Genomic DNA, 72,089 nt, shown 5'->3' with positions numbered 1-72,089 from the left:
GGCGCCGGTCACTGAATTGTGACGCGTACACAGGCACTGCCCCCTACAGCCGGCCCAAGAAAACAAAACGCATCTGTCAAAATGAGGCAGACAACTATAGAAATCCCGGTGGCACAGCTCACCAGGCAACAGATAGAGAACCTGACAGATGAACAGATAAGAAACCTGTCAGAGGCTCAGTTCTGGGCCATTGTTATCAGGTGGCTTACAGAATTCACAAAAGATTTGGAAAAAGATGAGAAAGAAGCGAAAAACACTCATAACGAAAGGAACAAAACCACATACGAGACAGATGGTGAGGAAATAAAATCCAGAGTTCATTTCAACAAACCGGAATATGGAGAAGGAACAAGCAGTCAACCAATGCAGCGAGAGGAAATGGGAAGCAACGATGAGAGGATCAGAAACCTCTGGGACAGCTATAAAAGGCCCAACATAAGAATCATTGGTTTGCCAGAGAGCGAGGAAGATGAACTAGAACTTGAAAAATTGAGTGAAAATATAATAAAGGAGAACTTCCCAGACTTGGGGAAGGGAATAGACTTGCAGGTCCAGGAAGCAAGGAGAGTTCCCAAGAGACTGGACCCAGGGAGAACCACACCAAGACACATTATAATCAAAATGTCAAAAATTAAAGATAAAGAGAGAATCTTAAAAGCAGCAAGAGAGAAGAAAAGAATTATGTACAAAGGGGTCCCAATTAGACTATCAGCTGACTTCTCAAGGGAGACCCTACAGACAAGAAGGGACTGGCAAGAAATATTCAAAGTAATGAAAATCCAAAACCTACAACCACGAATACTCTATCCAGCGAAATTGTCATTCAGAATAGAAGGACAGAGAAAGTGTTTCCAGGACAAAATAAAACTGAAAGAGTTCATTAGATCCAAACCACTGTTATATGAGATGTTAAAGGGACTGGTTTAAAAAACAGAAGCTAGGGAGATGAAACAAAGGCAAACTAAACAGGCAACGAGAGTGGAAAAGGAACTGTGGGTACGGGAAGCATATTGGGGGGAGGTCAACAGGGAGGGGGAGTGGGGAGAGGGAGGGAGATGGTATAGGAATTGGGGATCATGGTAGGAGGGAATGGAATAGACGGAGAGAGGTTGGGAGGAACTGTATGCACAACTAATGGACATAATCTAAAAGGGGGGGACAACTGGAGGGAGGGGGGCCACCGGGTGGAGGGGAGCAGAGGGAAGGGAAATTGGCATAAATGTAATATTTTAATCAATAAAACACATTAAATCTGAAAAAAAAAATAACAGTGTGGTATAAAAAAATTTATTTCTTTCTCAGGTAAAAGATATCCAGAATTAAGGAGTGTCTGGCTTACATGTTTCTCCTCAGTAACTGGGACCCAAACTCTACCTTTTCCCCAGTCCACTTCTACTTTATGACTCAATATAGCTGCGCCAGCTTTAGCCATCAATCTGTATTTCAGCCAGACATGAGAGGAAGAAGGACACAATGTCTTCCCTTAAAAACATTTTCCTGCAATTGAACACAACACTCTGTTTATATACCACTGACCAAATCATTTAAAAAAAATTTTTTTAATTTTTAAATTACAGTTGACATATAATATTATATTAGTTCAGGTGTGAAATGTGTGATTAGACATGTATATAACTTATGAAGCAATCACCCCAATAAACTTAGTACCCACCTGGCATCATACAGTTATTACAATATTACTGACTATTCCCTGTGCTGTATTTTACATTCCCAAGACTATTTTTAAATTTTATTTAATATTTTAAATTATATTTTCTTGTTTATGTTATTACAGTTGTCCCAATTTTCCCCCTTTGTCCTCTTCCTCTCAGCCCCTTCCCCCACTCCCTCAGGCAATCCCCATACCCTTGTTCATGCATGTCTATTTCCTATGCTGCACTTTACATCCCCATGACTATTTAGTAACTACCAATTTGTACTTCTAAATCCCTTCACCTTATTCACCCAGTCCTCCAACCCCTCTCCCATCTGGCAATCGTCAAAATGTTCTCTGTATCTTATGAGTCTGTTCCTATTTTGCTTGTTTGTTTATTTCGTTTTTTAGATTCCACATATAAGTGTAATCATCTGGCATTTGTCTTTCATTGTCTGAATTGTTTCATTTAGCATAATACCCTCTAGGTCCTTCCATGTTGTTGGAGATGGCAAGATATTCTTTTTTATGGCTGAAACATATTTTGTTGTATATATGCACCACTTCTTCTTTATCCATTCATCTACTGATGAACACTTACGTTGCATCCATATCTTGGCTGTTGTAAATAATGCTACAATAAATATATGGATATATGTCTTTTTGATTTAGTGTTTTGGGTTTCTTTTGATAAATACCTGGAAGTGAAATTGCTGGGTCTTTCTTTGTCTCATGTTATAGTCTTTGTTTTAAAGTCTATTTTGTCTGATATAAGTATTGTTATCCCAGCTTTTTTATTTTCTCTTTGTTTCCATTTTCATGAAATATCTTTTTCCATCCCTATACTTTGCCCTTGTGTGTCTTTCAATCTAAATCTAGTGTCTTGTGGACAGAATATAAAAGGGTCTTGTTTTGTTATCCATTCACTGTATGTCTTTTGATTGGAGCATTTAATCCATTTGCATTTAAAATAATTCTTTATGGATATATATTTGTTGCCATCATATTATTCATATTTTTAATCTTCCTTTTTCCTTCTTTTTCTTAAAGAATGCCCTATAACATTTCTTGTAATACTGGTTTGGTGATGATGACCTTCTTTAGCTTTTTCTTGTCTGGAAAATTTTTTATCTGTCCTTTGATTCTAAATGACAACCTTGCTGGGTAGAGTAATTTGGGTTCTATGTCCTTGCTTTTCTTCACTCTGAATATTTATTGCCAGTCCCTACCTTCTGGCTTGCAAAGTTTCTGTTGAAAAATCAGCTGACAATCTTATGGGAGCCCCCTTGTGGGTAACTAACCACTCTTTTCTTACTGCTTTTAATGTTCTTCCTTTCTCTTTAAACTTCAGCATTTTAATTATGATGTGCTTTGGTGAGGGCCTCTTTGGGTTCATCTTATTTGGGTCTCTGCACTTCCTGGACTTGTATGTCTATTTCCTTCACCAAGTTAGGGAAGTTTTCTGTCATTATTTTTTCAAATACATTTTTCAATTTCTTGCTCTCTCTCTTCTCCTTCTGGCACCTCCATGAGGCTAATGTTGGTGTGCTTGAAGTTGCCCCAGAGGCTCCTTACACTAACTTCATTTTTTGGATTTTTTTTTCTGTTCTGATTCGGTGTTCTTTCTCCTTCCTCATATTCCAAATCACTGATTTGATCCTCTGCTTCATCTACTGTATTGTTGCTTCCCTGTAATTTATTTATTTCAGTTAATGTATACTTCATTTCTGACTGGTTCCTTTTTATGGTTTCCATGTCCTTTATTTTTTCTTTAAAGATTGTATTTATTTATTTTCAGAGAGAGGGAGAAGAAAAGGGAGAGAAACATCAACTGGCTGCCTCTTGCACACCCCCAACTGGGGACCTGGCCCACAATCCAGGCATGTGCCCTATCTGGGAATAAAACCAGTGACCTTTTGGTTCACAGGCCAGCACTCAATCCACTGAGCCACACCAGCCATGGCCCCATGTCCTTTTTTATGTTGTTGAAGTTCTTGTTGAGTTCCTTGAGCATCCTTATAACCATTGTTTGGAACTCTGTATTTGGTAGTTTGCTTGCCTACATTTTATTTAGTCCTTTTTCTGGAGATTTCTCCTGTTCTTTCATTTGGGACCTGTTTCTTTGTCTCCTCATCTTAGTTGCTTCCCTGTGTTTGTTTCTTGTATTAGGTAGAGCTGTTATGTATCCCAGACTTGGTAGAATGGCCTTAGGTCATGCAGGTGTCCTGTTACAGGGCCCATTACTGCTGCTTCCCCAGTCACTCGAGCTGGGCTCTCCAGGTGTGCCCCTCTCTGGGCTGTGTGCACTGTCCTGTTGTAGTTAGCCTTGATCTCTGTTGGCACACAATAAGAAGGGACTGACCCCCTGACCAATCAGCTGCGAGGACCAACTATGACTACAGGGAAGGAGCTGCTGTGCAGGGGCCTACCACTCAGAGCAAGACTTGCTTCAGTGGGGCTTTGGTGTCTACCGAGTCTGTCCATTGCGCCTATTGCTTATGGAGATAATTGGGTTGTAACCTGACATGGTCTAAAGGTGTCCACCTGGTGCACTGGCTCTGGGGCCTCCTAAGAAGTGCAAGGTTAGCCACAGCCTGTGCCCTGCCAGGGGCCACCTGGCATGAGCTACAAAGCAATCTGAAGACAGCTGCTACTTGTGGTGGACTTGGAGGTGCTCAGGAGATACCAAGCTGCTTACTGAGATTGGCTGTTGCTAATGCCAGGCCTGGGGCCACTTAGCAAGAGGTACAAGGTATGCAGAGGCCAGATGCTATGTGTTTGAGAGATTTTAGGAAAGTCAGAAACATGAGCCAAGAGAGGTCATTTGTATGGAAAAGCCACTGAACAGGGCTTGGGTGGGCCTGAAAGTTGTGTGGGACAGGGTCTGAGGGAGTCACCAGGGTGGGGCAAACCATATTGGCTAGGTTCATAGAGACTGAGAAATGGCATCTGCCTGCCAGGTCTGTAGGGGCTAGGCTCAGAAAAGGAACAATGACATCTGCCAGCACTTCTGTCTGTAAGAAAGCTATCCCTCTAGGTCTCCTCCTGAAACCATTGGCCAAATCTTAATCACACGGATACACATAACTGCAAGAGAAGCTGTGTCCATCTAATACTGGGAGTTGTTTTACTAAAGCAGAAAGTAAATGGATATGGGACAAAAACTAAGTTCTCTGCCATTTAGTACTCTTCTCTAAGTTGGTAGAAAACTAGTGAACTGGCAAGAGAGGTGTCTTCCAAAAGAAAATGAGTGCTCTTATCCAAATGAAGGAAAATGGCTGCTGTATCTTGAGATTTAAGTTCCATGCATCAGCTAGATTTTAAATTTTCATGTAATGGAAAATTCAGTTCAAATTTTTGTAAATGTAAAGGAGATTTATTGAATTATGTAACTGAAAATTCTAGAAGTAGAGTGAATTTCAGGAGTATTTGATTAGGCTCTGTGACCTATTGACTGGGTTTATGTTTCTGTGTAAGATCCATTCTCTTCTGGCTTTATTTATCATGACAAAATGGTGACAGCATTTTCAGACTTTGTATCTGCACACCACATCACACAAGAAGGACTGTGTCTTGCAACCACTCTTATTGTCATAGACCAGTTGGACCATCACAATTTCCCCCACTTCCAGAAGGGGAAATTGCAAGGCTAATACTAATTGAGAGCTGGAAAATTCTCAATAGTGAGGTCTGGGTGGTTATGGAGTGGAGAGAGGGAAGAACAATTATTGAGTAGGTAACGAATGAATGTTCATTACCCTCCATGTGAGCAGAAACTAAATCTCTAATGCCTAGCACTGTGCTATTACAGGCAAATATCAATAAATATTTGGTGAATAGGTAACAAATCACAAAATAGGTTAAGTGCATACCTCTACCATAACTTTTGCCATCTGGCCCCGGGGGCTAATACTACCCTCAGGCCCTTTTTACCTTGTGGGTGAAGTGAACTGGGCACAAAAATGTTCCAGATTTATCCTGACCACAGACCAAGGCCTGACATCTAGATCCCACACTAGCATAGACACCCTCATGGAGGCCTATCATAGGGGGTGAGGTTCAGAGTAGAATTTCCTGGAATGAGGTGTTGACTCAGAGAAGCCAGAAGCAGCAATATAAAAGGGGTAAGTATAAACCATAATCAATATGAGCCATCCATGGATGTTCCAGTGGAACATGGTCACATGGCAGATCTAAAGTCTATAAGTGGGCAGTGAATTCAGGGATCAGGGATCAGGGGCCAGGAATAGTGAGAATGTAGGTTGGAAACAATTAAAAGAAATAGCTGAGGATATATGAGCAGGACTGAGGTGGAGGGCCTGTTCTCACTGGTATTTCTCCAGTGGTAGAGGGGCAGGCCTTCCAGCTGAAGGCTGTGGGGCAGGTCTCAGAAGGGTGGGAACCCTTCAAGGAGAAAACCGTAAGCAGAAGCTCAACTCCAGTGCCTGGGGGCTTAGGGGTGTGGCAGCTTAGAAAGTGAACACCCATTACTGAGGAAATGTATTGGGGAGGCAGTGCAGCATAATGGTTAAGAAATTAAGTTCTAGAGTCAGATTGTCTAGATACCGATTCCACCTGTCACTGAATGACCATGTGATGTTACTCAAGTTAGTCAACCTTGTGATCCCTTAGTTTCCCCAGCTGTATAATTGCACTTAACAGTGTTTTTAGGAAAAGCCAATAAAGTAACAATCCTCAAGCTTTTATGCACAGCCCCTAATATACAGAAACACTAAATAAATGTTCACTGTTATTGTCAGCAGCAGCAAGTACTAATTAGGAAACCCATGATCAGCACTAGAACTCTCAGATGCTACTTCTGAATTGCCATGCCCCTCTTTTCCTTCAGAACTTTACATAAGATATTCCACATGCCTGGGACCTCATCTCTCTCTTCTATGTCTGGCTACAACTTCTCTCCCTTCTTCAGGTCTCAGCTCACACATCCCTTCCTCAAGGTTGGGGGCTCCTGCCATTCTGATGAGTACAGACATTTGGATTTGTCTAGTTTGGTCTGGGAAGTAGGGCAGAGGCTAAGTCTTCCTGCCCAAGGCCTGTCTAGGTACTTGATGTAAAAATAGACTCAGACTCAGAGATGAGTTTTATTATTATAGCTAAGGGATTCAATTTGATGGTTTTAGTTTTAAAAAACCCACCCTGGATATTATTGTTTATTCTGAGGGAAGATGATGCAGAACTTCAACAGATAGGGCTCGTCTGGGCAGGGAAAATATGGGATTCTAGTGCCAGAACCCACTGAATAGGTGCACTGCATTAGAGTTTGGGTATGTGCCGTTGTTGGTTTGTGTTGTTGTTGTTCTTGGTTGAGAGGGAAATGGAACATGGAAATATTGCTTTTTTGCTCATTGATCCAGAAGGCAGACCTGGAGATCTAGGTAAAGAATTGTCCTCAGGAAAGCCCCTTGGCTATGGAGCCTGTGACTTAGCCAGTTTCCAGCATCATGTCCAGCTTGTTCAGTAAAAGCAGAAGTTGATTTTTACTTGTACCCTTTAAGCTAGCAGAAGCTATGCCTGGCCCTGCCCTATTTGCTCAGGTTTGAATGCTGCCTGAGCAAACTTGGGTGATATCAAATTCAAATTATTTTGCCTGACTTCCTAAGTTGCTCCATGACCTGACTCCTTCGAAACTTTGCCTTTATTTCTCACCAGTTCCCATTGCAGGTTGTTGTTCAGCCATATGGAACTTCTTTCAATTCTTTAGCTGCCAGGCACTCCCTTGCCTGAGTCTTTCCCTCTGCCTAGAACTTCCTTTGTATCACATCTTTATCCATGCAGACTTCTGCATAATCATTACAACCTCTGGAAATCCCCCCACCCCACCCACTGCCCAGCCCTGATGAGGTGCTTCAGCTGCTCCAGGAGGATACATTCAACATGACCTTGCTCATGCATACTGTATTCCAGGCCTCACCACTGGGCATAGCACAGAGTCAGCAAAAACCATGCGTTGAAAGAATGAGTGGCTGAATGAATAACATACGGGTCCTCCACAAATGCTCAATCAGAAGGTTATTTTGAATAGGGACTTAGAAGGTGAGGGATTTTTTTTAGTGTTCTTGAATTGGGTGTCCTAAACTACTCAACTGAAGCCTATCCAAAAGGCATGAAAAACACTTAGGTAAAATAATAAATAAATCAAATATTAAACGATATAGCCAAAATAAAATGAATCATGGTAAACAGATTGTACAGAGACTAAATAAGATTGTACTGAGCACAGTAGTGCTCAGCTCCAAGGATATACCCGCCAGTCTGCTTCAGAGGATTTAATCCATACTTCTCAAGGGGAGAAGCTTATGCCTTTAACACAAATTAGCTACCAATGTTAAGTCTTCAGACAGTTCCTTGGGGGGCATGCCACAAGAATACTATCCTCACAAAACTGACACTATAGGCCTTATCCCCTTCCAACAGGGAACCCTAGGTCAGATTGGATTGTAAGTATGGTGGGCTACTCTGGCCTTATGGAGCAGGAAGAGAGCCTGAGACTTAGCATGAAACTTACCTACTAGCCATGGGACAGGTTTTAAAGGACTAACTTAGTTGCAGAGAATAATTCCAGTAGACGAGCAAGACAAGAGCCATTATTATCAAGAAATCCAGCAGCCTCAGTCACAACTGAGGCAACAACTGGCATGGGTGACTCCAGCGAGAAAGAGTCAACATGACAGGGTCAAGGGAAAGTTACTCTGCTGCAGCACTGGCCTTTTCAAAGAGGGTTCAGCAGTGAAACACACAGGGGCCATGTCGAAAAGACCTAAAGAAGGAGTGGGAGGCACAAAATCAGTGGACAGTCATTAGGTGCTCAGGAAGTCAGAAGGATAGGAAATAAGGTGGAGCTGAATCACCTTACGGAATTCCACACTAGAACATAGTGAATTTCACTGGGAGGATGAATGGCAAGAGGTTTGTTCCTAGAACTTGAGCACATGGGAGGTATTGAAGTAGCTCTGGAATGTGGGGCAGTCACCTTGGCAGAGATAGACTTTTCAATGGTGATTCATCCCTATGCATGAAAAAGAGGGCCTTAAAACTGAGGGTCCCAGGAGGTGGCTGGGAGCTCCTGTGTGGGGATGTATAGGTGGCTGTAAGAGCAGGTAGCTTTGAAGTAGAGTCTGGAACTGAGGCAGGATGCGACAACACAAAAGGGGTGAGGGTTAGGAAAGCACCAGATCATTTGAATGTTTAGAGCCTGGCCGATAGGAGCTTTGGAGTGATGTCTGAGGCATTGTCTCCAGGACTGGGAAAGGAGGTAGGAGTACCCTCCATCTAGCCTGGGATGCCAATAGAGGACCTAGATGGACTACTGGGTTAGAAGTGATCGGACTCCTCCTAATAAGTGTGGCTCCTAAGACTTTGGGTGGTGTCTCATATGTTTGTAACTGACAAGAGCCTGCCCTGTCTCACATCAGTCTGGGCCATGTCGGAGAACCCAACATCACAGTTTCTCACTTGGGGTGTGACTCATCAGGCTGTCAACCAGCTTGTTAAATCCCCAATAAGCAAATCTCACAAGCTTGGTAGGATGGTCCATCAGCCATAAAGCCATATTCTCAGGCTAAAGCACTCTATAGCAGCCTTGGGTTTTCCGCCCAACGTGTTCTACTGAGCAGACACAGACGGAATTGGGGGAAACGTGGCTGGAATCCACACCTGTGATATCATCTTCTCTTTATGAAGTTGAGCACAAGAACCTTTAGGACCATGGTTCTCATCGGCATAAAAATCACATCTCTAGGATTTATTAAAAATATAGACTCATGTGTCACATCAGAACTAGTGAATCTTAATTTCTGAGAGTGTATCCCAGAAATCTTCATTTTAAACAAGTTTCCTAGGTTGTTCTTATGCTTGAGATCTAGGGACCATATTGGAAGAAACATTTATAAGGAGGCCCATGCTGCTGTAGCAAGTAGAGATGGATTTTTTATTTTATGGCGATTGGATGAAAGCTGCCCTGGTTTGGGCATGTAGCCAATGTCTTCAACACATAGGGATTATTCCAGCTGTTCTTGATATTCTGACAGGAGGGTACTACTTACAGTGGCCTGGTATCTGAGGTGACTTTTGTCTCCCTCCTCCGGCCCAGACCAAAGAGAGTGTCTTATGCTATAAAAAATTCCTTAGAACAGATTCCCTGCTCTAAGTTACCAAGTATGTCATCTTTCTAAGAAACTTGGGCTTCTATGTCAGGAATGCTGGACAATATTAGGTGGGCTAGAAGCTGATTTTTAAGACCCTTCAAAGAGAACTAGAGTCAGGGCCCTGAAAACTTGAGGAAGTGAGATAACAAAGAAAACAGATACTTTTATGACATAAGATTTCTAGCTTGTGATAATGTGGTGAGTAAAATGTTAGCACCAAACCAAAGTGGGAGACTTAGGAGGAAATGATTAGAATTTGGTATTATTCATGGAGTAGAGAGAGGCTAGACCAAAATACACAAGGGTAATCTGGAAATCTCCCTGCTAAAAGAATTCTGCCCTGCATACTTCTACAATTTTAACATTCATTTGAGCTCACAAATTTCCTTTTTAAAATGCTAGTACCCCAAGGATATATTCTTGCTTTAAGTAGATTACTTTCACTGGGCTACACTCCTTCTAAAACCTCTAAGAGAACAGCTGCACTGAGAGGATGTGAATTCTGGTTAAGCTGCAGAAATGGGAAATGGTGAATTATGCACTTTGAGGGAGGGGAGTGGGGGATTTTTGTATCTTGAGAAGGCCACCTGGGATACCACCCTGTGCTGGGGCCTAAGTGGGGAAGAGGAAAGGGGTCATCTTCTGTATTCTCTCAGCTCCTGCTTTCTCCATAGCTCTCCCTCCCTTCTCCCACTGCCCTTTGGCTGGGCCTACTCTCTCTAATCCTTTAAGATCCTGTTTAACCAGCATAGAGTTAGAAGCTCCATCCTTTGGCTCTCTGGGTTGTTTACATATACATATGACTCTGATCTGTTTATAGTTACATTTCTTCTACAGATCATGAATTCCTTGAAAGCAGGGGTCATATTTATTTAGTATCTAATATAGTAACAGCCCCTGGCTGGTTTGGCTCAGTGGATTGAGCGTCGGCCTGCGAGCTAAGTGTCGCTGGTTCGATCTTCCAGTCAGGGCACATCAGAGAAGGAAAACTCTGACTCCAAAAAACCTCCGCTGCCTTGCGGCATACCTCTTCAGGGGAAAGGCTAAGGGAGTAAACCCCGACAGAAAATCCGGAGCCGGAGTCCCTAAGGCGGTTCGACGTTGTAGTCAACACCGGCAACTCCTGCGGCGCACCTGAAGCCAAGCTGTATTGACTCCGTCTTTCCCTTGGACCCTTCAGCTGCGAAGAGAGGGGGGGTCTGCTGCATGGGCAACAGCAGACCCTCCATATCACCCTGCCCAGGCTCTGTAGCTTCAGCTTCACTGGAGAGGACACTCCAGCGTCATCGCAAGATGTCGATTTAACACGGGAGGAGACAGATACCGTGTCACTCCCGAGTCGGACTGCACAGCCATTCTCGGCGGTGCAGATAGACTCTTAAGAAGCTACACCATCGTCTCTCGAGACGGACGGCTGCCGACGACGACGAAATATAGTAACAATAGGATTTAAGAATTATTGATACGTTGATTAAACTTATGACAATTAAAATACTTCACCTTGGTTAAACAAATTAGCAGTTTTAATAGATTCCTTATATAAGAAAGGCATTTCTAAATAGTGTGAGAAGCGTATACATTGTTATGCTATTTTTGTGTAACTTTTATATTCATTAAGGTAGGTTCCTTTTTCACCCTGGCTGGTTTAGCTCAGTGGATTGAGCGTCGGCCTGCGAGCTAAGTGTCGCTGGTTCGATCTTCCAGTCAGGGTACATCAGAGAAGGAAAACTCTGACTCCAAAAAACCTCCGCTGCCTTGCGGCATACCTCTTCTGGGGAAAGGCTAAGGGAGTAAACCCCGACAGAAAATCCGGAGCCGGAGTCCCTAAGGCGGTTTGACGTTGTAGTCAACACCGGCAACTCCTGCGGCGCACCTGAAGCCAAGCTGTATTGACTCCGTCTTTCCCTTGGACCCTTCAGCTGCGAAGAGAGGGGAGGTCTGCTGCATGGGCAACAGCAGACCCTCCATATCACCCTGCCCAGGCTCTGTAGCTTCAACTCCACTGGAGAGGACACTCCAGCGTCATCGCAAGATATCGATTCAACACGGGAGGAGACAGATGCCGTGTCACTCCCGAGTCGGACTGCACAGCCATTCTCGGCGGTGCAGATAGACACTTAAGAAGCTACACCATCGTCTCTCGAGACGGACGGCTGCCGACGACGACGACGGAGGTTCCTTTTATACTTTTTAAAGTTAAGCTGGTGCCTAGTTAGTACTAAAAATGGAAGGTAATTTTTTCATTCACCCTGGCCTTTTCCGAAATTAGACTAAGTTACAAAGTTGACCAAAACCATGCCAGCTGTTTCATTGAGGCTTCTGGTTTAAACAGACACTAGCAAGAACTAAACATTTGAAAATCCCCAGAAGGAAAACTGTAGAAGGAATACTCTACTACTTAAAGGAGATTATATGGACCAAAAAAAATCACAAGAGCAGACAGGCAAATTTTAGAAAATTTGATGTATCATTTTACACATAACATAACTTAGCAAGAACTTTAAAAATATCCACTAGGGACAAGGTTCAGTGAATTCAGCATACTCCCTTGCTGCTAGTATAGCAAACTGGCCTTTGTGGGAAAGCAATGTGACAATAGTATGAGAAGGCAGAAAGATGTTCCACAACCCAACTCCTGGAAATTTTTCCGAAAGCAATCCATAAAAAGAAGAAAACAACTTATAGACTTGAAAATGTTCATTGTTCTAATAATAAGGGTGCATCCTCTCTGCCAGTCTATTTCCTCCCCACCACCTTTTTAAGTATAGGTCCTCTCTGGGCTTACAAATCCCCTCTAGGGGCCTTGCTGGGGTGTACCCTTACAGGCAGTTGTGAAGCCTTAGGTGTCAGGCAAGGCAGATGAGTCAGAGCTGTGGATGCAGTGACACAGGGCTTCCCCTTAAGGGTAGACTGGCTATTTGCCTTGGCTCCTTGCCATGGCAAGACTTAGTCTGCCCTCCCTGGGCACTGACTAGAATGGGTCATTCAGAGGCTCCCTCTGCTTCCTTTCCTCTTTTCCAGTCCTCTAGTTCCCACCTGGACCATCTGTAGATTCCTTAAACTTGGGTCTATGGTTCTTCTTGTTATACCCCCAAAAGTATTCTGAGTTTTTCAGAAGACAGTAATTGCTGATTAAACCAGAGTCCAAAGTCTTAGCAGCAAAATCAATGTGAACCAAACCCACAATGCCAAACAAAACCTTTTTTTTTTACTATTCATAGAGGTTAGGGAGGAGGTAGGTGTTTAGAAAACAACATAAGGTCTTACAGCAAAAAAGAATTTTCATTGAGTTTCTATTTAAGAAAGCAAAAAAACTGAAAAAAAGATTGGAAGAACAAATACTGCTGAAATCTTTAGAAATGGAGACACCCTCCAATAAGGGGTTGATGAGTAAATCAGTGGTCTTCAGATGTTTTTGCTCACATACATCAAGTAATGTTTAGCCACTTACATATTTCCAGATTAGCAACTAAATTTTTTTTAAGTTTAAGTAGTTTTAAAGGATGTAATGTCCTGTATACTGTAAATATTGACGTTTTAAAATAGAATAGTCACTCTTTTGAATGAATTCAATGACATCTAAACACCATAGTAATTATGCCTTCTACCACCCATTTAAAAACTATATGAACAAACTTTCTTACCTACAGTATACTTTATATAATTTATTTTTCTCTTTACACTTATAACTCCATTCCACATCTCTACCCCTCAATACTTATACTAATTTATTGTATTTTTATGTTTGAATGTGTTTTATTAATTACCTGATTATATTTCTCTGCAATGAAAATATATACACATTTCCTATGATGAAAGACTGTAAGTGCTGAAACATTTTCTTCTACATTGAGATACCATTATATTTATTAGTAATATAAACAATACAAAAGATATTACAAATATTTAGTTATTAAACATGTAATTTTTACAATTAGTGCATGAATTTATTGTTAAATACTACTTCTTAGAAGAACGAGACAGAATTTAGCATTAATGTTTTCTCAATTTTTTATTTTTATAAATTCTAAGAAAATGTCTTTACATTAATAAGTTGATGGGGCTGTAAGAAGTTTTGTCACATTGTTACAGAACCCTACCAATGCTGTTCTGGAACAGCTGTGGGTTTAACTGCTTGCTGCCAAGAAGCGTGACTCCCAATGAAAGAGTTTGGTGAGCTCGAGACCTTCGCCCATTGTCCTTTATAAGATTATAAAGGGTCTTAAGTCTGAGAGGGGGGGAATGTTATTTTTTATTGTTATAAAAAATTAATTAACTAATTAATTACTTTTTTTTTTAAAGAATAATATAGGAAAGGGTGAAGCCAGAGAACTTGTATGTGTGACTCACGGGCATGGACTGGGATGGGTGGGGATTGCTGGGGAAGGGGGATACTGGGAATAGGGGAGCAAAGGGGAAAAACTTGGAACTATTGTAACAATATAATCAATAAAATATACTTAAAAAAAAAGAAAGAAAGAGTTTGGTGAAAAGGAAATGGATTGTTTATTTAAAGGTTATACAGATTTAGAATAATGGCAGATTTCTGTTGTTAAGTCCCACTCCCTTTAAAACCACCCCCAAACACAGTCTTGCCTCCTTTTGCCAAATTAGGCCAGTTCTAGAATATACCAGTCAGAGGTACTGTCTTTCAGAAAAGCAGAAGTCACAGTTCAGCTGTGACTTTCAGAAAAGCATCTCTCCCAAGTCTGGGTGGCCAGGCAGGTTCCCACAGCTCCATCACGTCTGCCACCATTTTCTCCAGGACGATTTAAATCTAGGTGGCTGGGCAGGTCCTCTGCCTCACCACCAGCTCCAGTGACTCACTAGACTTCAGGCCTTCAGACCTCCTCTCTCTTACTCCAGACTGTGCGGCTTCTCCCTTCTTCTCTTTCAGCCTCCCCTCTTTTAAATGCTTGGCCTGAAACTTCCTGCATAACCTCATACCAGCCCCTCTATGTATGTTAGTGTCTGCCACTTTTTCCAGTTCCCCCATATCCTTCACCTTCTTTTGGCTGCCATCTTTAATGATGGCAAAAGTTCCCAGCAACACACAGTCATCTAGGGTGGGCATCTGTCCCCTGCCTCTTGTGCAGGTGCTATATGAGCCTCCCCCCCAACTACTGCAGGAATCCCGGAGTGTTTTCACAGTTTCTACACATTTCACCCTGGGCATCAGCTCTCTTCCCTTATGGAAGGCATGGCTATTAACTTGCCATTATGCAATGTATCTTAAATGCCATACCATCCACTCTTCCCTTCCCTTAATCAAGGATTGTGGGGGATGTTCTCCTATTTTCAGGGGACCCTCACTCTGCACCCCATTACAATATTACTGTCACTCAATTTTTGCACTCCTTCCAATTTATAAACTCATTTAGTGATTTTAAGATCACACTTTGTTGAAAGCAATTACTTGTAAATCATATGACTTGTAAAAGTATTTGTTACCCGGTCATTAGAAACATGCACTTTCTCAATAGAGCCCGTATTTTAAATGGATAAAGAACTGACATGAATTGCCTGAGGTTTTTACATCCTGGACCAATGCACCATTTAAAGAATCTCAATGAATGAGAGTTATTTCTTTTACTTTTGCAATTTGGCAAATATGTGACTGGTGTGAAAGAATTGGAAAATGAAACAGGGAGATCCTTAACTGCATTCCTTCACCAACAAATTAATTTTAGGAAATATTACATACCAGTGCAAATTGAAGATTCAGAAACTGGTGGCCTTAAAACTAAGTGTGCACCTATGCCTCCAAAATCCCCACAGGGATGCACATCTCAGTTTGAAGATTACTTATGTAAATTTTTACATCACCTCATTGAATTTGATGAGAGAAGTCAGCTTAGGTTAGGCCACTGTACATTGGTGTCTATACCTTGGGAGTATAGAACTGTGACCTGTACATTAGGAACAAAACAGCCAGTCCTCTTGATTGTTTCATTTTTATAGATGGCCACTCTCACTCTTTACATTTTAGGTTCTATTTTCCTGTCAGTAGTAGTAGCCTTAACTTAGATTTTGTGGGTACTTATGTTGAGCCTATGTACTGACTACCTAAGGGAAATATTATGCCCCACTTAAAAATGATTATGTCACCCTGGCTGGTGTGGATCAGTGGATTGAGCACTGGCCTGAGGACCAAAAGTTTGCCGGTTCGATTCCTAGTCAGGGCACATGCCTGGCTTGCAAGCCAGGTCCCCAGTTAGGAGTGTGAGAAACGCAACCCGTCGCTGTGTCTCTCCCTCTCTTTCTCCTCTCTCTAAAAAGAAATAAATAAAAAATATATTTTTAAATGATTAGGTCAACTGTAAGTCATTGATGCCAATGCAGCATCAACAAGAATCCCCGGTCTGTTGGTGTTTAAGCTCAGCAAGTCCCCAGTTTTAGTGAAAAGGAAAAGTATGCTCTCTAAGCCAGATGGGAGCTGATGTATATAAACAGACTTCCCCATCCCTGGTCCCTGATTGGTCCATCCTCATGCAAATGAGGACTCATAGTCCTCACAGTTTGATAGGCCCAAAGGCACTGTCCTGATTGGTCAGAATAGTTCTGATTGGTTGGAGCTTCAAAGCTCTGATTGGATGGGGATATCTGAATCCTATTGGTTGAAATAGCATTCTAGGAATTCCTTTATATGCCTGGCTCTGATGGCAAAAATACAGGGTGAGCAGGCAGGCAGTTCAGGGCAGGCTTCTCCATTAAGTGCAGTTTGCATGAGAGGCCCTTGTTCAGAAATGGCTGCTAGGCTCTGGTTTTTAAAATTTGACCTGAGTTACCACCAGAATTCCTTCTTAGTAGGTATCTTTTTTGCCTCAGGATTCACAATTATTACCACTAAAAAAGATGAGAAATATTTAGAGTATGGTAAGGGATATAAGCAAAATACGAGATCTGGAAGTTATCCAGTACGTAATATGAAAAATAGAGACATTTATTGAGGAAAATACAAAATACAAGAAACATTGTATGTAGGACAATGATGCCTCAGTCCCCTTCACAGTAGGCACCTTGCTACCTCACACAGTTCTCCCAGTCGCCATCAGCTACCCCATCGTATTTTCCTGAATCTTATTGACAGTCTGAAATCCCTTCCCTTTCAAAGATGATTTTAATTTTGGGGAAAGCCAGATGTCACAGGGCACCAAATCTGGACAGTAGCAGGGCTGAATCACCTGGGTGATTTGATGTTTCACCAAAAAATTCTGCATGAGATGTGATGCATGAGCAGGCGCATTGTTGTGATGAAGCTGCTAATCAGCAATTGTCCATGGCTGAGGCCTTCTAAATCATCCAAATAGTTTCTGCGGAGAAATGTTCAAGCTTAATGCAAAATTTGATGCAGATTTGTTGCTCTACTCACTCATTTTGAATGCGATGGCCACACAGTACACATGCTCACTCAAGGGCATCTACTGCCCTCACTGACTAATACAGTAAAGTCTCATTGTTCACGTATTCATATTCCAGACCACTCTCTATGGTGGCCAGGTTACATCATGCAAATTGTTCTCTTTATATTAACAATGGTTGGACTTTTTACCCCAACAGACCTTGGATATATTGTATGAAAATTATGATTTCAATTATGCAACACTACATAAACTACTGGACATCATCATCGGCAGCCGTCCGTCTTGAGAGACGATGGTGTAGCTTCTTAAGAGTCTATCTGTACCGCCGAGAATGGCTGTGCAGTCCGACTCGGGAGTGACACGGTATCTGTCTCCTCCCGTGTTGAATCGACATCTTGCGATGACGCTGGAGTGTCCTCTCCAGTGAAGCTGAAGCTACAGAGCCTGGGCAGGGTGATATGGAGGGTCTGCTGTTGCCCATGCAGCAGACCCCCCCTCTCTTCGCAGCTGAAGGGTCCAAGGGAAAGACGGAGTCAATACAGCTTGGTTTCAGGTGCGCCGCAGGAGTTGCCGTTGTTGACTACAACGTCAAACCGCCTTAGGGACTCCGGCTCCGGATTTTCTGTCGGGGTTTACTCCCTTAGCCTTTCCCCTGAAGAGGTATGCCGCAAGGCAGCGGAGGTTTTTTGGAGTCAGAGTTTTCCTTCTCTGATGTGCCCTGACTGGAAGGTCGAACCAGCGACACTTAGCTCGCAGGCCGACGCTCAATCCACTGAGCCAAACCAGCCAGGGGAACTACTAGACAACACTGTAAATAAATATGCAAAATGAAGTAATTTTTTAAAGTATGTTTTATTGATTTTGTGTGGATTTTCCTTCATTTCACTTAGCATAGCCTTCACTTCTTCCCTTATGTGTCTGATGTACTTAAGCGTATTTGTCAAGCCTGTGAGTAACTTTATCACCAGTGTTTTGCATTCTGCGTCTGTTAGGTTGGCTATCTCCTCATTGCTTAGTTCTCCCACTGGAACCTTGATCCGTTCCCTCTTTTGGGCCATACTTCTCTTTCTCCTCATCTTGACAGGATTTTGTGTTTGTTTGCCTCTGTGTCTTAGGTAGAGCTGTAGCTCCTGTTATATTGTAAGGGGTGAAGCCTTAGGTATTTTTCAGTACAGGGTGACCCGTTTCACCACGCTGTGGCACTGTATGTGGCAGAGGGGTCAGAGAGGAAACAATGTCTCTTGCTCAGCACTTGCCCCTTTTCCAGGCACTTCTCCCACTTTCATATGGAATGGACTGGCGCCTCTCTAGCTGTTACCCTGGCCCTTGTTCCCAGAATGGGTGGGTCTGCAGATGTTCTAGGACCATGGGGGCCCTTTATACAAGTGGACTCTGCTGAGAGACCCATAGTTTCTTCCTCTGCCCCAACCCCCACTGGTTTACACAGTCAAAAGCAGTGAAGCTTTATTTACCCTGGTGCTGGGTCCGTGAGCTGCATGGTCTGGTCAGGAGCTGGGAACGCTCCCCAGGTATCCCTCTCCACTTTTTTAAACACGTGACTGTGCTTTGTGCTGGCCTGCCACTGCTGCCGCCGCTGCTGCCACCATCACACTGCGTCCTCTCTGCCCGAGCTCTGCCCTTCCTACCTGTCTGGATGAGTATTTCTTATTTATTTTTGTTTGTTGGACTTCCATGCAGCTTGATTTTCTGGAACTTACAGTTGTTTCTAGTTTTGAGGTAGTTGTATTCCTTCTTAGTTGTGGAGGGAGACCCAGCGTGTCTGTCTAGGCCTCCATCTTGGCCGGAAGTCCTTAAGTATTTTTATTGTAAGATGTCTTTAATGTTGCATGACTGAAAATAATGAGAATGATTAAATTTATGATGCTGGAAGTCAGATAATGTCAAATCTAGTATTTTCTTTCTCCCAGTGGTAGTAAGAAACTGTGTGTGAGACTTAAGTTCCCCAAAACGAAGTGTTCAAGAGATTGACAATCCTTTTTTCAAAAACTAACTTCTCATCATGATTCACTATGGGTGCTATTCCCCAAATATATTTACACTCTCCTACAATGTAGTTTAATACATCTCATGTCTTAATATGACGAATTCTAGAAATTTATTTTCTACTGTAACAAGGAGTAATCATCTCATTTATCTTAACTTCTTAGCTTTCTTTCATTTTCTGGTCTTTCTGAGTTCAAGAAATCAACCTTGCAGACTTGTAGTGCTCTTAAGTTTTACCATTCCGTGTGGCCTTTATATTTTTTAAAGTCCGCATTAAAAAAAAAGCCCAAAAACTAGTCATGTTTGGCAGCCTCCAAAATTAATCTTTTTCTCAAATTTGTTTTCTGTGCTTTTTTTCTTTTCTCTCTCTCTTTTTCTTTTGATATCTATGAGCTTGGTATATTCCAGGGCCCACCAAAGGAAGAACAGGCTAGTGCGAGAAAATTTATGTGTATGAGAGAGTAGTAATGCTTACCACCCTTCTGGGGTTTATGGCAGTGGGACCCAGTGCTTTCCCGAAAAAAGCCTCACAAAGCAAGCGCCCGAAAAGCTGAAAGCTGGAGGAACCCTCGAAACGTCCTCAGCCTCTCCAAATTGCCTCCAACTACAGGGCACTGCTTAGCCCTGTCCGTCATAGTCCTCAGTTCCCCGCCCCCGAACCCCTCCCACAGCGCGCCGCAGGCAGGCCCATCCTCCGCCAGGCTCGTGGCCCCGCCCCCTATGCCCGGCCCACCTTGGCCGGCAGGCCCGCCCCTAGGCTGTAGCTCCGGGCGGCCACCGCCCTCCCCCGGCCCAATGGCGTGGCTGCCGCGTCGGTGATGTGAAGCAGTGCTCTGGCTCGTCAGGCCCCAGGCTCGCCGCCCATTACACCACCCACCGCGGCAGTGGCTGCAGCAGCAGCAGCCCGCGTAGACTGGGAGGGCGGGAGGCAGATCAGCGGGGCGGGGCGAGCGGCGCGCTGGACTTATTCCTGTGGGGCGCAGGGCCTGAAGGAACTGTGCGGCCCTGGCGGAGGCGAGGACAACGGTTTGAATTTTGAACGGGGCGGCCGGACCCCGAGCGGCCAGTGGCGGCTGGAAGGACTAGCGTACGGGCAGGTAGTGGTGGCGGCGGCCTGTCGGAGCGCGGGGCCCCTGCCTGAGGCGCCGCGGGGAGGCCTGGGCGGGAAGGGGAAGGAGGGCGCCCCAGGCAGCTGAAGGTGGCAGCGGTCTGGAGGCCATAGGCTTGTCGGCCCGCCGGCAGGCGCCGTAGTCGATGGAGGACCTTGGGGAGGGACTGCTCGTACCTGGAAGAGGTAGAGGTGAAGGTTCTGTAGGGGCGACTGTGGGTTGGGGAGCTGCGAATCCCTTGGGGACGGAGGGATCAAGACGGGGTGGGCGAAGTTAGCTACAAGGCAGCCGGATTTCCTGAGAGCCTCGAGTAGTCTTAAAGAAAAGAGCCTTTCGGAGGAGCATTAGCTGACCGTGGTTTGTTCTGTCTGACTTTTTTGTTCCTCCACGAAACCTCTTCTGGCCACAATGAGGCCTTCCAGCCTCGCGCCCTTGGTCCGCTCTCTGCAGATGTGAGGAAGGGAAACAGTTCTGAACCCGCGTCTCCTGTCTCTTTCGGTTGTGATCTCCTTGGGCGCGTGTAGAACAAAACTAGAACGAAAGCGTGGCTCGTTAGAAGGCGAGAAAGCCGGTTGCCTGTAGTGTTTAAATTTACCGTGTGTAGAGGAGAGACCGCCTCCCACCAAAACATTTGGGTCTGTGTGTACCTTTTTGTAGTCTCCTTTTTCACCCTTATTTTTTTTTTTTTCGGGCGGGGGGAGGGCGAGTTGGAGGCGGGTAGTCCCTAAAGTATGGCTTTTCCTCCCTTCCCACAGGAGTAGAAATTAAAAAAAACCAAGATGTTCTTGCTTTTGCCCATGAAAAATTCAAAATTACTACTTTTTCCCCCCCTCTAGTTTGGTGCTCTGGTTGTCAGATGTTGGAAGGCAATAGGACAGAACACCCTGTCTCCGTGGTTTTATATCCGTCCTGCAGTGCAGTGATTAACCGTGGACTTCGGCTCCTGTAACTCTTGCCCGTGTACCTAGAGTTAAGCTGGAGCTTGGCTTTGAAGGATACCTATAAAGCACAGCCTCTGACCTGGCCATAAATGGATCTAAAGACAGCAGTATTTAATGCAGCACGCGATGGCAAACTCCGGCTTCTCACCAAGTTGTTGGCAAGCAAATCCAAAGAGGAGATTTCCTCCTTGATCTCTGAAAAAACAAACGGGGCCACGCCGCTCTTGATGGCGGCCAGGTATGGGCACCTTGACATGGTGGAGTTCCTCCTAGAGCAGTGCAGTGCCTCCATAGAAATCGGGGGCTCGGTCAATTTCGATGGTGAAACCATTGAGGGGGCGCCCCCTTTATGGGCCGCTTCTGCAGCAGGACATCTGAAGGTGGTGCAGTCTTTGTTAAACCATGGAGCATCTGTCAACAACACGACTTTAACCAATTCAACTCCTCTTAGAGCCGCCTGTTTCGATGGCCACTTGGAAATCGTGAAGTACCTTGTGGAACACAAGGCTGATTTGGAAGTGTCTAACCGGCATGGGCACACCTGCTTGATGATTTCGTGTTACAAAGGACACAAAGAGATTGCTCAGTATTTACTTGAAAAGGGGGCAGATGTTAATAGAAAAAGTGTTAAAGGTGAGTGCCGCTTCGTTTTAGTTTTAATTGTCTACCACTTATTTTCTGGAAGCGTGATACAGAAGTATAAGCAGTGGTGTTGATTAAGTAAGCCAACCCTGACAGATTTGTTTTGAATTGTGTTTACCTTCCAGTATAGCCTTGTTGATTGTTTCTGTGACATTTGATAACATTGAACAAGTGTGATAAAAAGACCTCTATCGCTCTGTTAAGCAGCATTTTCTGTCTCTTATTTGGAGTTACTTCTAATTGCTGGGGAATGGGTTCTTGAAAGTTAGAGAGCATGTTAGTGGCTGTTGGATCTGAGGCCTTAGCTTGTATTTAATCTTTTATGAGAATATTTTTCAGTGTAATATATTTTTCTTGGCTTTAATTTTTTTAGAACATCCTTGAAGTAGAATGGCTATATTTAGTGAGTCATTTTCTTGTTTATTGTAGGTAGGCATTTCTTTTGTTGTTCTGTCAGAGAAGGCTAGGCCAAACTGACCTGGAGGGATTAATATCAATGAAAAAAGAGAAAAATCTGTTTACTTATTCACTATTTATTGTGTAGCCACTAGAAAATCTTTTTATATAGAACATATATTAAATATAGCAAAAAAGAAAACTGATTTTTAAAAACTGCTAACAATACTGAGAGCAAAACAAGGATTAGGTTAAACAAATGTAGATTTGTTGGCTAGCAACAATGTAAACAGCCTTTGTCCAGAAGAGCTCAGGTTTACAATTGTGTATAATTTCCAGCAATTGTAATAAATTTTAAAGCAGCAAATGATAGTTTAGAAGTATTTTAAACTCTTAAGAAACAGCTGTTTGATACTATAATTTTGATACTTGAAAACCTATTTCTCTGGAACATACTTATTTATACAGCAGCAGAATAAGTCATTGCCTAATTTAAAAAAAAAGCTTGTATTAAAACTTAAAAGTGGCATATGTAATGGTAAAAAAGTATTCAAACAGTACAGATTGGTTTACAGTGTTTATAATGAAAAAAAAGTCTTATCACCCATTGGCAAACACTTGTTTACATCTTGTGTGTGTATCCTAGAGTGTCCTAGAACTGATACAAGTATACTTCTCTATCAGTCTCACCATTCGTCTGTTAGTTATACATATTGTTTTGTTTTTTTTAAATCTTAATTTATCTTGGATATCATTCAACTCTAACACACATAGCTACCTCAGTTGTTTCATGGCTACACAGTACTTCATTGTACATAATTTATCTGGTCTCTATTGATGGACAGTTCGGTCACATCGTATACAAGCAATGCTGCTGTGAATATTCTTGAACAAAAGTGTGTCTTTGCACACTTGTGTGAGAATAACTATATTATAAATACTTAAAAGTGGAATTGCTGAGTTGAAGTAAATGTGCATTTATCATTGTGATAGTGTCTGATTGCCTTTCAGAGACGCTAAACCACAGTTCTGGGGTATACAGTTACTGGATGTATTTATTAAAGTTAGTATTTTTTTTAAAAGATTTGTTATAAAAGTACAATAGGCTCATTGTGATTTTTCTGAAAAAAAAAAAAAAATCCCGCTGAGGAAATATAAAAACACTAAACCCAGAGATAACCCTTTTAAAGATGTTTCTGAATTTTGTGTATAGATATATTGTATCTGCTCTTCTATAACCTGTTTTTAGCTTAATGTTATCTTTACTGTCATTAATTTTAGCTCTTTAATTTCAATAGTTACATACTCTTGTGCCAATGGAGTTTTATGTTGCTTCTAGCTTTTTAGTAAGCGTTCTTTCTTATGTTTTCAACTGTTCCTGATTATTTTTGAGATAGGTTGTTGGGTCAAAAGACAGCATGACTTTTTTTCTTTTTTAAACAATCATCAGTGTTTTAAAGAGCAACTTATTTTAAGAGAACAAATGAGTGCTTAAGCGACCACCTCAATACTAGGAATGCTTTGAAATCATAACTAAAGGAGAAAGAGTTAAAAGGTATGGCTGCTTGTTTAGGCTTGTTGAAATTTTTGTTTTTGGGGTATTTTTTTTTATCTGCCTAATGATGGACAGATTATTGATAAACTCATATATTTAAGTTAAATTGGGGTATGTTTTAAACTCTTAATTTCATTGTAGAGATGAGTACTGGTACTATTTTCCATGTGTTTTTGAAAGCTGCTTGTATACTCCTGGAGATACAATATTTGAGAGAACTATACTATAAATGGCTCATTATTTTGTGAGCATTTTCCCTAATAAACTGTAAACAGTATTAACTTGATTACCTTTGATATTTTAGAAGTATATTCCTTTTTAATCACTATTATCATATAGCTGTGCATGTGAGCATGTGTATACTCCCTCTTTTTGTACAATGGTCAATATCAATATACTTTTGTCTTCAAAACATATGCATAGCCTATATATCACTTTGTGTGCAGTAGTCTTTTCATGGTGCATTTTAATTTTGACAGTGATTTTTAATGATCGTTGGGGCAGATTAAGGTACATTATTCCTACCTTGTTCTGATCCTGAAGCTTCCATTCTTTGATAATTACTCTCATTGACTCTTCAGGGTTTTTGGGTTTTCTTTTTGTGTGTGTTTTTTTTTTTAATGGATTAAGGGGTTACAAAGCACAGGAACCAATTGAAACTGAGGCAGTAGGAACACTGGAGAAGGATCTATCTATCTGATAGAGAGCATTAAGAATATTTTCCACATTTTTACCCTCATTCAAAAAATTGAAAAGACTGATAAGACTAGGGATAAAATTGAATAATTTCTTAGGAAATTTTATATGTCAGCTGTTGGGAATGTTTCTGAAGGAAGAAAATGCAAATAGATTATGCTTGATCTGCTTAAATATAAAATGTGTGTGACTTCTACATTCTATTACTTTTTAAGAGGCAGTTGGCATTTGAATATATTATTTAACCTCCATCCATTACTTTTTAACAGGCTGTTGGCATTATGAACATGTTTTAACCTAAGGTGGAATTCATTCATTAATCGAGAGAGTGTTTATTAAGTTGCCTTAGTGTGCCAGGCTCTTAGACTTAGGATATACAAAGGTGAGTAAGACAAGGTATCCAGTTCTTGATTCCCTGCCCTTGAGGAGCTCATGGTTTGATCAGAGTGACAGGTTCATAAGCAGATAGTTAAACCACAGCATGGTAAATACAATAGTAGTGCTTTCTTCTATTAGATACTTGGAAATACTTTATCCCTAAACGACTCATTGCCTGAGGGGACAATGGGTTACTTCTTTTCCCATGGCATTCAATAACAGGAGAAAAACTTTGAGATATTTAGAAATAATTTCTCCAGTTTAACAGTTGATTTTTTGAGACCAGAAAGTTGGTTGCTATTCAAAACTATAGACCCCAAATCAGACGTGATTATATAAGCCAGTCTTAGAACTGTCACATTGATCTCAGAACTTTATGGTTTTAGTCATCTTTTGCTTTCTTTTGTTCTTTATTATTATTATTTTTAACTTAAAATAGAACTTTGCAGAACTGTGGTAAAGTTAATTAAAGCCCTTCAATTATGCTTTTATACCAAAATTCAACTGATAATTGAGCAGCCGAAAGTGATTGAGCACTATAGACCAATGGAAGAGCTTTCAGTTGGGATTAGGGAGGCTGACCCTAGAGCAGCGGTCTGCAATCTCTTTGGCACCAGGGACTGGTTTCATGGAAGACAATTTTTCCATGGACGGGGCAGAGTGGGGGGGTGGGGGGGGTGGGGGTTGGCACGAGGGATGGTTTCAGGATGATTTAAGCACATTACATTCAAGCTCACCTCTTGCTGTGCGACCTGGTTCCTAACAGAACCCATACTGGTCCTGGCCTGGAAGTTGGGGATCCATGCCCTAGAGGACATATTATCCACATGCATGGGCCACTCATTTTAGATATCCAAGGTAATTATGTAAATTGGTAATAATATAATTATTGTGCATTTTCTGTAGGTAAGGCATTGTGTTGGACATTGTGGAGGCTATGAGAAGATATAGAATATTACATTTGTTAATTGTTAAAGGAATGGTATAAATCTATGTTGTAAGATTTTTATAAAAGTGTACTGACTAGAAAGGCTTCATGGAGAAGTTGAATTGGCTTTGAAAGGATTGTTGGGGTTCAGGTCTGCAGAAGGGATTTGATAGTTTTTAACACTTAGGAAATAGCGTAAGGAAAGTCACATTGAGAAATGTGCTTGGAGGATCCAGGAATTGGAAAGTAGGTATGCTGTTCTGACCAAAGATGACTCAAGGCTAAATTATTGGGTTGGCTAAAAAGTTCATTATGTTTTTTCCATACCATGGCTCTAAGTGCTTAGTTGTCTTTAACTTCATTTGAAACAATTTTGTTCGAAACAATTTTGTTAGATTGTATTGTAACAGCTGTCCTATCGGCACGCATTAAAAAAAAACAACAACTACCAAATTGGTGAATTTTTTGTGTAGCCATTTTAATATTGAAGATGGAAGAAAATACACATTTTTGACATAGTATGCTTTACTGTATCAAAAAAGGTAAAAATGCAACTGAAACGCAAAAAAAAGATTAGTGCAGTGTATGGAGATGGTGCTGTGGCTTATTGAATGTATCAAAAGTGGTTTGTGAAGTTTCATGCCGGAAATTTCTTGTAGGATGATGGATGCTCCACGGTCGGTCGGATAGACCAGTGGAAGTTGATAGCAATCAAATTGAGACATTAATTGAGAATAATGTTACACCATGCTGGAGATAGCTGACATACTCAAAATATCCAAATCAAAAAAGTTATTGGTGAAAGTGAAAAATGTGTCTTATTTTATGGAAAAAACTATACAGACTTTTTGGCCAACCCAATACATTTCTAATTAGCTCTTTGAGGTTAGAGAACTAGTGTTTGTATCCATGCATTAGAAAGAATTCCTGGCCCATATTGGGTATTTGATAAATGGGCTTGTAGAATGAATGTCATGGATTTAAGAGGAAAGAAGAAAAACTCCTTGCCAGTAGGACTATGTTTCATAGTCTTTTTTTCTGCAGTAGTTTAAAGTAAACCCCAGGCATTACATTATTTCTCTTCCACAGTATAGGCATTTTAGGGTGTATATGTATTTCAGTCAAGAAAATGTAAAAAAAAAAAAGAAAAAATAAAGGAAATTACATATATGTTACTGTTAATACAAAGACGGACGGCTGCCGACCGACCGATTTCTACTAAGAAAATCTACCCTATAAATTAAGAGCTGTTAGTGTTAAGATAATGGACAAAGATAATGATTGTTGTTATATATGTAACTTATTTAAGTGCACTACAGGACTCTCTGAGAGTATTGGAAGATGTTCTCTTTTCCTTCTTCTCACACCTACTTGCAGAGAAGAATAAAAGGGAGAGACTTAAACTTTTATTCTATCTTTAACATATCTGTGTTTATTTGGATATAAAAATGTTTAAATAACTGACTAGTTGAGTTTATTAACATTTTGATCTGAGATCATCAAAAGTTACCTCTGCAAGTTGTTTTATGTCCATTCTTTTCTCTCTTGTATTTCCTTGCACATGTCTCTGTATCCCCAGGGGACTTGGCCTAGTTGGAGAAGCTAAGTTCTAGATGATGTATAAATTAAGTTCAGTAGGAAAGTAGTGTATTCCTCTATCCCTGGAGATTGGATTTTAAATGTGAATCCTCACAGAATTGAAGTTGAATTGAAATGAATAAGACCTTAGCACTGCTGCTATTTCAAGAGCTGTATGCAGCACCAGGAACTTCAGGCAGAGATTTGTTTTACTTAATGACCTGTGGGTACATGTAGTTCTCTCACTGAGTTCATCTGTATCAGATTTTCCTAGATTGATTAAATTTCTTTGATTAAAACAAACTTCAGGGAGCCCTTGGCATTCTAGAGATTTATGCTATTGAAACATTAGGAATGTATGTGATGGAAGATGAAGGTGGAGTGGAAGTGGTGGGGAGAGGCCCAAGTAAAGAAGTCACAAAGATGCAGATTTGACTAAAATATCTTTTTCTCTTTTAGTCTCTCCTTTTGGGAAGAGCTGTTGTTTGAATAAAGTGAACTAGAGAGGCCAGAAAGGAAATTTTAATGAAATCTGAATTGTAATGTTGATATTTTCATCAGCCTTACATTGTGTCGTTTTCATCAAATTACACTAATATTAGTTGTTTTAGTCCTGAGCTCATGTGCTCTTAGCCTAGAAAATTCTACTCAATACCAAGATCCATTTCAAAGGCAATTTTTCATCCCCCCTCCCCCTTCCAGAAGTAAGAATGCATCTTACCTCTATGGATGCATGTTTTTAGCACTTAACTTTGTCATGAGCTCAAGGACCTGTATTTTCCAATTTCTGTATGTTCCTAACTCAGTACCTTATACAAAAAATTCATGAAGGGAAGGCACATGGTAATCTTAGTATAATTAATTTTTTATTCTATTTTTGATTCCTTTTTTCCTTCAAACCCCTTTCCTTGAGTGTCTTAGAATATACATGGGGGGAGTGAAACATTCTAAGCAGAGGAGCTTTCTAGTGCTACTTTGATAGCCTAAAGTGTTTCTCTCTACTCCTTCTCACTTCCTTGCCTTAATATATACTATTTAGTTATTCTAGGAATAAAATATTTGGAATCAGCATTGTTATGCAGTTGAACTGCTCACCCTTTCCTCATCTTTATAAATGGACCTCTTATGGACTCAGGCTAGTCCAGATACAAAGTTGAAGAAAAATGATGCCAAGCACAGTAGGCTAAAGAGGTTCCATTGTAACAGATTTGGGCATCTCCAGACAAATCTGTTACAATAAAAGACCCTTTAATTGCTGCTAATATCAGTCAAAACTCATATTTTTATAAAAAATGCAAGTACTTTGATTTTAAAAGTTTTCATATACCATTCATGAATTTAAATGTACAAGTCAGTGGTTTTAGTATGTTCTCAGAGTTGTGCAACCATCACCACAATCACCGTTTCATTTCCACCTACACCCCTGGCAAAAAAACTCGTATCCATTAATAATCACTCCCATTGCCCCCTGCTCCCTCATCCCCAAATGGACTAGTTTTAGACAACCAGTAATCTTTCCTTTCCTATTAGTTTGTCAGTCCTGGACATTTCATATAAATGGAATCATAATATGGGTCTTTTGTGACTTGATTCTTTCACTTAGTATAATGTTTTTCAAGGCTCATTGATTTTATAGCATGTCAGTACTTTATTACTTTTTATTGTTGAATAATCCACTGTGTAGATATACCACTTTTATTCATTCATTAGTTGATGGACATTTGGGTATTAGGAGTAATGCTGCTATGAATATTTGTGTAGAAGCTCTGAGTATGTATGTTTTCTTTGGAGCACAGATAGGAGTGGAATTGCTGGGTCATATGGTAACTCTCTGTTTAACTTTTTGAGGAACTTCCAAACTGTTTTCCAAAGCAGCTGAACCATTTTATATTTCTATTAGCAATGTAGGAGTGTTGTACTTTTTCCACACCCTTACCAACCTTTATTATTACCCTTCTTTTTAAGATAGCCATCTTAGTGGGTGTGAGTTATATCTTGTGGTTTTGATTTTTACTCCTCCAATGGCTAATGATGCTGAGCATCTTTTCATGTTCTTATTGGCCATTTGTATATCTTCTTTGGGGAAATGTCTGCATATCCTTTGCACCTTTTTAAATTGGGTTTGTTTTTTTTTAATCTTTTAAATTGGATTTTTTTTTTAGTACTGAGTTGTAGGAGTAATTTATGTATTCTGAATACAAATCCTTTATCAGATATATGACTTGCAAATATTTTCTCAAACTTTTTTCACTCTTAATGATGGTGTTGTTTACAGCAATTTTGATTATATTTCATAAACTAATTTTTAAAATTTGACTGTGAATCACTCGCTTAGATTTGACATTAACAAGAAAGTTTTTAGGAATAGACATCAGGGTTCATTGATACCCGTTACTACATAGAAAGGAACTTTTCTGTGGATTAACTGTATAATCTAGTTGTAAAACACACTATTCCTGTTATGGCATATAAATGTTTACATTTAAAGAGGAATAGTGAAGTTTTGTTTCTGTATGGTATAAAACAGGACTGTGACCTAATTCTCCTTTTAAACTTAAATTCATATCACTTGATATAGCTATTAGATATGTTAGTTATATGGCAAATATCGATGTAGTAAGTCCTCACTTAATGTCATGATAGTGACTTTTAAGTGAAGAGATATATAATGAAACCAATTTTACCGTAGGCTTATTGTTATAAACAAGAGTTGAATTCCTATGGCATCTCATCAACATTATAACTAAAGGACACTGAAAAAAAGTCACATTGAGGACTTGCTGTATAGCAAACAAAAAAAATAAGTTTTCCTCTATTTCCTTGCTTCTCAAAATAGCAAACGCTGACGGCGTAGGCACCACTTGGAGCCACCCCTAGATCACTGAGTCAGATATGCATTTTACTATGATCCTCTGTTGATTTTGCACATTAAAGTTTAAGGAGCTGTGACAACTTCATTTGACTTATACTGAAAAACACAAACACGAAGCTTGAACTATGTGAAGATTTTACAGACAGTGAAATCTGTTGAATTGATGTTGCTAGAAAAATATAACAAACACTTTGTATTTGTTAAATATTTTACTGCCCTTATGAAGACAGCTTTGTTTCGTTAAAAAGATGAATTAATTCTATTTACTGTTTGGGAGTGGTTTAGAAACTGACTTAATTCCAAATCTGGTGAGTCTTAAGTAATCTCATCCAAATTGAGATATTTATAAATGCTCTATTGAAGTTTTTTTATGATTTAAGTTGTTGATTGATAACATTCCGTCAAAACCAAACTATCTGGTTTGGAGCCAGGAAACTCTTGGGCTCAGAATAGTTTTTACTCAAAATACTAGTCTGTTTCAGATTGCTTAACTTAAAAAAATCTTGACCCCAATGCTGTGCATCTAAACTATCACAGTTGAGCATGAATTCCTTTTATGTGCCTACTATCAAAAGATTACAAGTCTTTAAAATTACAGCAACTAAGATTGACACTTTAGGTCTTTTAACAAATACTACATGCTTTAATGCATCAGGACTTCCCATAGTTTATCTTCCTTAATAGTCATCTCAGATGCATCCCAATGAATATGGCTACTTTTTGTTCTTCTGAGTTTTCTTAGTACTATTTAAGTTATATAGATAAAAATTAATGCATTTGGATCATACTATTTTAACTTCTGCAACAATACTTTAAATGAATTAACACTTAGGATACTATTATCTTGACTTTAAAGAATTGTCCATTTAACAGATATATCTTTTGAGAAATCATAAAAATATTCCACTATAAATTAAGTTTCAGGAATTTTAATTTTTTTCTCCAAATTAACTTAATTGAGCGTTGAGAATTATATAATACAATACTTCCCTATTTCCTTTAGCTGAAGGTAAATTCATTTAATTTTATTGTTCAATATCCTTAATTTTATCTAAGATGCTTGATAGTATTTTTGAACTTTGTGTTCTATTCTCATTGCCTTTCTCATTCTGAGGACCAAGATAAGAAATTAAGGGGAAGAGATACAATTTTAAAAAAAGCTTTATTAAGTATGATTTTATTGGTCTTCATATATAATTTAGCCTAGACTAATCACAAAATAGTAACTCAGTTTTTAACTTCAGCTTGTTACATTTTTCACAAGAAATTGCGTTTAATACTTACAGGATAGCTAACGCTCTTGAATGAAACGTGATAAAGCAAAATATACAGCCATATCTTGTTCTATTGCACTTCAGTTTATTGCACTTTATAGGTACTGTGTTTTGTACCCATTGAAGGTTTGTGGCAACCCTGCATGGAGCAAGTCTGTTGGTGCTATTTTTCCAATGGCATTTGCTCACTTTGTATCTGTGTCACATTTTTATAATTCAGTGCTTCACACTTTTTCGTTATTATATTTGTTGTGGTGATCTGTGTGATCAGTGATTTTTGATGTTACTGTTATAACTGTTTTGCGGTGCCACAAACCATGCCCATATGATGATGAGTTTAATCAGTAAATGTTTTATGTATTCTGACTATTCCACCAATTGGCTGTTTCTTCATCTCTTACCCTTTCCTCAAGCCTCCCTATTTATTCCCTGTGACACAGTAATATTGAAGTTAAGCCAGTTAATTACCCTGTAATAGCTCTTAAGTGTTCAAGTGAAAGAAACAGTCATGTCCCTCACTTTAAATCAGAAGCTAGAAATGATCAAGCTTAATGTGGAAGGCATGCCAGAAGTCAAAAGCTACATCTCTTGTGCCAGTTAGCCAAGTTGTGAGTGCAAAGGAACAGTTCTTGAAGGAAATTCAAAGTAATGCTCCAGTGAACACAATGATAAGAAAGCGAAACAGCCTTAATTGTTGATACGGAGAAAGTTTCAGTGATCTGGATAAAAGATCAAACCAGCCACAATGCTCCCGTAAGCCACAGCTTAATCTAGAGCAAGGCCTTAACTCTCTTTAACTGAAGGGAGAGAGAGGTGAGGAAACTACAGAAGAAAAGTTTGAAGTGATCAGAGGTTGGTTCATACGGTTTAAGGGAGGAGGCTCTCTCCATAACGTAAAGTGCAAGGTGAAGCAGCCAGGTGCTGATGTAGAAGCTGCAGCAAGTTATCCGGAAGACCTGCTAAGATGACGAAGGTCACTATACTAAACAACAGATTTTCGTCGTAGACGAAACAGCCTTATATTGCAAGAAGATGCCATCTAGGACTTTCATAGATAGAGAGGAGAAGTCAATGCCTGTTGCTTTATTTTAAGAAATTGCCACAGTCACCCCAGCCTACAGCAACTAACACCTGCCAACATCAAGGCAAGACCTTCTACCCGCAAAAAGACGACAACTTGCTGAAGGCTCAGATAATGGTTAGCATTTTTTAGCAAGAATGTATTTTTAAATTAAGGTATGTACATTGTTTTTATAGGCATAATGCTATTGCATACTTAATAGACCATAGCATAGTGTAAACATAATTTTTATATGCACTGGGAACCCAAAAAAATCATGTGACTCACTTTATTGTGATACTTGCTTTATTGCAGTGGTCTGGAACCAAACCAGCAACATCTCCAAGATATACCTGTGTACAGTAAATATAACAGACAATGAGTTTTAAATTATTTATGTATGGAAAGTCAGACAAATCCCAGAAATTAGAATATAAAGAGACATGTCATGAAATAATAAAGTTTGTGAACAGACATGGAAAAATGTTCTTTATAACTAGGTATAAAGATAATATAAATCAAAATTCAAAGATTGGTTCCAGTCCTAGAAAGAATACTATAAAAGTGGAACTTTTGAAATATTTTATAATTCCTTTGAAAGTGAGTTAAAAATGTGTGTTATTACACATTTGTGATTCTATGTAAGATAGGCATTAATTTTTTTGTTATTTTTTTTTATAGAAGTGTAATTTATATACAGTAAAATTCATCCTTTTTAGTATACAGTTCTGTAACTTGACAGTTATATACTGTAATTTAACTACCACTACAATAAAGATAGAACAAAAGGTTGCTTCATACCCCTTTTCAGTCAACTCCTCTTCCAATACCACCCCCTACCCTCCGCAATCACTGGTCTGTTATCTATCCTTATTAGTTTTTTAAGCACCAATTCCAGTCGTGAAAATTCTGAAACAGTGCAGCTGTCCATTAACAAGGAATTATTTATGTAAATTAGGTGTCTATTAACAAGGAAGTATTTATGTAAATTATGGCATGCCTCCTTACTTGATCTTTCACCATAAAGTTCATATAGACCATGTGGTAACATAACATGACAAAATGACCAAGATGTAGGTGAAAAGCAGGTAACAGTTGTATGTTACCTATTACAGCTTTATCAAAACATACTATGTAAAAGACACTTGGAGACATGGCACGAAAATTATAGTTGCTTTAAAATTAGGCTTATTTTCTTAAAGCCTCTATTTTCTAAATATTTAAGTAATGCTCTAGGCTGTAATTCAGAATATATTTTTAGGGTTTCCAGGGCTTAAAAGTTGTGGCTGAATATACTTAAGTTGTTACAGTATTAATAAGATTCCCTCAGTTAAGAAGATCCCCTTCTAATATTTTACTTTTAAAACTTATTTATTCTCAGAGGCTGTTTGAATCACTTTTTATGGTACTAAAGCTTAAAAATTTAAGAATTTACCTCAGCTTTAACAGTGTGCTAACTGCTATCTGGGATAAAAAGGAAATGTAGGATCTGTGTACTTTGGGAATATCGACAGCTTAGGTTAAGAAAAAAACCCTATTTCTGAAGCAGTAACATTATACTATAGTATGGTATTACATAATATTATAATAGATGCAATATGAATACCTACCATGGTGAGTGATACATTTATTCACCAGGCCTTCTCAAGAAGGCAAATTGATGTGGTATAATTAAGAAGGCTTCTTTGAGCAGCTAAAATTCCTGGTGATACTTGAAAGACAAGAAGTTAAAAAGGTAAAGAAGAAAGAGTGTATTACAGGAAAATTAAGAGCAGAGGCTGGGAGGTGAAACCAACCATACTGTACCTGGTGCTGGGAGAGATACTTAGGATGGAGTGATATGAAGCATAAGCAGAATATCTGCCTTATGTATGGCAGATACTGATAATGTCTTTTGGATTAGGGTAGGTGTTGGCAAAGTATGGCCCAGGGGTCATCAAATCCTGTCCACTCCCTGTTTTTGGGTTGCCTGAGAGCTAAAAAATGTTTTTATATTTTTAATGGTTGAAAAAGATTGAATGAAGAATAATAATATTTCATGATGTGAAAATTATAGGAAAATCACATTTCATTGTCCATAAGTAAAATTTTGTTAGAAAACAACCATGTGCATTAATTTAACATACTGTAGTTCCCCGCTTATCCGCAGTTTTACTTGCCATAGTTTCAGTTATCCAAGGTCAACCACAGTCCAAAAATATCGAATGGAAAATTCCAGAAGAGACAGTTCATAAATTTTAAATTGCACACTATTCTGAATAGTGAGAAGAAATCTTTCACTTCCCTCCTGGAATGTGAATCATTCCTGTGTCCAGCGTGTCCACCCTGTATACACTACACATCTTTTGGTCACTTAGACGACCTCAGTAAGTAGATTGTTGCTGTCTTTCAATGCTTGTGTTTAAGTGATCCCTATTTTACTTAAATGGCCCCAAAGTGTAAGGGTGGTTTAAACTTTATCATAGGTATATGTATATATAGGAAAAAACATACATATAGGGTTTGGTACTATCCTTGGTTTCATGCATCCACTGAGGGTCTTGGAATGTATTCCTTGCGGATAAGGGGAACTGGTATATTGCCAATGGATCCTTTTTGCTATGTGGCAGTTGACCTTATGGCCTGCAAAGCCTAAAACACTACTTAGCCCTTTACAATAAAAAAAAAAAGCCAACTCCTGGGCTAGATTCACAGTGCAGCATCCATAAGAAATGAGGCTGGAGAGGTAGGGTAGGGAAATATTTCTGTTGCCTTTATAATCCATTTCCCATAGTGTATTCCCACTAACCACAGTTAAGCTTTTACTTCGTGTACCATAATGTCTAAAACTAGATTTCTTCCTCATTGCCCTCCTACCCCAACACAAATGGTGTTTTGAGAATCAATGCAGTAGAATTTCGAAAGCCATCTTAAAGATTTTGAGCTTCTTCCTTAGAGGAAGCATGAAAGCTTCTGAGTTGGAAAGCTGTGATTGGTAAGAGTTTTATTATGAGATTTGGCTTGTATTAGGTATAACTTATTCGCTGGAGTCTAGTATGACCAGCGTTTAAAATATGACCAGTACTCAAAAATGAGCAGTACTCTGAAATGGCGATTGGAAAACATGGGTTTATGTTTTACTACTAATGTCTCTGTTTTCTATTTATAGAGTAAGTTTATCTTTTCTACTTTGCATAGTTATTAAAATAAGATTACAGAGGGGCAATAGTTAAAACTAAGGAAAATAAAAAATGCTCTGCCAGCACACTAATACCTTTCTCGTCTCGTCTTTTTTATTATTTGATTTTACTTCTCCTGGTTTTAATTTACTGTTTTCTCCTATAACTTCTTGAGATGGAAACATAGGTAATTTTTAAAAAGCCTTTCTTCTTTTCTAATGTACATTTAAGCACAGTTCCAGCCATATTCCAATGATTTGTTACTTAATGCTTTCACTATCATCTCCAATGAAAAATATTTTCTATTTTTCATTGGGATTTTTTCTTTGACCCAAGGGTTATTTAGAACCATATTTTAAAATTTCATATATATGGGTATTTTTCTAGTTATTTTGGTTTTTTGGTTTTGATATCTATCTTCCATTGTGCACTTAAAACATAGTAAGTGATTTCAGTCTCTTGAGATTTGTGTGAGACTCACTTTATGGCCCAGAATATATTTGTATACACCCCATGTATTCTTGGGGAAAAATGGTATTTTTTAGGTATTGAATTCAGTGTTCATTTATATATGTCCGTTAAATCAAGTTTTTAAATTGTGTTCAGATCTTCTGTGTCCTATTGGTTTTGGTCTTTATACTGAGAAAGTTGTGTTCAGGTATATTGTGATTGTGGGTTTGTGTGATTTTACTTGTAGTTCTTTTGATTTTTGCTTTATATAATTCAAACCTATGTTTTTAGATGAAAACAAATTTGAAATTTTATCTTTACATTGTTTTGAAATTTTTATCATTATAAAATGCTTTTCCTTTATTTCTAGTCATATATTTTACTTTAAATTACTTAATCTGATAATTTACTAAAATACCAGACAGCTTTCCTATGGTTAGTTTTTGCATAGGGTATATATTTTTCCATCTTTTGACTTCAGCCTTTTTCCCCCCACTTATATTTAAGGTGTGTCTCTTATAAGCAGCATGCAGTTGAGTTTTATGTGTTTTTCTTCTTAGTCTGACAGTTTCTGTCTTGTAATGGGAACATTTAGTTTACTTGCACTTAATGTAATTACTGATATATTTGGGTTTTAATCTCCTATCTTCTTTTTGGTTTTTATTTGCCCTGCCTGTTTTGTATTCTTTGCCTCTACTTTCTATCTTTGTTTATATTATTTTTCATTATTTTATTTTTTCTCTGTATTAGAGAATATATAGTAATTATATGTATATTCTCTGTTAGTGGTTACCCTAGATAGTACTACTTTGGCTTATCAAAGGCTAACATAAATTTCTAATTTTTACCTTTTTACAAGAAATGCAGAAATCTTAGAATACACTGTGGGGCAAAAGTAGGTTTACAGTTGTTCCCATGGAAAATAATGTGATAATATGTAATAATATGTAATAATACAAGAATAAATTGTTTTGTGTACTCAGAACCGTAAGCAACATTTCCCCCACCCTGTAGTTTATCTCCAAACACCCTTCTTACTTTTGTACTATTACTGTCAAGCATTTTACTTTTTATGTATTTCAAGTCCTATGAGACATTTTTAAAGTCAATATTTTATTTAGAATTTTCACACACTACTCTGATGTTTATGTCCACATCTCCAGGCTTCCATGTAGCTCATTTTCCTTTAGCCTGAAAGACACCCTATTTAATTTATGTCTGCTGATAACAAATATCTTAGTTTTTTTCACTTTCCTTTCCCACCTGAAATGGTCTTTTATTTCACATTTATTCTTGATGTGGGTATAAAATTATAAGTTGACAGTTATTTTTCTTTATTTTAAGATACTCTTGATTCTTGGCCTCTGTTTTTCCTGATGAGAACTTTCCTGTCAGTCCAACTGTTGGTCTTTTGCAGGTCATTTATACCTATTCTCTGATTTAAAGATTCTTCTATTTTTCTTCAGTTTTCAGCAATTTTGCAGTAGTATGCCTCAAAAGTGATTTTTAAAAATTTATCTTTTTGTGTATTTTTTAAAAACTTAATAAATTTACAGTTTAATCTTTGATCAACTTCAGAAACTTCTCACACTTTTATCTTTTTAGGCTTGCTTTGGGCCAATGTTCTTCCACTAGGGTTCTGGTTTTACATTAACCTTTCTGACGACATTCTCTCTCTCTCACACAGCCTCCTGTTTTGCCATCCCTTCATCTCCATGCTTCTGCCATTTTCTCATTCACTAGTTCTCTGTTCAGCTATATGCATCGCCTTTAAAGACACTCACTGAGTCTTTCAGTTCTAGCATGTACATTTGGTTTTTTCTTTTGTAGCTTCCGATTCTGTAATTATCAAGATTGTTTTTTAATTTCTCTGAATATGCTAAGATAGTAATTATTTTAAAGTCTGTGTCTCATAAGTGTATTATCTGGATCTTCTGTTGGGCTTTTCTATCAGGTTTTATTTTTCTTGGTTTTCATGTTATGGTTCCTTGTTTTCTCTTCTGTCTATTATTTTTGGTTAGATACCAAACATTATATATAAAGAATATAAAAAAATAATTTGAGCCTTAGTGTGATAATCTGGCTTTTGATTATATATATGAGCAATCCTGGATTACTTTAATATTGACATGATTTTAAGTGGGATTTTAGTTCCTGTGATGGCTGGTTTGTTTGCAGTTCACCTTAACTTCTAGAGTGTAGACCCTCAGAGCTATAACCCAGAGTATAGGGGGATTTTAAAGGTCCCTTCCTAGTGGACTCTAGACTCCAGCTTTCTTCTCTAATCCTGTAAGGTTGTCAAAAGCTCTGTTCAGTTTTGTTTTGTTTTTTAAGTATATCTTATTGATTGTGTTGTTACAGTAGTTCCATTTTTTCCCCTTTGCTCCCCTCTGCCCAGTACCACCCTTCCCTCCAGCAAACCCATCCCCCTTAGTTCATGTCCATGGTTCGTGCATATAAGTTCCTTGGCTTCACCCTTTCCTATATTATTCTTAACTTCCCCCTGTCTATTTTGTACCAACCGATTATGCTTCTTAATCCCTGCACCATATCCCCATTTCTCCCCCTCCCCCCCTCCCAGCTGATAACCCTCCAAATGATCCCCATACCTATGATTCTGTACCTATTCTGGTTTGCTTAGTTGGATTTTGTTTTTATTTTTTAGATTCAGTTGTTTATAGTTGTGAGTTTGTTGTCATTCTAGTGTTCCTAGTTTTGATCTTCTTTTTCCTAAGTAAGTCCCTTTGAAATTTCATATAATAATGGCTTGGTGATGATGAACTCCTTTAGCTTTACCTTGTCTGCGAAGCACTTCATCTGCCCTTCCACTCCAAATGATAGCTTTGCTGGATAGAGTAATCCTGGTTGCAGGTTGCCTTTCATCACATTGAATACCACTTGCTAGTCCCTTCCTGCCTGCAAAGTGTCCTCTGAGAAATCAGCTGATAGTCCTATAGGCACCCCCCTGTAGGCAACTCTCCACCTCTCTCTTGCTGCCCCCAGGACTCTGTCTTTATCTTTCACCTTTGGAATCTCAATCATGATGCATCCTGGCGTGATCCCCTCTGGGTCCAACTCACATGGGACCCTCTGTGTTTCCTGGACCTGTATGTCCATCTCCTTCGCAAAATTTGGGAAGTTTTCCTCATTTTTTTCAATTCTTGCTTTCTCATTCTGTGCTGTTTGACTGTTTTTTTTTCTTCATTATGTTCCAAATCATTGATATGAACCCCGGTTTCCTTCCCTTCATTATTGGTTTTGTGTGGATTTTCCTTCGTTTCACTTAGCATAGCCTTCACTTCTTCTCTTATGCATTTGCTGTACTCAAGCATATCTGTCAAGCCTGTGAGCATCTTTATCACCAGTGTTTGAATTCTGCATCTGTTAGGTTGTCTATCTCCTCATCTGTTAGGTTGGCTATCTCCTCGTCAATTAGTTCTCCCACTGGAACCTTGATACGTTCCCTGTTTTGGGTCATACTTCTCTGTCTCCTCATTCTGACAGGCTCCTGTGTTTGTTTGCCTCCGCATCCCAGGTAGAGCTGTCGCTCCTGTTACGTTGTAAGGGGCGGAGCCTTAGGGATTCGTCAGTACAGGGTGACCTGTTTCACCAGGTTGTGGCTCTGTATGTCAGGGAGGGGTCCGAGAGGGAACAATGCCTCCTGCCCAGCACTTGCCCCTTTTCCAGGCACCTCTCCCACTTCCACACCAGACTGGCGCCCCTCTAGCTGCTGCCCTGGCCGTCGTTCCCGCAGTGGGTGGGTCTGCGGACGTTCTAGGGGGCCCTTTAAACAAGCGGACTCTGCTGAGAGACCGGCAGTTTCTGCCTCCACCCCAACCCCCACTGGTCTGTACAGTCAGAAGCAATAAGGCTTGATTTTCCCTGGTGCTGGGACCGTGAACTGTGAGGTCTGGTGAGGAGCTTGGAACGCTCCCCAGGTGTCTCTCCTGGCTTTTTAAAACATGTGACTGTGCTTTCCACTGGCCTGCCACTGCCGCCGCCGCCGCCGCCGCCGCTGCCACCACACCACATCCTCTCTGCCCTCCTACATGTCTGGATGAGTATTTCTTCTTTACATCTTTGTTTGCTGGACTTCCATGCAGTTTGATTTTCTGGAACTTCTGGTTGTTTTTAGTTTTGAGGTAGTTGTATTCCTTTTTAGTTGTGGAGGGAGACGCAGCATGTCTGTTTAGGCCTCCATCTTGGCCGGAAGTCCATCTCTGCTCAGTTTTTCATCTCCTTCTTCCACAGTTGGTAAAGGCCATTGGGGGAACTTCCCCAAATAATGGGCTTTACTTCTCTAATTTTCTTTTCTTCTCCTGGATATTGTCCCCTTGTTAGCTCTTACATTACATCAAACAGAATTTTTAAAATACATTTTTTAGCATAAACTACATTGTTTGTACAGTGAGCTACCCTTATCATTTAGGAAAAGTTTTATGTCTTAGAACTGTTTCCCAGACACGTTCCCAGATGGCCAGCAAGTAGCCTTGCAAGCAGGTCTTTCTAAGGATGGCTATCTCAGCCGGCTATGTTAACTTTTCTGTACACATGTTTGAAATGACTCACTGTTGAAACTTTCTGTAAACAACGTATGTGAATATCAAAGGTCTGAATGGTAATTTTTGTTTTGATAATTAGTAAAATGTTTATAATTAAACTTAGGTAGCTAAAATACTTGGGTGATTATAATGTCTTAATATGTTCCATACAGGTCTTAACTAATGTGCCAAAGCCTGTTGTCAGTTTTAATCCATATGTGGAAAGAACAAGACAGTGTTAGAACATTTAGTACATTTTAAAAGGTTGTTTAAAAATTAAATTACAATGGGAAATAATGTATTATGAAATGACACTTCAGATGTTCTCCTTTTAAAGTTCACATTGAACCACCCACATATTTTTCAGATTTCAGTGGACTTGTTTTCCTTATGGAAGCTTTTTGAGAAAAGCACTTCGTTACCAAGAATTTTGACTAAAAGCAGTTGAAGTTCTCTTGGCAATCAGAAATAATGAAAAAATAATTTCTGACTATTTTTAGAAACAAATTGGAGAATCTTAAATATTATAGACTAGGTTTCTCATTTCCAAATTTGGAAGCTGACCCAGAAAGTTAAGTAACTATCAGCAAAACTGAATAGCTGGTTTATTTCATTTCATCAGTTTTTAGTTCTAGGATATGCACTTGAAAACAGTATTTAAAAATACAAAAAGATCATGGATTAATTTTGAATTTCATCTTTGGATATCTTTTCATGCCTAATTTAGTCATTTTATTTATTCATCACATTTAACAAGAATTTCTTAATCCCCGCTATGTATCAGACACTAGTATTAGGAGCTGGGGATCACTTTTTTCTTATTTGTAATTGAGTTAAAGTGTGTCACATCAAGGGTGGCTTGGAGCTGCCTGCTTTTCTTTAGGTTCTAAAGTATATGCATGTATTACACTGAATCAATATTTTATCTTTTTTTTTTCCATCCCCTTAAGGTAATACTGCATTGCATGATTGTGCAGAATCTGGAAGTTTGGACATCATGAAGATGCTTCTTATGTATTGTGCCAAGATGGAAAAGGATGGTTATGGAATGACTCCCCTTCTCTCAGCAAGTGTGACTGGTCACACAAATATTGTGGATTTTCTGACTCACCATGCACAGACCAGCAAGACAGAGCGGATCAATGCTTTAGAGCTTCTGGGAGCTACATTTGTAGACAAAAAGAGAGATCTACTTGGGGCTTTAAAATACTGGAAAAAGGCAATGAACATGAGATACAGTGATAGGACTAATATAATTAGCAAACCGGTACCTCAGACACTAATAATGGCTTATGATTATGCCAAGGAGGTAAACAGTTCAGAAGAGCTAGAAGGTCTTATTGCTGATCCTGATGAGATGAGAATGCAGGCACTATTAATTAGAGAGCGTATTCTGGGTCCTTCTCATCCTGATACCTCTTACTATATCAGGTATAGAGGCGCTGTCTATGCAGACTCTGGAAATTTCAAACGATGCATCAACCTATGGAAGTACGCTTTGGATATGCAACAGAACAATTTGGATCCTTTAAGCCCAATGACTGCCAGCAGCTTATTATCTTTTGCTGAACTGTTCTCTTTTATGCTACAGGATAGGGCTAAAGGCCTGCTGGGCACCACTGTTACATTTGATGATCTTATGGGCATACTATGCAAAAGTGTCCTTGAAATAGAACGAGCTATCAAACAGACTCAATGTCCAGCTGACCCATTGCAGTTAAATAAGGCTCTTTCCATCATTTTGCACTTAATTTGCTTGTTAGAAAAAGTTCCTTGCACTCTAGAACAGGACCATTTCAAAAAGCAGACTATATACAGATTTCTTAAGCTGCATCCAAGGGGAAAGAATAACTTCAGCCCTCTTCATCTGGCTGTGGACAAGAATACTACATGTGTAGGGCGGTACCCTGTTTGTAAATTTCCATCTCTGCAAGTTACTGCAATACTGATAGAATGTGGTGCTGATGTGAACGTCAGAGACTCCGATGACAACAGTCCCCTGCATATTGCTGCTCTAAACAACCATCCAGACATCATGAATCTCCTTATCAAATCAGGTGCACATTTTGATGCCACAAACTTGCACAAACAAACTGCTAGTGACTTGCTGGATGAGAAGGAAATCGCTAAAAATTTGATCCAGCCCATAAATCATACCACATTGCAGTGTCTTGCTGCTCGTGTCATAGTAAATCATAGAATATATTACAAAGGGCATATTCCAGAAAAGCTAGAGACCTTTGTTTCACTTCATAGATGATAATTTGACTGTATTTTAGCGCTGTCAAAGCACGAATTGTTAACAGTTGTTTCATAAATGAGCACTCTTGTGATAACACCAGCATTCATTTAGCTTGATATCGTGCTCTCATTAGCTAAAGCATTATAAGCATCAAATTTACAGGATTGGTTTCCCAGTATTTAATATAAATATACCATATAATATATTGTTTGTGAATTATTGAGAAATGTAATGTCATATTCAAATTTCTAAAATGGTCTGCCAAAGGCTTATTCTGGTTTTGCTTGCTGTTGGGTGTTTAGGACAGTTAACCATTCTTCACTGGTGTCTTTATATTTTTCTGGTTTGTGTATTTTATACAATTGAAGGTCTTTCTTTTTTGCTTCTTCCTTCTCTTCTCTAGCTTCTCCCATTTCCACTTTATTTTTCTCCTAACCATTTCTTATCATTCCCCATCCCCTGCCCCTTTATGGACCTATGCTAGGTTGTACAAACTTTATGGACTTGTTACCATTTGCAGTTAACCATAAGTGCTTTATCTTCTCTACGCACTGGCTTAAACTTGACTGTTGTATGATAGCGTATTTTCTATGCAGCAGTCGATCAGCTTCAACTCAGAACACTGTTGAGTTTGTTACAAAGTTCATTTTATGAAAGTACTCTTGTAGCATGACTAGCTACTGAACTCCAGCTTCCTCCTTCACCCGCCCCCAACATCTGAGAATTCTTTCTCTAATCCACTGAAATTATTGTGTGCTAAATTTGGGAAATAAATCTATTCTAACTCATTAACCCAGTTGAAATTTAGGTCTGTCATCTTAATATATCATGCAGTAAAAGGAAGAATCTTTTTAAAGTGACCCACCTTTCATGCTATGCCAACGTTGTCCTGCTTGTGCTGATGATGTGATTAGGTGTAGAGAATTTGCTTAAATTTAACCTAAAGTTTATCACACAGCTTAATGAGTCTCATTGAATATTCAGTAATTGAACTGCAGATCACTTTTATTTACCAAAAGATCTAAAGCATGTCAGTGGCATGATGCTTGCCAAGCCCGATCAAGGCATCTAGGATAATTAAGGTATTTTAGTATGCAATTAACTGCCATAGTATCAACGGTCAGTAACAGTGTTCCTTCTTTCTTCAAGCTTAAGTACACCTTTTAAAGATAACCTGCATGAATTACTTTGGGCTCAATTATTTGTCACCATAGTTAAATATAAAAGGTTGCAGTGCTTCCTTTTCCCTTACTGAAAGTTAGCCTTGCTTTTCTTTCCTTCCTTCCTTTTTTTTTTTTTTTTCTCTTTTTTTGGTGTTTTTTAAACAGCTTTGCCAATGCCACAGAAAGGGCTCTTTTAACTTAAGTGGAAAGTACTAAAAAAGATTCAGGTAATTACCATTCAGCACTTTACTATTATTATTCAGAATAAAATTTATGATGGCATATTTGCCTTGCAAATGTCTTAATAAAAATGTTATGAATAAAACCTCCTTATCGGTTTGAGAAAAACTCATTTTTACCTATGAGTTTAATGAGCTAGATTACTCGGCTTCTTGTGTTGGCATTTTATTCTGAGGGTTGATGAAATGGTATTTAGGGAGTCATCATTGCAAACAGCCACATTAGGTTTATTACATCTTTATTCAGTAAAAGACTGTAATGAAGAGTAGTAAATAAAACAGCATTAGACTTTCTGGTTAAATAATTGAAGTTTAATTTTTAAAAAGGTATCCTTATTTTACTAGGTTGTAAATTTAATTTCACCATTGACAAATGTGAATTGAATATAAATGATTGCTTGCCAGCCTTGTGATGAAGAGATTTTAATATCTTATTTACCATGGGCAAATTTGATGAAATATTTGAACTGCCACATATGTTAAGAATAATTTGTGGTTTAGACAAATATTCTGGAAATATCAGACATTAGTATTTTGAAATCATTGATGCTAACATTGTGGTATAAGAATTATATATGTATGAGCTACTTTTTTTTAAAAAAAGGAAACCTTTGCAAGTAGAATAAATCTACATTAGTTGATCTCAATAAATATTGGGTAAAAGATGAGCAGTTAGGTTTTTAAGTGATTTACTATTTCTTCCTCCTCTTTTGGGAGGGAGTAAAAAGGCCTATATGCTCTTACAGTAAGGCACATCTCATACTGTTTTCCAGGTGAACTTGAATTTGCAACTAGTATAAAATAAAGATTTCTTAGTGTTTTTCTACTGCTCAATTTTAGATGACTTAGAATTATTACTCAGTCTTGATAACTGAAATGCCTTATTTCACTTAGGATACAATTCTCCTGTTTGCCATCTCCTCAAATGACATTAGGAGTGCTTTAAAAATCACTTAGTTTAATAGCTAAAAATTGTTCATGATTTTATTTTAGAGGAGGTTGATTAATAAATGTGACCTTGGACACTGTTTAGGCCTTTCTCAGAAAGTATTCTCAAAATTGTTGTGAGACAGAATGGAATAAAAGTTGTGTGTTATTTTTTAAACTTCAGATGAGTAATTTAATATTTAATGAGCTAATTGTACTCATTTGAGTCCATCTAAACTTTACACTGTAACATGGTGATGTTGGCTGGAGTTGATATGTAAGTTTTGAATACATTTCTAGAAAAATGCCCTGTTAAGGCCTGCTGAATTTCAGATGTTCCACTAGTAATCATTTCTATAAAAGAAATGGTCTCTTTACTCAGCTTCAATACCACTCTACTTTATAAAGACAAGTGGATTATAGATTTTATAGATCGTCATTTTATTACTCATCAATATGACAGGCGCATAAGCCCAACTCAGCAAAAGAGAATTTGGTGCTCAGTATGATTTTGAAGTAAGTAATTGCTCACTTGTATAGTGGCTACCTAATGTATAATATTTTAGAGACCCCCTCCATCTACAGTGACTTGGAAAAAATGTTATACTTGGAGAAGTAGCTCTTTAAAATCATATTGCCCAGCAGAAACCTTAGGTTGAATTTTATAGGTATAAAATCCTTGTAAATTAATTTTCTCAGAATTGTGGGGGCTGAATGAGATGATAATCTTGTGCAGTGTAACAGCATTATTGCCTGAAACTTTAACCATTTTAGAGTTAGATATTAAGGAAACTAAAATCAATTGGTCTTTTTTTTTTTTGCCCTTATATATCATTAAACAACTAATTTCTCTCCCTTTTGTCAGTTCCCATCGTGTATTTTTTCAAAAGAAGTACTGTATTCAGGTGCCAGCCAATAAATTGTCACACAATGGAAAGTGATATGCGACAACATTCATTGTAAGGTTTAATAAAATTAAATTTGCACCAAATACAAGTGTATTAACTTTTAATACTTGATCGATGTTATCTTAATGCTTTTGATAGTGGACGCCTTCAAAAAGCACCTAGTTTATGGTCAGTTAGAACTTAAGGCATAGCTTAATTAATACTTCTATGTAAAAAGGATGATTTAGGTACAGTTTATTCTAAACTTGTTTTTTCAATAATGATCACAGAAGCTAAAAATGGTAAGACTTTTATTGTCAAATGCATGGGAGAGGAATTGCTTTTAACTGTTGTTTGTGTTTTTTTAACTGGTTTGGTATTAAGTATCAGAAGTATGTCATAAATATATTACTGTGAATAGTCAGTGTTTTAAATTTCCATCACTTTTAAATCATAATTGGGTTGGCCAAAATTTCATTCGGTTCATTTTTTTTCCCCATATGATGGCTCTGGTAGCACTTTGTTGTCTGTCATATCAGCATGCATAAAAAAAAAACAAAAAAAAAAAACCATCAAAATTGGTTAATTTTTGTGTAGCCATTTTAATATTGAAGATGAAAGAAAACACGTAACATTTTTGGCATATTATGCTTTATTATTTCAAGAAAGGTAAAAACAACCGAAATGCAAAAAATGAGTTGGGCAGTGTATGGAGAAGGTGCGGTGACTGGTCGAACGTGTCAAAAGTGGTTTGCAAAGTTTCGTGTTGGAGATTTCCAGTTGAAGTTGATAGCAATCAAATCAAGGTAATTGAGAATAATCAACATCATACCACACTGTAGATATCCAACGTACTCAAAATATCCAAATCCATAAAGCAATTGGTGAAAATGAAAAACGTCTTATTTTACAGAAAAAATCATACGGATTTTTTGGCCAACTCAATAAAACCTAACTGCTCTTTATCTTTTTCTTCTGTTTAAGTTTCCTAATACAGAAAGCTTTAATAGGTCCAGAAAATGCACTGGCTGTAATTTCTAAACTCCAAGCATAGATTGAAGTACCCATTGAGGAGGCTTTTCCCTTTCGGATCATTAACCTGCTGTCTATAACAAGTTCAGGCTTTGTTATCCTTTTGACAGCACCTTTTTAAACCTTAGTCTTATTTACCCTTGGTTCTGTGATTGTCCCTAAATGCCACCACCAGTATTTAAAAGGAAATTTAAATTTAAAAGGATAAGACTATTTTAAGAATTTGAGATACTCTATTTTTAAAAGATTTTTAAATCTTCCTCCTCCCCCCAAATGTATGTACTGTCAGCAGGTTCTTTCTTGAGTAATTGTGGATTTTTTGAATTGTGAAATAATTGGTTCCTGGGTGCCACATTACCTTACATTTTGTTTATAGTAAAGATTCTTTTAAATAAGATTTTCTCCAGTAAAATTAACTTAGCTTTATATTATTATCAATTATATAATTTTTCTAATGTTTGATATCAGAAATGAAACTGGTCCTCTGCCTTAAAAATTGAAACTTTAAACTTATAAAAGGAATACATTTAAGACATACATTCACTAAAGAAGGATTTGATGAATAGTAAACTAAATTTAGGTGCTTATTAATCACTGTGTACTTTGGTGAAGCCAAGAAATGGAGTGACTTAAGACTATTATTGTCAGAAATAAAAATGGAAAAGATTTAGTGTATTTTAGAAAAATTATTTCTAAAACTTTCTAGTGAACAGTCTCTTGTAAAGTAAGCTATACCTAATTTATTTTAATACATATTTGAGTCTTATTTATTTATTTATTTACTTTTTCTGAAAGACCAAATGTAACTTTGGTAGGTTTATCCCCTTATTTACATAATAGGTAACCAGTACTAATTGATCCTAGGATTGATGTTTATTTTTTTAAATTGTTTCATCCTCATAATTGGATGGCTTTGTAGATTATAAAACTATAAAGGATACTTGTGATAATATTTAGTTCTAAAATTTAGTAGGCACCTTGATTTTTTTTTAAACAAAATATGTATTTAATGTACTTATTACAAGGACTCAACTGGAAACAAAAAACAGAAAAAACAAAACGAAACACCACAGCTTAATATAATAAAGTCCTACACAGAAGTCAAAAAAGGACGGCCATGTGAGGGAAAAATAAAAGACAGTGCAGGGAGGCGGGCTGGACGGCCAGGTCAGGGCTCTTGGAGGGAGACCTGCTCTAAGATTTCTTGCAGATTCTTAAAGATGGGTGTTGCCAGAATTTAGCAGTGTGTGTGTTCAAAGGGCTATTGATGTTGGGTTCTCCCAGCAGGTCCTGCGTGGAGAACAGGATGGACAAGGCTGACTACTTGTCCTCCAGGATATCCAGGCACAAGTAAATGGTGTCCATGTGGTGGTGGTGGTGGCAGGTCATGAGGAGCTTCCCTTTGGGGACAGTACAGCAGTCTCTGAGAACTCCCTGGAGAGAGACCTCAGGTCTTCATGGACTGTTCTGGCTGGCTGGCTGGCTGTGGATGGTCCCCCCCCCCCCCCCCCCCGCAACCACCATTACAAGAATTGGTTCAAGTCAGAGAAGGCAGAAGTTTTCTTGCCAGAGGATTATCATGAGAAGCATCAGCTCCTGCTGGAGCCTCTTGCCCAGGACCACTGCTCCCCCATCTCCACATGCCCCCTACTGGACCCGGCATCTTTACAGGCAGCTGCTGGATCTCAGTTCTGGAAGACTACACCCATCTTGATTCTTTAATAGTAAAAGTAATGCCAGTTGAGTATTCAGTCAATAATACTGAATTCCTGCAGTACCAGATGTTATGCCAAATAATTATATCCACTCACTGTAGAAGACTTTGGAAAATAAACAGAAAGAAACCACCAATATTATCTCCCAGGTATATACAGTTAATGCTTAAGTATATTTTGTGTGTGTGTTTGTTTTAACTCAGATTCTTTCAGGACAAATTGTTAAAGTAGTGGGTGGTAGCTAAATTTTGGGAAATTCTGAAAATAGAATTAGGTTAAGGATGAATTTAAATGCCTGTGTTCTGCTAAATAATGGAGTGTTAAGGAAAAATTAGAGATAGTCCCCATGCCTTTTCAGGGTAATCTTAGACCAAAAAGAAAAAAAAAGCAAAATAAGTCCACATTCTTTGCTGTAGGCAACAGTTCCTTCCTATTTATTTCTGGAGTAGCTGATGTTAGCATAGCTTCTATTCATCTGCATGCAACTTTTTAAAGATACTGTGGAATCTTTAGTTACACATAAAGAGCTTATACATTTAAACTATTCTGATTTTTCTATAATCTTAAAAATAAACTTGTATTTGTAGTGTTCTCCTTCTGTATCACTGACTTACTTTGAACAAATCTTAATATGTTTGTATTAGGGAAATTATATTTTTGTCTTAAAGATGAATTATGCAAATTAGTAATATTTGTAGAATACTTTGTTTCTTTGAATGCTTCAAGACTTTTCTGTTCAGGAAGAATTTTATTGCTCCAAGTTGTCAGAGCAGCCTTGCTCTAAGAAATCGCCCAGAGACCAATGTGGGAGCAAACAACAGGTTTATTGAGGGTTGGAGGGGAAGGGGTGGCTGCTCCTGGACTGACTCGAGGGCCCGTGGGAACAAGGGGAATGGGGAACAAGGAAATGGGGACTCCCATTCCTTCTCGCAGGCCCATAGGAGTCCCACCGAGGTCTTTGCAGGCTCGTTTTTTAAATTTGCCAACTGCACATTTCAGCAAGGGTGAGTTTTCCATATTAGCATATTCAGTAGATCATTTGCATCTTATTCTGACCAGGTAAATTAACATATCCTGTTGTTGTCCGACCAGATTTACATCCTGGCTACCTCTATTCTGACACAAGTTTAAGAATTTTCACTGACAGAAGTAAGCAGTTTTAGAGAAACTTCCACATAAGCTTGCTCAGCTTCTGAATCTTGGTCTTTGCAGACATATTGACATATTTCTCTCCAAAATGGACTGTCATCCCACCCATGATTGAAGGATCAATCTTAACTTCCAATTTCAATATTTGGTTTTCACTTAGGAAGCTGTTCAGGACTGTTTTTAATTCAGAAAGAATGGCTTCATTTAAAGAAGATGCAGTGTCACTGCGCACGGTACGTCACAGTGGACACTTATCATGGTAGAAAAGGCAGAAGAAATGACCCCAGGGGTATTGTTCAAGCAACCATTTTCAGCAAGTCAAGTTGAATAGGAGGAGAAAAAATGTCTCTTGTGGTCATGTCTTTCAGGCTTTTCACTTTAACAGAGGCTTTATATAGGGATTCATAACTGAAGCACCCATTTTGGGTTTCTTCAATATTTGTTCTATTCTCAACAATTCCTTTTCTATTTGCTCCAGTTTATTCTGTTTAGATGCAGCAGAATAGAGAGCAGTGGAATAGCAACCTTCAGTACCATATACCCGAACAAATAGTCACACAAGCTTGGCAGATGGCCTGGCCACAGTTGTGCTGAAGAATGGCACCTGCTGTGAGAGCGCGAACATTGCTGGGGAAGCTGTCTTCTTCCAGGAGGCTGGCTTGTAGGTCAAACCTGAGTTGGGAGAGAAAGGCCAGGGCCTACTTTAAGACTTTTTAAAAATTGGGAGTAATTTCAGTTTAACAGAAAAGTTGCAAAAGTAGTTACAGAGAGTTGCTGTATACCCTTTATCTAGCTTCCCCTAATGTTAACATTATATGTGGTACTTGTTTATCAAATTTAGTTTATGAAAACTAAGAAACTAACATTGGTGCAAAATAATTAAACTATAGACTTTATTTGGATTTCACAGTTTTTCTACTAATCTATTCATGTCCTTTTTCTGTTCCTGGACCCAATCTAACACACTACAATATCTTTTGGTTATCCTGTCTCCTTGTTTCTAAATCTTTCCTTGTTTTCCTAGACATTGACATTTTGGAAGAGTACTGGTCAGATATTTTATAAACTGTCCCTCAATTCTAATCTGTCTGATAGATTCTCATGATTTTACTGGGATTTTCATTTTCTGGGGAAAAATGCCACAGAGGTGAGGTGCTTTTCTGTTACTTAACATAAAGGGTGCATGATTCCAGTATGACTTATTACTGGTGATATTAACCCTTCCAGGTTCTTTCTGTATTGGAGAGCTACATTTTTTTTTTTTTTTTCAATTCCATATGCTGTTCTTTGGAAGTCAGTCATAAGCCCAACCCCTGCTCATGGGAGTGAGGAATTAAGTTGTGTTCCCTAGAGGGGGTATTCACATATTTGGAATTCTAATGTCCAGGAAATGTTAGTTCTTATTCAAGTACTTTTCATATAGGCTTGTAGATATCTATTTTATTTTTGTGTGTTATAATAAAATAATATGATTATTTTGATGCTCAAATTATTCTCACTTTGGCCTTTCAAGAGTTAACGTTCTTTGACATGACCCCGCTTTCCCTTTAGTCCTTCCTTACTTCCAAGCACTAAAAGATACTCCAGGCTCATCTTTGTATATTCTCTGCCCCAGCCCTAGAATGAGCTATTTCTCTGAAGAACTTTACTCCTTTAATTGGAGAATGACATTTAGAACCCAAATCTTGATGTTTGGTTGTTCTTATTGACTGTGTGTACATGCACCCAGACATATCTATAATAACTTTTGTATTCATCTGTATATATTTAAAATAAACCTGAGTTTATACTAATATTTCCAACTCCTGATCCAGCACCACAGGATTCATCCAGCTTTCTCCTTTTGCTTATTTGTAACTATATCTCTGTCAATGAGAAACCTAATTCCCATTATCTGCAATTTATTTACTTATTTTTTCAACTCTAGTGCACATATAATATAGTTTCAGAATTGCTAACCCAGCACCTTGTAAGAAATTTACCTACAAGATACAATGCTTATATATATTTTTTCTGTTTCTTTTTGTTGTTAGCCTTACAGTATCCAGACACCATTTCCCAAGGTTACCTAAGACAGCACCTTTTGTCCCCAACGAAACTTTTTTTTATGATTATTTTGTATAGACATCAAAGAGTAACTTTTGTGTAATGTAAGAATTTGACTAAGCTATAACACACCACCAAAATAAGGAAGTTATAAAAGAATATATAAAATGTTAAAGTAGAAATCTGTACATTCAGTCTATTGCCAACTAAAATGGCTCTCTTCTTCCTTTCTCAGCTGATTGTTCAATGAATATAACTAGCGTCTTTCTGCTTTTGCTGACTTTCTAGATTTTGATGTTAAATTTAGAAGTTGTGATTACTGAAATAGAAAAAAAAATTTCAGTTGGTGAAATTTGTCTTTCTGCCATTTTGAATAGACTTAAAAAAATGTTTGAGGTTTGTTGGGAGTAGGTGGGGACAAAGTTAGAGAAGAGTCTTTCTTTTAATTATCTTTTTAAGAGTATTTATTAAAAGGAAATTATGCTCCATGTTTAAATACTGAAAAAATTTGTGCTAAAAGCCAAAATATGAGAATTGTTGGTAACCCTCATAACTCCTCATAGTGCTCTGTATTGAATGCATTTATTGAATGATTTTCTTTAGGATCCAACCCCTTTTTACCATAACATGAAAGAATGTTATTGGATCAGACTATCAGAACTTAAACTCTTCTAGACTGCCAGTATATTAAAAATTTAGGGGAAAGGTCTTTATGATCAAAGGGAAATAAATTTGGGGGAAATTTATCATTTAAATTCACACATTCAATAAATTTGTTGACCATCGAACACTGCAGTGAGTCAGGGATGTAAAGATTACTAATACAATCCTGCCATTGAAGAGAGTAATATTTGGGGGGAGGCAAACAAAGCTAATTTTCAATTGTATTCTGAAAGGCAGATGGTTTTTCAGACTTCTAGGTTTAATAAGAATTGAGATAGGTCTTGAATTAAAATTACTTACATAGTACATTGTATACTTAAAAAAAACCTAATTCACATTATTAGGACTGACTGGCTATTTCATCTTTTTATCAAAATGAGGTTTAGAGGAAAAATGCATAGTCCATTGACTGAATTTTCTTCATCATTTTGACATTATCATGCTAAAATTTGTACTTCATATTTTGTTTTTAAATGTTTACTTTTTTTTACATAAAATTATAGGACTACGTGTGTGTTTGCAGGTGACATTTTTTTTGTATTCTGAACTTATTAAATCTGGCCCGTCCAGTGCACTCAGAATTTGTGCTCACCATGATTAAAAATCAATCATAAGTCTACCAGGTTCAGTAACAAGATCTGTTTTCTGTTGTCTGGAATTTTTTTTAATTTTTTCTTTTTAAAGAGAATTGGCAGAAGAATAAAGTTAATCAAAAATAAGTCTCAGTTTTAACCTTTTGTTAATCTTTTAATCCATCTAAAACTACTTTTAAAAAATCTTGAAACTGATGCCCCAAAATTAACTCCTTAGATACAATTAGAATGGGGGAAATTTGGTTTGAAAACAGCTTTTTTTTTTTTCTATTCTGCAACTTCTGTTTATAATCTAGTCTTCATTTTGTCACAGGTAAAAATGATTTCAGGACATTAATTAAGTGAGAATGTACTTTTGCCTTCTAAGCTAAGGCACTGAGGAAGGTATTTAAGAGAACGGAACCCAAGTCTGTGAATATTTTGATCAGCAATGGTTTATGTGGGTTTTGTTTTTTGTTTTTAACCTAATCTGAATTTTAGTTTTACTTATATTTAAAGTTATTTCTATTTCATTTTGAGTTAACTTCTACCACCTTATTTTACCATGCTTTTTCTTAGCTATTATTTCTCTTTTCCTACCTTCAAAGATGTTTTCTGCATTTCTTTAGCCCCCTATTTGTTTAGAATTGATATATTTCACTTAATTTTTTTTTTTTTTTTTAGTAACTGCCTTTACATTTTTAACATACTGTGTACTGGGTTGAATTGCAGTCCCCCAAAGATGTGTCAACCCAGAACCTCTAAGGGTATCCTATTTTGAATAAAGGTCTTTGAAAATATAATTAAGGTAAGGATCTTGAGATTAGATCATCCTGGACTAGGGTGGACTCTAAATCCAATGAAGAGTGTCCTTAAAAGAGAGAGAATAGTAGAAGATATGGAGACAGGGGAGAATGCGAGGTGAACACAAAGCCAAAATCAAGAGGGAAACTGTAAAGACAGAGGCTGAGATTGGAGTGATGTAGCTACAAATTAAGGAATGCTAAGGGTTTTTGGCAGCCATCAGAAGCTAGGAGAGAGACATGGCTTTTCCTCAGAGCCTCCAGAAGGAACTAACTCTGTTGACACTTGGATCTTGGATTTTGGCTTCCATAGTTGTGGGAGAATAAATTACTGTTGTTTTAAGCCAGGTTTGTGGTAAATTGTTATGGCAGCCCTTGAAAACTTAACACAACATGCATACTGGTTTACCAGAGCTATCCATACTATAAGGAATTTGGAATATTTTAACTCTTATCACATATCTCTAATTTTCTAGGTTGTTAGAAATCTAAGATGATGGTTTGCCTTGGTGTTAATATTTCTCCTATCCAAATGGATTTTATGGTGGTTGTTTTAGTCTGTGCTCAAAGGTACTTATTTACCAGTTTCATTAATAGTGCTATTTATTGCTTATACTCCATTGCTTAATTTTGAGAAAAAATGTTCTTACCTCTAAAGTAGTTTAAATACTTATGTTAACCTGTAACAAATAGACAGCAAGATATTTCTCTATCAAAATGGGATATTTGGGAACAAAAAATAATTGTAGTTTGGGACATGCCTGCAGTCTAATGGTGAACCATGTGAAAATCCAGGGAAAAAAAGGAGAGGAACACTCTTTTATGAACTTGGAAGGTGCTATTGTAAATGAAGCATCCATTAGAGGAAGCTGAAATTTCAAAGTATAGCTATGGCAGTCCCCCATTGGCTGAGCTGTTACTAGGTGAGGAGAAATCTTTTCTTTTTCTTCTGCTGAGGTAGTAAAATAATATCACTTCCTGATGGAGAAGCAAGGTATGCCTTTTCCTGTTGGGGTTTAGTAGTGAGCATTGAATGACACGTGAATGAGAGTTCTCTTTTCTAGCTTCCCAACTCCATTTTAAATGAGGGTTCTGTTTATTAATTTTCAGACTTTCAAAAAAATGTAAAGTATCTTTATTTAATATTCTTATTTTGAGGCAGGAGGAGGCAGGTACTGTGTATGTTAAACTATGTTTATCTCACTCTGACAGCTTTTTCCTCAGCATTTTGAAGATTCTATTCCATTGTCTTTTGGCCTCTAATGGTGCTAAGTTTTCTGTCATTCTTTGTTCCATTGTGGGTACTCATTTTTTCCTTCTCATTTACTTTGAGATTTTCTCTGTCTTCAGCATTTTACTATTTCCTTACGATGTGGTTAGTTGGGATTTATTTATTTATCCTTCTTGTGACTCAGTATGAGTCTTCAGTCTGTGTACTCATGTCTTTCTTTAGTTCTGGAAAATTATCACCCATTATATCTTTCTCTATTGACCCTTCCTCATTCTTTTTATTCTTTCCTTCTGAAATTCCTATCTGACATGTTGCTACACTTTTCTAGTCTGTTCTGTGTTTCTGAACTTTTCTCATATCTTTAATCTCTCTGCACTAGACTCTAATTTCTTAAACCTTCCTTCAATTTTATTATCTCCTATCTAATCTACTAACACAACTATAAAATTTTAAAATTTCAATCCCTATTTTTTTTTTAATTTTTAGAAGTTCTATTTTGTTCAAGTTTTCTTGTTCCTTTTTCAATTTATCTCTCTTCTCTTCAAACATTCCTACTTTATGTTCCTCTGTAGTTATACTATCTCAGTTCCTAGATGCTAAACCTCTTGTTTATAAGTGCTGCTTTTTTCAGGATGGAGTCTTTCCTCCTGGAGGTTGTAATTTTATTTTTTAGCTATGCTCAGCAGATGGTGTTTCTTCAAGTGGAAGACCTCTGTGTCCAAGGCTTTGGAAATATCTCTCCAGAGCAGCCAGGACCCCACGGGTTCCAGAATCAGTATTTACATTAAAATTTCAGCTTGGGAATCCTATAGGAAGAGGGTGAGGTTACTTTGAATTCTATTCAGAAAGTATAGGCTTAAAGTTCCAGTTTCTCATGCAAGCATATTGTTTTTAACCCAATTCATATTCATGGATAGACGACAAAGGCTCCTGCTGCCTCAATGTACTAGAAGGCTAAGGTTTTATCGGCCCCTTTACTTAAGGGAATAGTCTTTCACAGGTTCCTGACATATGTAGAATTCAGGTTCAGCTCTCCCTCTAACTGGGACTCAAGGAAATGCCTTCTGTAGGTGCTAAAATTTCAGTCCCTAGTCATTAGACCCTCCACCTCCATCAATGTTGGCATTAGTTTGTGCACTTGCACTTCGGCTTTAAATTCCTCTCTTCATTTCTGAAATTTACGGTTTTCCTTTCTTTCAAACTCAGCTATGTATTAAAACAAACTGGGGGGATATGGGAAGAGAGGTATATTTATCCACTGTTTACATGTGTTTGGAATGAATGGATAGTCTGTACTAAGCTAGCCCACCAGTCTCGTCTCAAATTTTGCTGGGTCACAAGTATCAGAGTTATTAAGGAATTTTCAGTTTTATAAATTAGAGTTGAATATCAATCTTATATTGATATTCTCCCTAGAATTCAGTTATAATTTGTTAATGGACCAGCAAAGCATAGTATTATAATTGTGCTGTGAGTCCTATATGACCTTGAGTATGCCCCTGGCATTTAGTTCTGAATGTGAACATTGTTTTTCCTCTACCACAATGGAAAGCAAAGTTGCTTAGAGCAACCTGTAATGAGAACCTTTCGAGCCTCAGAGCAGTCTTCATTTTGTAGTCACTGTAGATCTAGCTCAAGTAAACCTTCCTTTAATATCCAGGCCAAAGGGGAGGATGAAAGCTTATATATTGCATTTCCTCCAATTTACTAGAAAAAAAATTCACTTGGGTTATTCTGGTGTACAAAATAGAGCTTTTATTTTTATTTACACATATGTGAAGCATTCAATGGTTAATGGCTCTTTAAAGGAATTTTGTACGTGTCTAGAAATGTACTGACATCTCAAGGTAGCTGAAAAAAGAAATGTGTATTTAATATATTTTTCATCACAAGCATTCAATTTACTATATATTATATATTGACCCTCAAGATACTTCATATATATACACACACACATATATATGTAGTCTGTCCAGAAGGTATCCAGCCATGTAATATGAAAAACAGATGTTTATTGAAGAAGATACAAGATACAAGAAACATTGTACATAGGACAATGACAACTCAGTCCCCTTCAAAGTAGGCACCTTGGGACCTCACACAGTTCTCCCAGTCACCATTAGCTGCCCCATCATATTTTTCTGAATCTCATTGATGGTCTGAAATCTCTTCCCTTTCAAAGGTGACTTTAGTTTGGGGAAAAGTCAGAAGTCACAGGGTGCCAAATCTGGGCTGTAGGGGGGCCCAGTCACCTGAGTGATTTGATGTTTTACAAAAAAACTGCATGAGATGTGATGCATGAGCAGTGGGTGGGTCATGATGCTGCTGCCAATCACCAGTTGCCCATAGCTGCAGCCTTCTAAATCATCGGAATAGTTTCTGCCGAGGAATGTTCAAACTTAATGCAAAATTTGGTGCTGATTCATTGCTTTACTTGCCCATTTTTAAAAAAATACGCTTTATTGATTATGCTGTTACAGTTGTCCCAATTTCTTTTCCCTTTTTTCCCCTCCACCCAGTGATACCCCTTCCTCCAGTTGTTCCCCCCCCTTAGTCCATGCCCATTGGTTGTGCATATAGTTCTTCTCAACATCTTCCTATCTACTCCACTCCCTCCTGCTATGCTTCTTAATTTTTGTACCATCTCCCTCCCTTTCCCCTCTGCCCCCTCCCTGCTGACCTCCCCACATAATGTTCCCCATACCTATAATTCTTTTCCCACTCTCATTGTCTACTTAGTTTGCTTTTGTTTCGGTTCCCTAGCTTCTGTTGTTGGTTATTGTGATACAGTTTTCATTTTAATGTTCATAGTTTTGATCCTCTTTCTCCTAAACAAGTTCCTTTAACATTTCATATAACAGTGGTTTGGATCTGATGAACTCCTTCAGTTTTACTTTGTCTTGGAAGCACTTTCTCTGCCCTTCTATTCTGAATGACAGCTTCGCTGGATAGAGTAATTGTGGTTGTAGGTTTTTGCTTTTCATTACTTTGAATATTTCTTGCCAGTCCCTTCTTGCCTGCAGAGTCTCTTTTGAGAAATCAGCTGAGTCTTATTGGGACCCCTTTGTATGTAATTCTCTTCTTCTCTCTTGCTGCTTTTAAGATTCTCTATCCTTAATTTTTGATATTTTGATTATAATGTGTCTTGGTGTGGTTCTCCCTGGGTCCAGTTGTTTTGGAACTCTCTGTGCTTCCTGGACCTGTAAGTCTATTTCCTTCCTCAAGTTAGGGAGGTTCTGCTTCATTATTTTTTCACATAACTTTTCAATTTCTAGTTCTTCTTCACCTTCTGGCAACCCTGTGATTCGGATGTTCTCCCTCTTATAGCTGTTCGATAAGTTTCCGAGCCTCTCCTCATTCTCCTCACTTTTTGTTTCCTTTTTCTGCACTGGTTGACTGTTTGTTCCTTCCCTATGTTCCGATTTGTTGATTTGATTCCTGGTTTTCTTTCCCTCACCACTAGTTTCATATGTGTTTTTGTTCATTTCAGCAGAACTAGACTTCATTCCTTCCCTGTCTTGTTTAAGATCGGCTGTTAGGTCTGTAAATATTTTTATAACCAAAAGTTCTGAACTCAGCATCAGAAAGATTATTTATCTGCTGGTCTGTTAGATTAGATATTTGCTGTTTGGTCAGCTGCATCACGAGGATCTCTATCATGATCTGTGCCGTCCTGACAGTTTTGTGTATGCCTTTGCTTCCTGGGCAGGACTGTCACACCTCCTATGCACTCATCACAACCGGGCAACTGGTCTCACCACGCTGTGGCATTTTCTGTGGGGGTGAAGGTCCAAGATGGATTCCTGCCATTCACTCTCCGCTGAGAGACCAGGAGCCTCCTCCTCCGTCCCCACCCACTCCGGGCCTCACAGGCCAAGGCAATGGAGAGCTGCCTTCCCTGGCTTTGGAATCACAAGCTGACGAGTCTGGTCTGCAGCCGGGGGTGTTCCCCAGGCACTTCTCGCCTCCCCTTAAATATGGGTGTTTGTGCTTACTGCTGTCCTGCCTCCGTCACTCCTGCTGCCTCGGACAGCACAGCTTGACCTCTTCATCCCAACTTCGCCCCTCCTACCTGTCCAGATAAGCACCACTTCTTAATAACTTCATACGTTGGACTTCCATTTATTTTCTGGAACTTCTGGTTATTGCTGGTTTTGTGGTAGTTGTATTCCTTCTTAGTTGTGGAGGGAGATGGAGTGTGTCAGTCTGGGCCTCTGTCTTGGCCGGAAGTCTCCTGTATGTGTTTGCCTCTGTGTCTTAGGTAGAGCTGTCACTCCTATTATGTTGTAAGGGGCAGAGCCTTAGGTATTCATCAGTATAGGGCGACCTGTTTCACCATATTGTGGCACTGTATGTGGGGGAGGGGTCTGAAAAGGAACAATGCCGCTTGCCTAGCACTCTCCCCTTTTCCAGGCATTTCTCCCACTTCCGTATGGGACTGACGCCTCTCTAGCTGTTGCCCTGGCTGTTGTTCCCTGAGTGGATGGGTCAGCGGATGTTCTAGGACTGTGGGGGCCCTTTAAACAAGTGGACTCTGCTGAGAGACCAGCAGTTTCTGCCTCCTCCGCAACCCCTACTGGTTTGCACAGTCAAAAGCAATGAGGCTTGATTTTCCCCGGTGCTGGGACCGTGAGCTGCACGGTCTGGTGAGGAGCTGTGAGTGCTCCGTCCTGACTTTTTAAAATGTGTAACTGTGCTTTCCACTGGCCTGCTGCTGTCGCCATTGCTGCCAGCACAGCATTACCTCTCCGCCCCTCCTACCTGTCTGGATGAGTATTTTTTCTTTATATCTTTGTTTGCTTGACTTCCATGCACTTTGATTTTCTAGAACTTCTAGTTGTTTCTAGTTTTGATGTAGTTGTATTCCTTCTTAGTTGTGGAGGGAGATGCAGCGCATCTGTCTAACCCTCCATCTTGGCCAGAAGTTTCTACTCGCCCATTTTGAATCTAATGGCCACACAATACACATGCTCACTCAGCGGTGTCTACCACCCTCACTGACTAGTACAGTGAAGTCATCATTGTTTACGCATGCATGTTCCTATCCACTCCTTGACTGCCAGGTTACATTGATGTCGCGCACACCATTCTTGTTATATTAGCAATGGTTGGGCTTTTTCCAGACAGACCTTGTATATTTGATATATTTAAATCTACGTTTTATATATGGATATATACTGAATGAGAGAGAGTGCCATCCCTCCCAAGAAACCACTTAATGTATAGCTAATAGTAATGCCTGTGCCAACAGCATAACAAAGTATATTTGCTGGAGTACTTATGTTAAAGTTAAGGAGTGGCCTATTAAGTTGTCATGGCAAGAATGTTTTTACCCATAGAATATGATAGCCATTCATTCATTAGATCCATCAGATGAGAACACACTTTAAATAATTGTGACCGCATTTGTTGTGCTTACTAGTCTCCTAGTTACCCACAGGACATGATTGAATTGCAGAGAAGATGTGGTAAGTAACTCTGTTTGTCAAACAGCTGAGAAAAGTCTGGCACTGGTACTGAGAAACTGATCTGTTCAGAACACAAGTCAAAGCTCGTTGGAGCCTTTTTACTACATTAATTTATTCAACATGCCTTCTTTGTAACATACCATTATAGTGTTAAAGGATTAAGTATTAATTATGAATGTGTTCAAGTTTCCTTAAGTAACTACTGAATATTGGTGTTTTTAGAAATATAAAATTACATATGGTTTTATTTATTCATTTAATTAGGTTCAACAAAATAGGTCAAAGGCAGTGATGAACAGAATACAAAATTTAAGGGAACTAATGAATATTAGAGTGTAAAAATTAATATATTACTTAAATGTGTGGGTCTCTGTTACTAGCTGTGTGACCTTGAGCTAATAACTTTTTAAAGCCTTGGTTTCACAGTTAATGAGAATTAATAATACAACATAAGGTTGTTTTTTTTTTAATTTTTACTTATTTATTTATTTGTAATGTTTAAATTTTATTTTTCCATTACCATTTATCCTCCCTCAACCCTCTGCCACCTCCACTCACCTCTCTCCCTACCGCGATTACCATAGTATTGTTTGTGTCCATGAGTTCTTCTCTCTCTTCTTCTCTTTTGCTCAATTCCTCCACCCTCAACCTACCCTCCACCACAGTTGTCAGCCTGCTCTCTATCTGTGAGTCTGCCTCTGTTTTGCTTGTTGGTTCATGTTTAAATTCCATATATGATGAAATCATATGGTACTTGTCTTTTTCTGACTGGCTTATTTCACTTAGCAAAACGTTCTCCAGGTCCATCCATACTGTAGCAAAGGGTAAGGTTGTTGTTTTTTTAAAACCTGGGAAACATTTATTAACTTTCCCACATCATCAATCATTGATAAATCTTATATCTCCTCAGGAAAATATAGCACTATTGAGTGTCTCTCACATCCTGTGGAGAACTTCACCATGTAAGGTTTTTATGAAGAGTAAATAAGCATTTCGGAGAAGGAAAACTCTGACTCCAAAAAACCTCCGCTGCCTTGCGGCATACCTCTTCAGGGGAAAGGCTAAGGGAGTAAACCCCGACAGAAAATCCGGAGCCGGAGTCCCTAAGGCGGTTTGACGTTGTAGTCAACACCGGCAACTCCTGCGGCGCACCTGAAGCCAAGCTGTATTGACTCCGTCTTTCCCTTGGATCCTTCAGCTGCGAAGAGAGGGGGGGTCTGCTGCATGGGCAACAGCAGACCCTCCATATCACCCTGCCCAGGCCCTGTAGCTTCAGCTTCACTGGAGAGGACACTCCAGCGTCATCGAAAGATGTCGATTCAACACGGGAGGAGACAGATACCGTGTCACTCCCGAGTCGGACTGCACAACCATTCTCGGCGGTGCAGATAGACTCTTAAGAAGCTACACCATCGTCTCTTGAGACGGACGGCTGCCGACGAAATAAGCATTTAAAGGGCTAATAAAACACTTGGCACAAAATCTCTTAATAAATGTAGTAACTATTATTATTTGGTGACAAAGTTAATAATAAAATAAGACAAATACTGGACTTATTTGATTTTAATCTTTAAATAAATTACACATACAATGAACTTATTTTATACGTGATTAAAATGTAAAATTTTTATTTTCTGAAATCTAGAATATAAAACTGAAGAGTGCAGCTGGTATTCAAAACTAGAAAGTTGTTATACTTCCTTGAATGGTGGACTTGTAAGGTGGTAGGAAGAAACAGCTTAGAGTTAGAAAAGCTTCATTCTTAATTTTGGTTTGCGAGAGCAACGTTATAAGACCTAATAGATTAAAATCCTGTAATATCTTTAAGCCCTGAAAGAGCAGGCATTGGAATGTGAAATGCCCCAAACTTTTCAAAAGCTTTACTTTGAAGGGTCTCAAATGTATTGTCTTTCAAAGGTGGAGAACTGATTACTAAGTATGCTTTTAGGGAAAATTGGTCACATTTTCAGTATTATGAGCAGACTCGCAATGCCCAAAGGGAATTATGTTCTGTCTTTTACTGCCTGTGGGAGGGGTGTTGCTAAGAAACAGAATTCCTGATACATTCTGAGGAAAGCAGCTTTTCATTTTAGTGATGCACTGAGAATAAAATGCAGTGAAGGCAATGTATTTTCAAAATCTAAAGCTGTTACTATCCAAAGAAGATTGCCTCTCTGGCTGATTAGACATAACTCATTTGATTATGTGAGGCTCAGAAAACAAAACTTAAGAGCCTATGTATTGATGCTCTAAAAGCATATATGGCATGCCAAATCATTCTTTTGTGAGTATTTGACGGACAACAGGAGAAAAGCTGCAGAGTTTGAAGGATGGAAGGAGGTTAACACGTACTGAGCGCTTCCATACAAAGCACTGGGCTGGGCTCTGCTGTGGCCATGTCCTGCTGACTCTCCCTGATCACCTGTGAAGTAGGTGGCATTATTGCCACTTCACACGTAAGAGAAGAAGTTCATCTGAAACTTGACCAAAGTAACAAGCTGTTAAGCATCAGTGCTCCTAACTTCAAGCCTGTGTGTTTTGACTCCAAATGCAGAGTTCTTGCCACTATAGCTACTGTCTATCAGCTTCCATTTTAAAAGACTAAAGAAAGTAGGGTCAGTTAGACCACACCTGCAAAGGTGGTTAGGCAAATTTGATACCATCAAGACATAGGCCTGAATTTGTAAGAAGGCCTAGATTTCTGGTTTCTTTTATCTGCTAATGAACAGGTGCTTCCGCATTAGTTTTCATCCTGTAAGGTTGCCATACCCTCGACTAGGCATTCTTGCTAGAGGTCTTTAAGATACAAAGAGCAGGGAATTACTGACAGTCTCTCAGGGACAATGTGATCTGGTACAACGTAGGAGACTATCTGAACTGATTGAGACCTCTAGGGTCCCTTCTGATTTTGTTTCTTTTATGCCACATTTTCAGACATTTATTCCCACCTTTTCAGGACTGAAATAAGTTTACTCTATGATGATAACTGGATTCATAAATAGTAGTACCCAGCAGTAGGAGAATTCATTCATCCAGTAAGAATTTTGTATGATAGGTAGTATCAGGAGCTAGAGAATCAGCAGTAATTAAGGCAAAATTCCTATTCTCTTAGAGCGTATCCTCTAATGGAAGAAAGACATATAAACTAATTTCAGATAGTAATAATGTGCTCTGCAGGAAAACATATGGGCAATATAGAGGGATTGAGAGTGAGTAGGAATGGGACTGTGGTGGCATTTTAAGGGTAGTCACTTCAAGCCTCTCCAAGGATCTGCCATCTGCATTGAGACTGAGAAATTGGAAAGAGAAAGCTGTACATCCTTCAGGATACAGAGTGTTCAAGAGAAAGAGAGTAGCTAGTGTGAGGCCCTGAGGAGGGCACTCGCTTGGTTATTTAAGGAATGACAAGGACAAGACACACGAGTGGGAGGGGTTGACAGGTGCATTATGTCAGGCCGTGGTGGCCATATGGAGGAGTTTGGATTTTATTCTGGGTATGATGGGAAGCCATTAGAAGGTTCTGATCTCAAATTGCCATGCTATATGCTATTGACAGACAACTCTGGCTGCTGTCTGGAGAATCAGTTGTTGTAAGTGGAAGCTGGGAAACTTTAGAAGGCTCTTAGTATATAGTCCAACTGAAAGATGATGGTGGCTGGGCCTAGTGTTATAGTAATGAAAATAGAAGTGGAAGGATATAGCCTAATGCTTAGAGGGAGTTCCCAAAGGATTGTTGATGGATTGAATGATGAGTGCGAGGGGAAGAAGAGGAAGCAGGGGCTCTCAACAAGTGCTTGACAACTTGTCACGTTCTTAACAATTACAAAACAAAAGGCAACCCACTGATGATTACCCAGTCATTTCTGTCACTCCTTGAAACAGCAGCAGTGACTGGCAGTATATATTTGCACTTATGAGTGATGATGGAATTTTAAAAATTGGAGCTGTAGAATGTTTCCTTTTAAATTATTATTTTAATTTTGGCTCAAAAAAAGGAAAGAGCAAATATTCCCTTAAAGAAAAAATAATCATCTACACACATACTCAACACACATACATGCACACCACCACAAATGATATTTGTTTTACATGGGTTACTCAAAATAGCTGTTAGGATTTTTAAAAATAAAAAACCACAAAAGCATAAATAAATGAACTGTGCAAATGACTTTGATTCATATAGAGCATAAAAATAAAATTTACAATGGAAAACCCATTTTAAAAAATATTTGCCTATTTAGAGAAGTGTGGGAGGAAATATTAAGGCAATGTAACCTTCCATGTTTAGAGTACACATTTCTTCCCCAAATAACAATAGTGCAAAAGTGAAAAAAAGGTAACAATATTCAGCTTATGGGTTTCCAAGAAGTGCAGGGATTTAGATACACCTGAGACATAAAACAGAGAAAGAGAAGAAAATATGCAGGCTGTACACACTGAAAAATGGATGAAAAGAATTTGTGAGTTAATGGAAAAGGAAGACAGTGCCTTCAATGGAACATACGATATTTCCTCTGGTACAGATTCAAGACAATCACCATGTAAAGTACCTGTCCCTGATTGCTAAGCCAATGCATAAAGAGACTTTTTCAAATGTATTAAGTTAGTCACTGTCATCAAATTAATACTTAAAAGTACATGACTAAGATGAAAATATCTTCTATCAATAAGTTATGGGTGGTCTAGAGTGGACCTTTATCCCTCCACCATCCAAACCCCAACCCCACTCCCCAGCATCATTCAATCTTGTCTTCTAATCACAGCTTTCTGATTATGTTTGATAGACCAACCTTCTCCCATTGATTACAGTCTTAGCGGGACTGTCCTGCCAACACTGGCCAAGGCAGGGCAATTAGATGCACCATCTCTGTGGATTTAATATGAACAAACAAAAGGAAATGAAAGTTGTTGAACTCAGCGATGGCATCTTGAAGAGACTGTTGATTTCAACTACCTGGATTCCCAGAGCAGCCTAATTCCTTCCCTGTTGAGACTGGGTTCTTTAGCTTTTCCCTAGTGAATATCATCTACTGTAGTCTCTCAATAAGTCACTTTTCTTGCTAAGTTAGTTGGTGTCAGTTTCTATGGTTTGCCACAGAAGAATCTTAGCTGAAACAGTTAAATTTGATCTTTTTTAGTAATAAACCCTGGTTTAAATAAAACCTTTGCTTGACTGTTGCAAAAGAATGCTAGAAGAAAAGATTTTCTTTGTTCTTTACCTAGTAATGGCAAAGACTTCAAAGATAGTAGTGTTAATATGTGTATTTAGGAATGGATTTAGATGCCATATCAGCTCCCATGACTTTCTCAGGTCAACTGTTGGTTTGATACAGATATTCCTTGAAGCTAATCCTGTCCTTATTCCTATAAATGTTATTTATATATGTTTTAAAATAACCACTACATGTCATACCTTTCTTAAAGGTCCATATTCAGTTTCTGTTGCCTTTTCTATCTTCAAAAGTGTTCACAATTAATTAGAATGCCACTGCTTTATTTGTGATTTGCTGTCAAGAGAGCTAGATGGTAGGCATCCTGATGAAACACAAGGAACAGATCAGGCCGGGGTGGTCAGGCTTGCAGTGTCTTGTGACTGACAGGGGCAGGGCTAGCCTAGCAGTCTACTCACAAAGAATGATGAAGGTGCATTTGGAAGATGAGAGAAAAAGAGGGTATTTAGTTTTTCTCTTTTCTCTACTATTTTTTAGAGCACCTTCAATATTGTGTCATTCTGCACAGTAAGTCTGTTGCTTCTGTATTGCTACCTTGGTTGAAATGAAGAACCTACAATTTAGCATGATATTCACAGAGATACAGAAGGATAATACAGTCACCAAAGGGAGAGGCAACTTAATTTGCAAATGACATGAAAGACCGGAGAAGTAGGAAGATCATTAACTTACGTAACCAGGTTCAAGTAGAAGAGGTGTTGGGGATAGGGGCAGGGCAACGTGAGCTTTAATTTGCCAAGGGTAAGTTACCAGTAAAGTGTGAGCCATGTTCCATATAAAATAATAAGGTGTTGAATGTCATCACTGAGACTGCATTTCTTCCAGCATTGAGTTGTGATTGGAGGAGGGTCTTCTAGAGATAAACTAGTCAACTTGCTTTTCAACCCTTCACCTCAAGCAATTTTTTTATTGGTAGAGAATCCCTACTTCCCAAACCTCGTGTTTCCATGAACAGTCTTTCACTTGCAGTCCTCCTTCCTGTCCCTTACTCCCAAGGAGAAAGAATAATCTGATTGTAGACGTTGGTAGCTCACCTGTCAGGTTTCTCCCTGGCCAGTCTGTACCTCTCCACAGATGGGATTCTCCCTTCACAGCTGTCCTCCATGTAGTAAGCACATCTGGGTCAGTCCAGAGCCCACCTTCTATATGCACATCAGTAGATTTTCTCTGTTTGTCCTTGCTATCAGGGGTCTTCTATAGGTTATGAGGCAGCGAGTTCCTGTAGTACTGACTAGTTAAGTTTTAGGTAGCCTGGAGGCCCAGCGTCTTTCGCAGGAGGGCCCAGGAAGCAAGTGATGTGGATTCCATCTAGAGGCAAACTTGTTCAAGACAAATGTAAGTGTCATGAAGAAGTCAAAGCAGTGTGAGGGGGTGGAAGGTGGGGAGAAAAGGAGGCAGGGGAAAGCCCTCAGAGGAGGGGCATTTTAGCTGAGATGTGAATGCTATGAAGGAGAAAGCCATCACGAAGGTTTTGGGACAGAGTATTTTGGGCAGCAAGTATAAAGACCTTGAGGTAGGAACTGGCTTGGATGTCCCAGGAACAGCAGAAAGGTGGGACTGTGGTAGGACATAAGGTCAGAGAGGCAAAGGCATGTACCCTAACAAATCCTGGTATTAATAAAAAACTGTGTTTGACTGTTTGACAGAAGAATGCTAGAAGTATTCTGGTAATACGGAGTTTGGACCTTATTCTGAGCAATATGGAGAACCATGGAGGGTATTGAGTACAGAAGTGATGTGACTGGGTTCATTTTTTTAAAACCGCTCACAGCTCTAAGGAGAAGGGAGGGAAGGAAGCAAGAATAGAATCAGGGAATGGTAGTGAAGAGGGTGAGAAGTGGAAAGATTTGTGACATATTTTGGATATAACTGATAGGTCTTACTAAAGGATTGGGTGTTGGATATGAAGGAAAAATAAGGAATTAAAGATGACCTGTGGGTATTGACTCTGAGTAACCAGTGAATGGTCAAGCTGATGCAGGACTCAGATGTTGGAAAATTTTAGTTTCAGATAACAGCTAATAAGCTTAATAATCAATGTATGTAAAAAGCTATTGTTTCAGGAACTGGAGGTATGACTCACCTTGATTCCAAGAAACCATAGCAGTTCCACCTTTGTGCCTCACGAGGACTGCAAGTAATCAAGATGGTATTTGAGCCCTTGTGCTCCAGGGTGAGAAGACCACAGCCCAGGGCGCAGATGAAAGAATGCTGCAGCTTTTATCTGATTAACTTTTCCCCTGAATTCCAAACCCCTTACCTACACTTTTCTTCTCCTTATAAAAGGGTCTACACTTTTCTTCTCCTTATAAAAGGGTCAGTTTATTATGAAATTTAAGACAGTCTGTTAAGGTACAAACCCACTGTCTTCTCAGATCACCGACCATCTGAATAAAGTGCCCATAAAGATTCAATCCCTATATTTGCTTATTGGGTCTGGTAGATGACAGGCCGCATGAACACTGGCTTTTCTGGTTTCAAAGCTATTAATTAAGATGGGTGAGTGAAGGGCAAAGAGTAGTAGTGGAGGATAGAGTTATGTTTTGGGTATGTCAAATTTGAGATTTTATTTAATGTCCAAGAAGAACCATGAAGTGTAGTCGAGTCTGCAACTCCAGTGAGTGGTTGGGACTGGGTATAAATTTAGAAGCCATCAACATGCACATGATGGTATTTTTAGCCATGGCCCTAGCTGATCTCACCTATGGAAGGATGTATATAGAGAAGATTATTGAGGACAGATTTAAAATGCTTCCAACATTTAGAAACTGGGATGTAGAGGCTAGACCAGCAAAGGAGTCTGAGAAGGCAGTTGTATTAGTCAGGGTTCTCCAGAGAAACAAAACCAGTGGTGTGTGTGTGTGTGTGTGTGTGTGTGTGTGTGTGTGTGTGTGTGTGTCTAAGGAATTGGCTCACGAGATTGCAAGATTGTGGAGGCTGGCAAATCAAATCTGTAGCGTGAACTGTTGAGCTTAGACCTGGGAGAGCCAATGATGCAGATGAAGTCCAAAGGCAGTCTGCTGAAGAATTCTCTTTTACTTGGGGGATGATCAGTCTTTTTGTTTTATTCAAGCTTTCAACTGGTTGGATGAAGCCCACCCACATTTACTCTGCTGATTAAAACACCCTCATAGAAACACCCAGAATAATGTTTGACCAAATACCTGGGCATCCGGTGGCTCAGTCAAATTGACACATGAAATGAACAATCACAGCAGTACAGTGAGATAGGAAAGTTGGCTTCTTGCATTCTCTTAACATTTTCTCATGTACATGCATGTGAGCTGAACAAAAGTGGCAGAGAAAAGTGACACATTTGAGCCCACTTTTTAGCTAGAAGCTTAGGTACCCTGGAGGGGACCTTAAGGCTGGTTAGGCCAACTTTGCATCCAATGTAGATTTTTAAATTTCTGCTTAAACACAACATCTCATAGTCTGCAACAGACCAGTGGAGAAATTTGATGGAGAAAAAGTTCTCAGGACCTGAAAAGAATCCGCTCTAAGAATCTTTGATTGGAAACTGACCGCAAACCTAGGAGAGAATATTCACATTAATCTAAAGAAAGAGGATTAGCACGGGGTTTGATGCAATTTCTTTAAAGTCTTGCTTTCTACTTTAATAAGTGAAAACACTTAGGAGAGAAAGAAGTTCTGGAGGGGCTGGCTTTGACATTCAGAGCATGCTATGCAACCCCCTATCTTTTTAACCCGCCTTTTGCAAATGTTAGGACATAATGCTGTTAACTGAATATTTGTGTCTTCCCCCCCACCCCCACCCCCAATTCATGTTGAAACCTAATCCCTACTGTGATGGTATTTGGAGGTGGGGCCTTTGAGAGGTGGTTTGGCAAAGCCCGAATGAATGGGATTAGTGCCCTTAGAAAAGAGACCTCAGAGAGCTCCCTTACCCCTTCTGCCATGTGAGAAGAGGGCCATCAATCAATGAACCAGGAAGCAGGATCTCACAGGATAATGAACCTGCTGGTACGTTGATCTTGGATTTCCAGCCTCCAGAACTGTGAGAAATAAATTTCTATTATTTATAAGCCACCCAGTCTTGAGTATTTTGTTGTAACAGCTCAAACAAAACAAAACACATAACATCTTTTGTTCTGATTTGTTTCATTAGAGAATTCAGTGACCATGACTTTTTTTATGTGTTTTTAATCCTGAAGAGGGTTTATTACACAATAATTCACAAATGATAATTTTGGTCACCGGATTCTTTTAAGAAATTGAGGATACCACTGAACTGAAATTCTCAGCAATCTTAAGCACTTGGTGTGAATGTCTTTGTTTTTCTTCGCTGCAATGTGATATTCTTCCTTCAACTGTTCCCCAGCCCCCTTATCTACTCACAGAATAACAAACTTCATGCATTCAAGAATTTCATTTCCTTAAGAAATGAACAGTTTCTCTTACCATAAATATTTCCAAGGATGCTTTGCCTTTTGTAGTGTTTGTAATGATGAATTTTGTTCATTCAGTTGTGAGCTTCTTGAGAAAAGGGTAATATCTCAAACATCTTTTAGGCTCATATGTCTTAGATATCATCCTGCACTTAATGGACTATAAATATTTCATGAAGGGGTAAAGATAATAAATGCATGATAAATAATGCCTATATATTGACACATTGTTTGGAAGTAAATTGTTGTCTTTTTAAAAAAGGATTATATATTCCGAACTCCATTTCAGTGTTTCCTTCTAGAGAAATCAGCCTGTGGCCCGAGGTGGGTGGGCGCTGCCTTCCACAGAGGGCAGCCTCCTGCATGCAGAGCAGACAAAGAACAGCTCTGGAGTGGCAAACAGAATAACCAATAAATCTGCAGAAATGGATCATGTACACCGTATATACATATTTTTTGAAAATTTGAAAAGAATGTTCTTATAATTCCATTATTCAGGCATAACAACTACTGAAATTTTGGTGTGTTTAATTTGTTCTCTGATTAGTGGAACTATCATATCAAACAAGTTTCTTTATAAGTCAAACTTTCTTTGTATAATTATGCTATTTCCAGCTCTTAACTCAATGATTATCTATTAGTAGTTAAAAAGGACCTAATGTGATTTCTTTGGTTTATTTCATTTGTCCCTCTGTATTCAGGGGTGAATAGCCTCACTGATATTCCTGTTTAGATCTGAAATGTGTGTGCAGAAGTCAACATGCAGTGCTTAAAAGGAGCAATTCCCAACCCCACCCTATTGAACTTCAGGATTTAAAGATGTGTCTACAAGTGCAAAAAATGACTAAAGCAGTTATTTGAATTTTGAGGGGTACTTTTTGTTTGTGCCTTTTTTGCTTTAAGGCAAAATTGTTTTGAGATTTGAATTACCTGTGTAATTTATCCCAGTTCTTCACTTTTCTACTTGGGTGGCTTTCACTAATAAGCTGAAAATATTCCTGGGGTGTCAATCCTCTAGGCTGGTGGTTCTCAACCTGTGGATCACGACCCCTTTGGGGGTCGAACGACCCTTTCACAGGGGTCGTCTTAAGACCATCGGAAAACACATATACAATTACATATTGTTTTTGTGATTAATCACTATGCTTTAATTATGTTCAATTTGTAACAATGAAAATACATCCTGCATATCAGATATTTACATTATGATTCATAACAGTAGCAAAAATTACAGTTATGAAGTAGCAATGAAAATAATTTTATGGTTGGGGGTCACCACAACACGAGAAACTGTATTAAAGTGTCGTGGCATTAGGAAGGTTGAGAACCACTGCTCTAGGCAATTTGAGATGTTACTTTTCTTCCATAAAATGTAGTCACACCACAGATACTTGGGCTGAAGCTCCCTTGTGCTCTGGGATAGTCTGCGCTGGTGTGAAGATAAAAGGTAAAGAGCTCTGGGCCTTAGGATTTGCAGAAGATGCTATAAACTGGTTTACTGCCAACTCATGCCAAGCCCCTTCTAACTTGACTTCCTGTTCAAAGAG

General features: G+C 38.7%; 1 protein-coding gene and 1 pseudogene across 1 annotated transcript; one reads left to right on the top strand and one right to left on the bottom strand.

The window, feature by feature from the left end:
- The first annotated feature begins 20,067 nt into the window (after positions 1 to 20,067).
- FEM1C (fem-1 homolog C) lies at positions 20,068 to 46,332 on the top strand. The gene is made up of 3 exons (XM_090276597.1): positions 20,068 to 20,284; positions 21,133 to 21,870; positions 41,716 to 46,332. The coding sequence occupies exons 2-3, from the start codon at positions 21,327 to 21,329 to the stop codon at positions 43,023 to 43,025; spliced, it is 1,854 nt and encodes a 617-aa protein (XP_090132723.1). The 5' UTR covers positions 20,068 to 20,284; positions 21,133 to 21,326; the 3' UTR covers positions 43,026 to 46,332.
- A 3,797-nt stretch (positions 46,333 to 50,129) lies between these two features.
- On the bottom strand, positions 50,130 to 50,750 carry LOC150008843 (ATP synthase peripheral stalk subunit OSCP, mitochondrial pseudogene; annotated as a pseudogene).
- Positions 50,751 to 72,089: the final 21,339 nt, after the last annotated feature.

This window comes from Furipterus horrens, unplaced genomic scaffold (genome assembly GCF_987537825.1).
Source record: "Furipterus horrens unplaced genomic scaffold, mFurHor1.1.pri manual_scaffold_5, whole genome shotgun sequence".
Taxonomy (NCBI): Eukaryota; Metazoa; Chordata; class Mammalia; order Chiroptera; family Furipteridae; genus Furipterus; species Furipterus horrens.
The sequence above is the reverse complement of the archived record's forward strand: the minus strand, read 5'-3'. Positions and strand labels throughout refer to the sequence as shown.

Excerpts from the sequence above, each read along its gene's own strand:
- FEM1C (XM_090276597.1), top strand. The coding sequence starts at position 21,327 with ATGGATCTAAAGACAGCAGTATTTAATGCAGCACGCGATGGCAAACTC. Across the intron at positions 21,871-41,715 it reads TAATAGAAAAAGTGTTAAAG|GTAATACTGCATTGCATGAT; the intron begins GTGAGTGCCGCT and ends CATCCCCTTAAG.